The 71,621-nt window shown below is 42.2% G+C and overlaps 4 protein-coding genes and 1 long non-coding RNA gene across 8 annotated transcripts in view; 3 read left to right on the top strand and 2 right to left on the bottom strand.

Moving 5' to 3' along the window:
* Nucleotides 1–3,758: 3,758 nt before the first annotated feature.
* On the top strand, nt 3,759–7,971 carry lrrn2 (leucine rich repeat neuronal 2). Its single transcript, XM_042088916.1, has one exon. It carries the CDS (start codon nt 4,137–4,139, stop codon nt 6,342–6,344), a length of 2,208 nt encoding a protein of 735 aa, XP_041944850.1. The 5' UTR covers nt 3,759–4,136; the 3' UTR covers nt 6,345–7,971.
* Nucleotides 7,972–18,148: 10,177 nt separating this feature from the next.
* mdm4 (MDM4 regulator of p53) lies at nt 18,149–30,814 on the bottom strand. Of its 2 annotated transcripts, none has more exons than XM_042088918.1 (11): nt 30,452–30,814; nt 29,488–29,563; nt 29,310–29,384; nt 28,436–28,569; nt 28,212–28,261; nt 27,356–27,420; nt 25,151–25,265; nt 24,219–24,379; nt 23,642–23,818; nt 22,247–22,315; nt 18,149–21,709 (listed from the first exon to the last, which is right to left on the bottom strand). In XM_042088918.1, the coding sequence occupies exons 2-11, from the start codon at nt 29,560–29,562 to the stop codon at nt 21,086–21,088; spliced, it is 1,545 nt and encodes a 514-aa protein (XP_041944852.1). In that variant the 5' UTR covers nt 29,563; nt 30,452–30,814; the 3' UTR covers nt 18,149–21,085. The 2 variants fall into 2 exon arrangements, with proteins under 2 accessions (XP_041944852.1, XP_041944851.1); XM_042088917.1 differs by having other exon boundaries at nt 23,642–23,833; nt 30,452–30,812.
* A 2,290-nt stretch (nt 30,815–33,104) lies between these two features.
* Nucleotides 33,105–35,955, top strand: LOC121707195. The gene is made up of 2 exons (XR_006031261.1): nt 33,105–33,348; nt 34,154–35,955. It is a non-coding gene; the product is annotated as an uncharacterized LOC121707195 (long non-coding RNA).
* A 1,567-nt stretch (nt 35,956–37,522) lies between these two features.
* Nucleotides 37,523–42,270, top strand: ppil1 (peptidylprolyl isomerase (cyclophilin)-like 1). Of its 3 annotated transcripts, none has more exons than XM_042090592.1 (5): nt 37,523–37,562; nt 38,269–38,407; nt 38,758–38,912; nt 40,147–40,215; nt 41,969–42,270. In XM_042090592.1, exons 2-5 carry the CDS (start codon nt 38,352–38,354, stop codon nt 42,184–42,186), a joined length of 498 nt encoding a protein of 165 aa, XP_041946526.1. In that variant the 5' UTR covers nt 37,523–37,562; nt 38,269–38,351; the 3' UTR covers nt 42,187–42,270. The 3 variants fall into 3 exon arrangements, with proteins under 3 accessions (XP_041946526.1, XP_041946525.1, XP_041946527.1); XM_042090591.1 differs by having other exon boundaries at nt 37,535–37,562; nt 41,966–42,270; XM_042090593.1 differs by lacking the exon at nt 37,523–37,562 and having other exon boundaries at nt 38,269–38,287; nt 41,966–42,270.
* A 20,908-nt stretch (nt 42,271–63,178) lies between these two features.
* Nucleotides 63,179–71,621, bottom strand: part of LOC121707612 (sodium- and chloride-dependent GABA transporter 2-like) — a 23,899-nt gene continuing 15,456 nt past the window's right edge. Inside the window, exons 5-14 of the mRNA XM_042090304.1 lie at nt 71,522–71,621; nt 71,161–71,295; nt 70,968–71,071; nt 69,139–69,263; nt 66,340–66,452; nt 66,101–66,238; nt 65,896–65,998; nt 65,335–65,435; nt 64,822–64,992; nt 63,179–63,691 (exon numbers count right to left, since the gene is read on the bottom strand). The exon at nt 71,522–71,621 is cut by the window's right edge and continues 33 nt beyond it. Of these exons, the coding sequence (XP_041946238.1) occupies nt 63,608–63,691; nt 64,822–64,992; nt 65,335–65,435; nt 65,896–65,998; nt 66,101–66,238; nt 66,340–66,452; nt 69,139–69,263; nt 70,968–71,071; nt 71,161–71,295; nt 71,522–71,621 (1,174 nt within the window). The 3' untranslated portion in view covers nt 63,179–63,607. The remainder of the gene's footprint in view (nt 63,692–64,821; nt 64,993–65,334; nt 65,436–65,895; nt 65,999–66,100; nt 66,239–66,339; nt 66,453–69,138; nt 69,264–70,967; nt 71,072–71,160; nt 71,296–71,521) is intronic.

Genomic DNA, 71,621 nt, shown 5'->3' with positions numbered 1-71,621 from the left:
TTGAGGCAGTTAGTATTCCAAAATCTTTGATTTCACTGTGTGGTGCACATGAAAATGGAGATTGTTTTTTTTTTCCAGCGGCCTGTCACCAAATGTGTCACTGAAGATGAGTTGCATGAGCAACCAACCTAGGTAGCTTTCACCAGTGCCAACTGTGCTGTCTTTGGAGTTTGCCAGACATGTCTGTCAGCTGTTTCCTCGTCAGCTTGCTAGTTTTACACACAAGCTCCAAAAACGGCTCTTTGAGTTGGCCTCCTCTCAGGCCAAACGCTAACTGGCAGGGTTCCGAGTTAACCACACAGAACCAATCACTGGCTTCACTCTCAGAGACCATCCTCCTCTTCCCCACCCCCAGCAAGCTGGGGCCTACTTCAAGAGAAAGACCTCGCAAAGCAAGGCAGCCATGATGATCATGAAGACAAACGAGCTCGTTTTTTCGCTCGCTCTGCAATCTGGGCACTACAGCCAGAAGCCCATAAGCGGGATAAATGGGTGGCGGTGGCAATGACGGTGTGGCTTTGCAGCTCCTAAAGGCTCGTGCATGATAGTGTGTTTTTAAGGTACACTAATCACCGTACAGGGGAGATAAAATGTGGCGCTAAACCTACAGTGTGCTGGGCAAGTTGGCCCAGATATATAAATACAGGCTCTGGCTCCTGAGCAGGAGAATCATTAGGACACTATTATAATGAGCAGAAAGGTGAAAACAGATTTATTTCCACATGATAAACGGCCAGTCTTGGCCAGTGCTCAGTGTAGATTGCCTGTGCTGTGCACAGAGGAACCCTGCAGCGAGGTACTATGGCTGCTGGACAGCTGTTTCCTTCAGGACCGTAATCAGCAGCGCCCCCATGCTGCCCCTCTGCACGCCTGTGTCTGAGGGCAATGTCCCGTCCATTCTGTTCTGCTCTACACGCGCCTGAGAGGAAGAGAGAGCGAGAAAGAGATAGAGAGAGAGAGAGAGAGAGAGAGAAAGAGAGAGAGAGAGAGAAAGAGAACAGGAGGGCACCAGCGATTAGCGGTGGATAGGGAGTGGAATGCATTATTCAGTATGCGCGCACACACACATACACGCACACACACACACACACACACACCATCTCCATTCAGCTCACATTAGAACCACTCACGACACCCTGACGACTCATTATGACATGGGCAGGGAATAGGCAAAACCCAGCATGACTCCCGCGCCAACCAGTCAGGGTGTCAGGTGGATCGTGGGCGTCGGGGCGGGAGATGGCAGGTGCATCCTGGGAGCCCGGTTGTAAGGCGTGATGCTGCTGGGAGCATGACACTTTGTAAACGAGCTAAGATGCGGGCTGCATGCTCGGGTGGCTGCCAGGAGAGCCAGCGGTGCAGCTCAGCGAGCTCCAGCTATCACTCCAGCTCCAGCTCTCCGTCAGGCTCACATGCTCACTCTCTCTCTCTCTCCACCTCCCCCTCATGCTCCCTAACTCTCTCTGTTTCTAAAGGCTTATGATGCTGTGTCTCTCTCTCCCCCCTTTCTCTCTCCACCAATTTCTCTTTCTCTCTACCCCCCGTCTGTTTCTCTCTTTCACGCTCTCTATTTCAGGGTCTCTCGTAGTCCAGTTTCATAATCTCTCTCTCTCTCTGTATGAATCAAGTCTTACAAATCACTTCTTCAGTTCCACCTGTTCACAAGCATACCCCCCCCCCTTCACTACCAAACCGCCTCTTGCTTTTGTGTATGTTTGTTTATGTGGGTCTGTGTCTGTGCATCTTGCAAGCGCGAGCGAGCGTGTGTGTGCGTGTGTGTGTGTGCGTGCGTGTGCGTGTGCGTGTGTGTGCATGTGTGTGCGTGTGTGGAGAACAAACACCTCAGATCAGTGCAGGTAAACCCCAGGCGTACAAGTACAAGAGGGAGACGAGAGGGAGAGAGAAAGAGAGGGCCGAGCATTAGGACTAATTGAGCATTCACAGAGAGGATGGATGAGAGAGGCAGAGCTTTGGGGGAAGCACAGGGAGGAGGAGAGGTGGAATGGACAGGATAATCAGAGCCAGTAAAGAGCCCTGCCAACCTGCCACTTAGGACGAGTGCCTGAGTGAGGCCTGGCCAGCCGTCTGAGGACGAGAGGAATATGGCGGCGCGATCTTCAAGAGCAGCAGCGGAATGGAACAGGGCCGAGCGGGAGTGGGCTCGGGAGTGCAGGGAGGGGAGGAGGGGAGAAGGGCTTTTACCTTCAAGAGAACACGGCTTTTCACTCAAGAAGAGCACGGGGGGGGGGGGGGGGGCACTGACATTTTGTTGTTGGCTCACAAGTATTCAGGCTTGATGTGATAGGAAACAGCAAGTTTTGTTGACAGGAAATTTGCATTACTTTTGCTCCGATGACACTTTGTGTTACTTCTGCCAACATGCACCTTTGTCAGGCAGACAAGGTGCAGCATGATGCCTTTCAATGTCAACCAAGAAATCTAGGTGGAATTGTGAGTTTAAATAGTTAAATGTAAGTGCCTCTTACGCCTAAACACATGTTTACATTAAAGTTAAATGTAAATACAGTAACCTGTGGCTTAACATAATCTCTGAGGATACATTTAATACATTTATGAAGCTAATTTATTAAAGGGACACCAGGCAAGCCTGATGCTTTTTCTCTATGAAACTCCCCCTCGCTCGGTCTGAAGCTCTTTTCCTTTTCTTTGCGTCTTCCGTCAAGGGTTTTCGCTGCTTCTTCGCCGGCTCTGCCATTATACACACGTTTGCAACAATCTCTAGCGTTTCGTTAGCCTGCCTCTGTGCTGTAAACTGATCCTGCTTCGGTCGGCGGGTAGGATACACCAAACTTGCAAGTGGGATATTCTTCCTACAGGCAGTAGGGGCGGGCGAGAGAGCCTTCATTCGCCCCGTAATGAGTCATTTAACCATATACCGACTTACGAAGATGATTAATTAACACGAAAACGTTGCCTGGTGTCCCTTTAATTTCCAACTGTTTAACTAAGGCTTATTTCATTTGAGAGTTTATTTATTAGTTTGTTGGAGAGAACAATACCATACTGATGGTATATATGTAATATTTATTACATGGTCACCTCATCCCCATCTCTAAAAGTGTCATTGTGTCCCTTTTTGTATTTTAATAAAATTAATGCACAATGCAGAAAGACCTTCCCAAAGCTCAGAGGACATTGCCTTCAGACCTTGCCAAAGGAAGGAGAAGGAAAAAAATAATAATTTCCCAGCTTCTCTGAGGTTGTTTGTGGATGAGTAATATCCAGGCCATGATTATTTGCCAAGCTAAATCTTAAGCCCGGAATTAGATTCACCATATTTCAGCCCCAATTTCCCTTTCATTTCAGCTGGAGTCACTCGCCCAGCATCGAGAGAAATACAGGGGGAGCACAGCCGTAATGTCCCAGAACTAATTTAGAGTGGCTCTTTGAGGGAGAAAAATATCCGAGTGGCGAGGCAGCACACACGATGTTATATGATTCCAACCGAGGGGTTGCTCCCTTTAATTGGATTCTCCTCTATAAAGCTAAATAGGAAATTGAGGGGGGAGAAATCATGAAATGATGTTTTGATATGTACACATAACCGCATAGAGTACATCGGAATAATGAGATGCGATGACTGCACTGTACCAAGTCAGAGCAAAATGGAACACACTGGATTAAAAATGTATGAATATAATGCAGTTTTAATGTACTGCAAGTCGTTTATGCTCATGATTATAAACACTAAACATTTCTATTTTTCTCTTCCTCTCTCCCTCTCTTTTACAGATACGATCCAGTCTGGTATCCTTCTGTGATATCCACCGAAGCCACTATGTGAGCGTGACTCACTGACAGACAGAGAGAGAGAAATCCCTATCGTAAGAATCAGGGTACAGAGCTTCCCTGTCCAAAGGCTTACATGCAAGGAGAGCGAACCTCAGCTCACGTCAATCTCACTGACAACTTAAGAGAAGCGGAGACTATGAAACAGAAAAAGGCAAATTCCACAGACAATGTCAGCGCTAAACTTCACTGAACCTAAACTTCACTGAATCTTAACTTCAAAGATCAGTGAATAAACTTTTCTGAGAGACTTGCTTGTTTCATAAGCTTCCAGCGCACAATATCATAGAGGTTAAATCCCAAGGAGGGGAAAAAAGTAAAAAATAATGAAAATGCTGAAGATTACCATGTTCCTGTTTCAAACTCACCTGCTTCTTGGAGTGGCCAGCTCCCTCGTCATTCACTCCATGCCCTGGAGGGTGGCCTGTCCTTATCAGTGTGTGTGTCAGATCAAGCCCTGGTACTCGCCCCAGTCTGTCTACAAGGAGGCCCCGACGGTGGACTGCAACAACCTCCTGCTCACCTCTCTCCCCTCGTCACTTCCCACTGACACGCAGACCCTCCGGCTGCAAAGCAACCTCATCAGTTCCCTGGAGCAGAGTGAGTTGGATGGCCTGGCCAATCTCACCGAGCTGGACCTCTCCCAGAACAGCTTCAGCACCACACGCCAGGTCCGCATCACAGAGCTGCCCTCCCTCTTGAGCCTCCACCTGGAGGAGAACCAACTGAGGCACCTGCCCGACGCCGCCTTCTCGGGCCTGCCGAGTCTCCAGGAGCTCTACCTGAACCACAACCGCCTGCGGAGCATCGCCCCCGGGGCCTTCAAGGATCTGAAGAACCTGCTCAGACTACACCTGAACTCCAACCAGCTGGTGGTGATCGACAGGCGCTGGTTCCACCACTTGCCCCTGCTGGAGGTGTTGATGATCGGTGGGAACCCGGTGGATACGATACAGGACCTCAACTTCAAGCCCCTTGCCTCCCTTCGCAGCCTGGTTCTGGCAGGAATGGGTCTGCGCGAGCTGTCTGACCGATCCCTTGAGGGGCTGACCAACCTGGAGAGCATCTCTTTCTACGACAACCTGCTGACCAAAGTGCCCAAGGAGGCCCTGCAGAAGCTTCCAGAGTTGAAGTTCCTCGATTTGAACAAGAACCCGATCCAGCTAGTGCAGAAGGGAGACTTCAGGGACATGCTTCACCTGAAGGAGCTGGGCCTGAACAATATGGATGAGCTGGTATCCATCGAGCACTCTGCCATGGAGAACCTTCCGGAGCTCACCAAGCTGGAGATTACCAACAACCCGCGTCTCGCTTACATCCACCCCAAGGCCTTCCAGCGCCTGTCCAGCATGGAGAGTCTGATGCTGAACAGCAATGCCCTGAGCGCCCTTCACCGGCAGACAGTCCTCTCTCTACCCAACCTGCAGGAGATCAGCTTGCACACCAACCCCATCCGCTGTGACTGCCTTATCCGATGGATGGGTGCAGACAACGACAAGCCCGTGCGCTTTATTGAGCCCCAGTCCACCTTCTGTTCTGAGCCACCAGAGCTAAAGGCCCAGCGGGTCAAGGATGTGTCGTTCCGCGAAATGGCCGACAGCTGCCTGCCGCTCATCGCCCCCAGCACCTTCCCCACCTTCATCCAGATAAAACATGGCGAGAACATTGCCCTGCATTGCCGGGCTCTGGCCGAGCCAGAACCAGCTATCTACTGGGTCATTCCCAAAGGGATTCGACTGACCCCCTCCACCAGCTACGGGCGCTACCAGGTCCTGACTGAGGGAACGCTGGAGATCTTGGGGGTCACGCCAGAGGAGGCCGGGTTCTACACTTGTGTGGCCCAAAACCTGGTGGGGGCCGACACGCGGAGCATGACCCTGAGAGTGGAGGGGGTGGCATGGACCCCGGTGGTGACTGCCCAACCCAGCGAAGACAAGCTGGAGGTACGAGACGTGAGGGAGCGCTATGCCCTGCTCTCCTGGCAAGCAGGACGCAACGTCCCCGCCGCCCGGCTCTCATGGCTGTCCAACGGGAGTCTGGAGGACACGCGCCGACACAGCCGACGCATCCTGGCCGGCACCCGCGGCTTCAACCTCACGCGCCTGCAGCCCGGCACACACTACAAGGTTTGCCTGCACGTGGGCCCCAACGAGACATCATGCGTCCACCTCCGGACGAAAGAGCTGCCTGCCACAGCCGAGACGCCCGACCTGACCCCCGCTGTGCTGCTCGCCGTGTCCGCGCTGCTTCTCCTGCTCGCCGCACGGACGTGTCAGGGCGGAGCCTCGCTCGGCTGGAAGGAGGAAGAGATGGGGAAGTCACACACCATGCTCATGTCACAGGAGGCCAAAGCTTTCATGGCAGCGCCTGTCTTTTACGCCCTTCCCCCTCCTCTTCTGGCTCTCTCCCAGCAGCAGGAGCAGCAGGGCTGCCCTGATAAGGGCGGGAAGTCCGCAGAAGATACCAACAGCAAAGAGCTCCTGAAGTGTCAACAGACCCCGATAGTTCAGGATCCTCCACTGGAGAAATGCTGAGCGGACGACGTCAGACATCAAGGAATTCACAACAACAAGAAGTCTGGTGAAGCTGTCGACAGGTTCCAGAACTAACAACCACACCCAAGTCCTAACTCAAATTGGAATACAACACAACTCACACCATAAAACTGAGAAGAGACTCTGCTCTTCAACAATGTAAAAAATGATTTATTGGTATTTATACAAATTTATAAAGAGTATACATACAATATATATATTGAAAACATTCGTAAATGTATTCAGATGTATACATCATGAAAGCAGAGTTTCAGAGTCACGCTAAAAAAAAGGAACAGTTGACTTTTACACTACCAATGAACTCAACCAATCTGTATAAGAGATGTCCAAATGTGTAATAATATATTTTTTCATAAAAAGAAAGAGAGTGAACTGACTTGAACGGTGGTTCACATAAGATAAAGTGGGTCAACCCAGCTGTCTCTTAAGACCGAAACACATGAGTCTGGGGCAAAAAGACCTCCAGTTACCATCTGTTCAGGTTAAAAAAGGCAAAGAAGGTACTTTTCTATTTTTTAAGACTAAAATTACTTTATGGGAAAAGCAATGAGAATAGTGCTGTTGCTAGGGCGTGTTTTAGTTCACATCTGTGTCGTCACAGGTAAAAATACCAGTGAACACAGGAAGCAGGTCCACTAGAAGAACAGTTCATTAAATGAACAGTTCCACATCAGCATCCCGAACAGCCCTGAAGCGTAAGATGGACGATTCTTTTAGTTCGGAGGCATCTGTGGTTTAGCAATTCAGTCTCATGAGCCTATGAAAAGAGCACCTGGGTGATGCAGACCCTGCACCTACTGTGACTCACAATGCCTATGCGACTCTTGTTAAGAGTCATGTGTCCTCAAACGTGATGGAGAGAGAAGGGGGAAAAGTTCACAAAAAGGTAACAAAGGAAAAAAGCTGGAGGACACTCTGTGGGGGTGAGGGAGGGTCGGGGAGGTTTGGCACAAGCCTCCCTTCCCCTGCGGCAAGACAAGCCAGCATTTGGTGCCAGTGACATATAAGAGGGATTTCTGTGTCTGTCTTACTGTGAGGGGCCGATGGCGCGATCTCTCTCACACAGTGAAAATGCCACAGCAACAGCAGACAAGAGTGCCATTTCCTCTTTGAGAACTGAGAAGCCGGCCAATGACATGACCTTTGTTTTCCTCCCGCTCAGATTGCTGGGTGCAACCGCCAAAACTGCATCCCAGCCAGACTGACTTTGAGCTTAATAGAGGGACAAAAAGTAGGTTGGAAGACGGTGGAGGAGCGAGACGAGACGTCTGATGTAACAGACACGCGAAGCACCCAGGAGTCTGTGCTATCTTCACTCCAGTTGGCTGAGTAGCGGGAGACCATTTTCTAATGTAACGTCATTTTATGGTAGCCCGGCTTCGTTTCCGTTTTTTGTCTATCTGTGATTGATGTGTCCTCATGTTTCATTAATCCCCTCTAAATGCCCTGTAATAACCTTCTTTTGGTAACTGGTTCATTTTATGTTTGATTTTTACCCTAAGCTGTACATAAATCGATCTGAATTTCCTATTCAATGTACTGCTTCTCTTTCAAAGATAATTTAGATGACTTATGTGTTAAATACTATTTTGAGCTATTATTAAAACATTTTGGACTGATACATCACAGCCTGACTCTACTGTTCTGGTATACTATCACAACTGCCTCGTATCACATTCCAGCATGAGAAATGTCACAGTTTTATCATGTGCATTAACCTCTTTCAATTCCAGCAAATAACTGGAATCATTTGTAGGTTCCGTCACTATTGTGTGGCCATAAATATGCAAACATGCCATTAAAATATACTAGCAAGAGGTTTACTACAGATCCTAACAAGCTTCAGAACAGCCCCCACCCCCTAAAAAAGAAGAGAACCGCTCGAGGCCCGAGAGATACCCCAGCTCTCTGAGGCAGATGGTGCAGTCCTCCTCCATCCCAGCATGCCCCTCTCCCATGTTCTCAGACCCTCAAGTGAATCCTACTTTCGGTGAAGAACCCACTTTCTAAAAATGGGTGCCTTAGGAAAGTGATTCATGTGCAAAAGGAGGGGGTGGGGGGGGGGGGTTGCTCAGAGGGAGGAAGGGGTGGGGGCAGAGAGGTGGGGGGAGGCTATTGGAAGTAATAAGTGCAACCATGTGGAAAACATTGCAATTGGTTATAAAACCTGTCCGAAATTACAAAAAAAGTAACCCAGCTAATGTCAGTTATATAAAGATTACTTCATTAAAACAGCACTTTTGAAATCCACCGCATTCATTAGCCCTGGCTAAACTGATCAAAGGCCTGCCAGGTAATGGAGTTAACTCATTTGATATGCCTCTCTGGCCACACCAATGCACCCCTGCCTTTCCCATTAGGGGCAGAAAATGGCAAAGTATCAAGTCCATTGGACCAGTGAACTGTAACCATGGCCCTTAATGGGGAAGGGCCCCAAATAGTCACATTCACAGATCAAAGCTGAAATCATAGCACTTGCTCCACAGAACATTGTTATATTACTGCATTTAAAGATGCAAATGAGGAGAGAGGGGAAATGAGGTTGATGCAGGATCCCCGCGGCACAGACCAGATCGGCTACAGCAGCGCTCCATGAACCGGAGCTGTCCGCTCTGAGGTTTGAGTTCAAGTATAAAGCATAATTTGTCATTAAATGGATCAATGACTTTCTGATTAAATGTGGGCTTAACTCAACAACCAACAATACCAAATGTCACAGTTCAATGCAGGTTGTGATGCTCTACAGTAAAACTGTCTGGCTTATACGGTACATGAAAATTTCAAATGGCTGAAAGTATATGCATTTATATATTATTACACTGTTCATACAGTTTTACATATACTGTACATGATGCAGATATACATATAAAAACGACAGCTTCAGCAGATACATAACACACACATGCACATACACTCTAGAACATGGGCTAAATCCAGCCAATTCCTTGATTTCTTTCTGCCTAAAACCTTCCATATCTTCCCCATCAACATGGTCCAGCCTTTGAAAGGCGCTTAACAACAGCCACCTGACTATTGATACAAGCCCTTTCTACTCGATTTGTTTGTTCAGGGCCAGTTTTAATTGTGACGCCATGGCTCCTCCGGTAGCTGGCAGTGGCGGTGCGCGTGGAGGACGATGATAGAAAAATTGATTGTGAAATCTATTTAGTGTGGCTATTGATTTTCCCCATAAGGCGCAGGAAGGCCACCTGACTGGGAAAATGGAATATAGAAAAGGAGGAGGTGGGGGATAGCGCAGCAATGGGAAGTGACACAGGCTAATGAACTAGAACTAGGCAGCTTTAGGTGGTGTGTGTGTGTGTGTGTGTGTGTGTGTGTGTGAGTGAGTGAGTGAGTGAGTGAGTGTGTGTGTGTGTGTGTGTGTGTGAGTGAGCGAGTGAGTGAGTGAGAGAGGGGGGGGGGGGGGGGGGGGGGTAGTGAGCAACAGCTTTCAATGAGCGTATTTTGGCTATATACTCACTTAACCACATGGATCTCAATACAAATTTCAGGTTTTTGCCTGAAATTGCACTGTGCCTATTTACAAGGGCATTGTTCCCACCTCTTTTGGGGCCAACCATCAAATGCTGGACCTCTATAGAAAGCGCAGAATCTGTAGTTTTCGTAGGAAACAGTCAACATAACTGTGTGATGTACTGACAAAGAGTTACAGAGGCTAGAATATAGTTTTTTCTTTCTGCCGGATTATAAGCATCTCTGAACTGACCACATTTCAGCCCTCTAGGTCACTTGATATCCCTTAGAAACACAACTGAGCCCTAGCACCAGGTCTTGTGAAGCTGTGTGCAAAAGTAGATAAAAATAGAATGAAAATATGAGTGCTTTAGACTATTATTTGCCAAGGTATGCTCATGCGTTTTGTAAAATGCCTATGGAAACTCCCCATAGGACTTTTTGTTATCCAAAATGCATACTGACAATCAAATGCTTACTGCACAAGAACCCCTTTGTGTAGAAGCATAATCCTGGTCTCAAATGAAAGGTAACACTTTGAGGTTTCTTGTGGACTATTTAGATTGTATGTCAGGTGTTCTGATATAGACTGACTACACAAAATATGGAATCATTACAAATAAGTCTCTATTTTTGCATACTTTGTTGGTTCAATGAGTGTGTATAAGATAGACTATACATCTACAACTAATATTGAATACAACATGAAGATTCCATTTCTGGATTCTTGTGAATATTTCAATACCCAATATGTTGCATCTACTTATTGTGCTGCAGCTACACTGCAGCCAGAAGTCAGGATAGCACCAAAAGCGGAGGAGGGGGAGGGGGCATTTTGGATCAAGTTTAATTGAGACATAATAAAATTAATCTGAAAATGTAAAGCACTATACAGATTGTACATGAAAAAAGTTGTCATTTTTGGATTCCCAAGAGTCAAAGCTTTGAAATGGTGTATAACATTCCTATGCTACATAGCAATATGGTGCATACAATTGATTTAGAATGTTGGGGGGAGGTGGGGGAGGGGGGTAACCATCCCGCCGGCGGGATACTGAAGTTTATTTACTATTATACCAGACTCTTCTCTCACTATTTTCACATACAGCAAAGTAGCCTACCCCCTGCCGCCCAACAGAAGCTCTCTCCTATATGGGACCATAAACTCTTGACTGGCTTCAGATGAAAATATTACACCTATTCATTTTAGCCAGCTAAAGGTGCAATGCTGAGTACAGAGCATAGGCTGAGAGAGTTAAGTCCAAAAAAGACATAAAAATGCCTCACCATGACAGGTGACGAAATCCCTGGGTCTCCGAGAAACATTTGTCTAAATCCAAGACCTTGACCTTTCAAATGTCAACACCACTGCAAGCACTCTCCCTTGATAGAGGCAGAGCCTACATTCTCCCAGAGACAGCCATGCTCGACAACACAACAGCAAATATGAACAGATTCAGGTCCATCACACACATACTCACACACACACACTCACAACAAACATGGATACATATGGATCCATCACAAATGCGTACACACACACAATACCCACATGCACACACAGACACACTGCTACTCTGTACTACTACTGCTCAACAACAACAAAAAACAGTAAACACAAACTCATTCAGGTCTAGCACTGTTTAATAAACACACACACACACACACACACACACACACACACACACACACACACAGAGAACCAGTATGAACACCAACCACAGAATTTCAGCATTATCATACAGTGTCAACACACCATTAACATTACAAGAACACTCAGTCACAGACATGCACACATACACAAAAGAGCACTTCTTCACCCATGAAGCAATATCAACACAACCAATGGCTTTTGAGATATCACAATATTTATCGGTTGCATAAACCAGAAGTGTACTGTGTCTCATCACTGGAGTACTTCTAGCCATATGGTATACACTTCTACTCTGGCTAATATCAAAGTCCTTCAAGGCAAGTCCTGCCACTCATTAGCCATCTTGGCAATGCCTCCAGGCAGTTATTTTGGACTAACAAGATCAGGCTCCTATTAGGGGTTTCATAACTACTGTTTTTTTCAAGTTGACAAGTTTTGTTATGTAACTATGCTGTTGCTAATGGGAAGCGTACCTATGTTTCCAGGGTCCTGTGTTCTCCAGCTCTAGCATCTATGTCAACATCACTTCATCACAAAGACTCTATCCTTCATGTTGGGGCCATCCTTAAAAATATTTTCGTTTGCCGTAACCCGACCGTACCCTGTCAATTTAGAACCGACCCAAATATTTATTTTTTTCCCCTTTTAGTCCGACCGACTTGCCGGTTGTAAACTTGCGTTAATACCGACCGATTGTTTTTTTTTACTCTAATACTACGGAGCCCCTAAGGGGACATGAGCAAAAAAAAATCTAAAGTTGTTTCATGTGCTCACATGAAACTTTCACGTTTCATTCACACAAACTGACTGAACACACAAACGCTTTTACTTGGCACGAAGTTCTGGAAGAACTGTGCCCAGATCTTTTCCCATCCCTTCTCCCCCCTAGTCTTGAATTTCCCCTGGGATCAATAAAGTATCTATCTATCTATCTATCTATCTATCTAACGGTGACCGAATTGGTTGTGGTCTATTCAGCATTTCTCAAAATATGGGTCCGCAACGTGGAGACTGCTGGTCCGCGGAGTCGTGGAGTGAAATTAGGCCCGGTGCTTCATCTGATAATTTGCTGCGCAGTTGATCATGAAAACCATGGACCGACGAAAAAAGAAAACAAACGTTTCTGCTATCGATGTCATTAAACATGAAGGCCTACAATTAAGTGGTGGTATGAGCATTCATTCAACTGACCTGCCTATTGTGCATACACCAACTTTTGCAGTGTGACTATTGCCATGTTGATGGTGGAAGAAAACAGAAGGCCAAATGTCAACAATTAGCTCTTAACATTGAGCTCTAACTATTTGTCAATAGAGCATTGACAAATACTCCGCCATATTTAGTGTTACAGATTTCCCTTAAATACTCCACCATATGTAGTGTTACAGATTCCCCTCAAATACTTCGCAATATTTAGTGTTACAGATTCCCCTAACAGTGGTTTGCAAAGCGTGGGGCAGGCCCCACTAGTGAGGATTATAGACATGACAGGTGGGGTGCAATGAACAAGGAGGAAATTTGTTTTGTTTTTTTTATTTATATACCTTTATATCTTATACCTTTTTTTTGACAAGAAAGAACATTGATTCAAAACAAACTAGCCACACACAAACATAGGAGTCATAAACAGACCGACATATGAATTAAAATAACATCTGATAAAGCGGACCGAGACGGGAAATGTAACATGGAACCAAAATGCAAAATATATATATATAATCCATGTTACTATTTTACGAGGTTGATGGGGTTAGGTGGGATTGACATTTCTCCACCTCAGGTCCGGATCTAGGCTGCTCAGATTGGGGGGGCAAATAGAAATTTGGGGTGGGCACAATGAATACCCCCCCCCCCCCCCCCCCAGTTTCACCTATGCCTTACTTTTCACCTTAAAACCCGTATCTAATAGCAAACATGACATATTACATTTAATCATAGACCTTAATATTTACAGATATCTAGGCTATATTTAACATTTATTTTCTATGTGGCCTGTTATGAAATCATGTATTAAACAATTAAAACACAGTTCAGCTTTAAGAAACTCAAATAGTCTACATGCATGCTTAGCATTTTGTCATCATTAAGGCTACTTTGACAAACTCTTAGTCAGCTGATTTTAATATTTACAGATATCTAGGCGATATTTGTAATATTTATTTTGTATTTGGCCTGTTATGAAATCATGTATTGGACAATTTAAACACGCTGTGAAACCTGAAGCCCAAAGTTGGAGACATGCATTTAGACATTGCCGCAAATGTAAAACGGATTACTCTGGAATGGCTAACTGTGCAGAGGAATGCTTTACACCTTTTTATTCGGTAAGGTCTGCTGTTTCTTCTAATATATGGTTTGTCATGTGTGAAAAATTCGTGAAGTATTCCACCGAGATGAATGGGTAGGGAGATGGGCGCAGAATGTAACATGATACATTAAAGTTACTTTTCTCGCGAACCGTTTACCACAACTTGCGGCCAACATCATTTAAAAGCTGAGAAAAAGCTCTTTCGTGTGATGTGATAATTGTAATATCTTTGTGAAGAGTAGGCTAACGGAGTATAGGCTATTTCAGCAAAGAATGGGTGAATTTGGACGCACTTTCTTTCTTGCCGTGCGCTGTCACATTCTCCACTGCGTAAAATCCTAGGCTAAATTCATTTCCGTTGTGAATGCTAAGCATTAATCAGGCCATAGGCTGTAGAAAGAAATGGGCACCAAGGCCACAGTGGCCTGTGAACCGCCGATTTTGAAAGGGGCATCACGGCCAACGCAAGGGGCAACAAGGTGGCCGCCGTAAAATTCCCACCCTGCTTATAACACAGTTAAGGAATGACCAATGTTAACAAACTAACTGGCTAGATCACCTTAGAAAGCTAACATGCACATTAGCTAAAAACAAACCTTATTCAAACAAGAATAATACAAAAAAGGTCTTTATTTAAACCAGCAACAAGAATCTATATTACATTTGGTAGCCTATAACCTTTATGGAAATATAGCTAAGCCCTCTCTACTGAAGTATGAAACAGCAAGTGATGCACTCGGTGTGGAATGGTAAGTGAACGCGTCGCTGCTGCTCCGGTAGCTTATTTATACTATCCAACCAGCAAATCAGCACCCTCGAAATTCAGACGACGAATTAGAAAACTGTGATTGGCAGATTCAACAGCTGTCAATTAAAATTGACCAATTAGGTGGGGCAGAAGAAATATTTGGAGGGGTATTGCCCCTCCCAGCCCTATTCTAGATCCGGCCATGCTCCACCTCCAAAAGTTTGAGAACCACTGCCCTAACAGACCCCAATTTATTTTCCTGTTGGTGAATTGTCTCCTCCCTTATAAAGTCTTTAAGGTAATAGAAGTACAATGTAGGTGGAGCTACTTTGATCCTTGCCCCATAAACAATGTTTCTGGCGTAAGATAAGGGGAGAGTTCAATAGCTGTTCCTAGTTTGTATACTATGGAGCTGAACTGTTCCTGGTTTGTATAATCTTGAGCTTAGGAGCAGTTCCTAATGTAGTTTGTATACTGTGGAGCTTGGGAACTGTTCCTCATTAGCAGCACACCAGAGACTCTGCTTTCCCACACGGGCCATGGACGAGAACGAGATATGCAAGGAGTCAGCGGGTAAAAACACGACCAGTGGGTAAAATGTGACCTCCCTGAAATGAGATCCATCACTATCACACACTCACAGAGGCAGAACTCTACAAGTCAACCATGTAAGCCCCAACAGCAGAGATTCAGCCATATCACACATAGGCCTATATGCAGCTGCGCCACGCGGGAAGAGTTTCCCCCATCGCCAGTATGTTAGTGACACACCATCCCCGCTGCTCTGCCAGATGGGACACGTGGAGACGTGCTTCCGGCCCTCGGGGAGTCAGGGCGGTGATGAGCGGGAAAACTCGACCCGGCTGTAATAACTAGCTGGGACTGTGGCCAGATAAAGTCCTGACAGATGTGACAAAGACATCAGGGGGAGAAGGGAGAGATGGGGAAAGGGATGTGGAGACTGGACACAACAGAAGAAGAGAGAGATAGGGAGACCAGAGGACAGATCGAGAAAGGAGAAATGTGAGAGACAGAGAAACCTAAGGAAAGACAGACCAAAGCAGAACAAGAGAGAGGAGATAAGAGACAGTGACACTGAAAAAGAGAGAAAAAGAACGAGAGAGAAAGGGAGCTCGTCCCCTTGGAATTATAGGGTTCTATCTACGTTCTGAGATACTGAGCTTCAAAAGTTATACAGAATAAGAATATGTCAATAACTGAATTTTGACAAAAATGTCACATAGAAACGTATTATTCTAAGGGGATGAGCTGTAAGAGATACAGAGGCAAACGAGATGCCCAGGGGCTCTTACTCCGACATCGCTGAGCTGCATCACAATTATTTCGATTTGTCTGGCTATCACAATAACTTAGCAGATACAATGCCATGCCAGTTTTCCAACGCGTTTCCCAGCTTCCCCTGAGCACCGTTGTAGTTCCGTGTTTGCATTTGTGATTAATGGCAGAGACCTCTGCGGTGCCATTAGCAACACATGTCATGCAGTTTAAGGATTTCTGCAATGTATTTGTCAGCCGCTTATGAAACCCTGCACCATGCTGACAGGCCACCGAGCAGTCTTTCAACGCGGCTTTGCTTTTCACCTTTGTTTCAGGCCTCCCCACCGGCTGACAGAGGATCCACTATCTAGATGTTTATTGTCAGGAATCCAGAGGGGGACCTTTTAAAATCTCCTAAACAGAGAATATCGGGAGCTTGTAAGAGAACAACGGTGAGTCTACAAGGGGCTTGATGTAGTCTGCAGATTGCCTACTGGGTATTTCAGGCAGCACGTTCCCTGTTGTTTCACAGCATATCAGTTCAGCTGTAAGAAATAACAAGTCCATAAAGAAAAAATACAGTATCTTCCAACAGCTCTGCAAAACTTAGGTCAAACGGCACAAAGAACATGTGTTTAATTCCAGCTGACTTATTTCCCTCGTGAGCACTTGTCATATACACCACTGAGGAGAGGAGGGGAAAAAATGCCCTGCATTACCCATAAAAAAAAAAAACAGGAGGTCCGTGCAACATAAAGACAACAAAGGAATAAGGCTACCGGGGCGTAACGACAAGTCCCCTTTGCATGCAAAACAAAAAATAAACAAAAGGACTAGAAAGAGTAAAATAAATAAATAAACAAATAAATAAATAAATAAATAAATAGAAACAATGAGAACCATGGGGAAGAGTGTCATCACTTTAGAATACTGTGGCAGCGCATGACAGAAAGCACACAATAGGGATCCCAGGCAGACAGAGCCAGAATGAGGCTTTCTCTTCTGTGAATTAAGCCTGTGCTCTCCACATAGCACACACACTCTCACACACTCTTCTGCTTCGCCGTGCGAACTGAACTACCACACACAAGTAACACACAACCAGAGGGAACAGTGTCACTGGACGTGTCATAAGGGGTCGAGACGGACAGTCAGACCAAGAGGGAGACAGTCAGAGAGACTGACAAGCTTGGGGAACCATATACTCATGAGTGACAGGTTGAGACAAACGAAACCAAAAGTATGTCCCTGTGTGAGTAACACAGACACAATACAGTACAGAGCAAGAGAAACACACAGAAAGGGAGAAAAATACATGACTCCTGCCAGATGACACCAACTGCTTACACTCAGCTGCGGTCATTAGACCAGCTCACCTGTCGTTAGTTTTGCTAATGTCAGCCAGCCCGTCTCCCATGAAAGCACTGACCTGGACAGGAAAGAGATTAGCGTGCGATTAGCACGGGTGCTCAATTATGCCTGTGCTCTGCTTGAGGGGGCCGCCACATGCATCGATGAATAAATCTATAGAGAAAGAACCCCCCCCACCCCCCATTGCAGCCACCTCTTATTCCTCAAGGGCAACTCCTAGAGAAGAAGCAGGCACTGGCAGTTTGAGGCTAGTCTAAACAACCCTATCAGAGTGTAATCACATGGTGATTGGTCCCTCACATGTTTAGTTGTCAAAGCAAGCTTTTGAAATGGCAAGATAATTTGATCAGAGAAATTAAACAACCTTGTAATATTCATCTGGCCATACGGCTGGTGTGATCATGCAATGTGTGTGTGGCTTGTGGAGTGACAGGTGGCAGTGGCTGTTACAGTTTTTTTTTTGTGACAGAATTAAGGAAATGTGAGCCAACCTGTGCTTGTGTGTGTATGTTTCTCTGCTGAGGAGCTCAGTGTTGCATCCACACCGCATGCGTTTCTCACCATCACCTCTCTGCAGTGGCAGAATGTCTGTGTGTTAGTGCCTCCAAGTGGTCAGGAGTGGAATGGAAGCCAAGGTGGATGGATGCTGCAACATCAGTGAAGTGCTCTTGGCATCCACTCAACGGCATAAAGCGCGCTAAATTTGGCCGGCCCATGTGACATCTCTGGCACTTAAACTGGAGTTGGCTTCTGCCTCCACCAGCACTGAGAGAAAGGCACAGCCTCTGAGGGCAAGGAGTGGCTACAATTAATGACTACAAACAATTAGCATAGTTTCAGACATCACTCCAATCCCCAAATGCTCCCTGAAAACAGGGCAGCATTAATCCAAACATACTCACTGCAGACAGAGCCTCCCAGTGCCTGCAAACGAAATGAAAAGTCAGATGTGATTTCAGCTTAGTTTATTTAACATCCACATATAATTTCCATGTACATGAATGTATAAACAATCTATAATGTAGAATCAATAAAATAATAAAGCAGTAAACAAAAACGAACACATTGTTCATGGCAGTGACTTTAGCAAATTAAAACAAAATAAAATGGCGGCACCTGTAGCAGCCAACATAAGTGGAAGAGCAATCTCCTGGGGAGTACAAGTCAGCGATATTAATACATGTAGTTAATACAAATTATGCCTAATCAGCCTTAGCAGAGAGGGACTACAAGTCTACAAGCGCCACCAGGTGGCCAGAACACCACATCACACTCAAAACACAATATCAAATAAAAGCTTTTGTTGTAATGCAGTTGTAGTGGAGCACTCAACAATCAAACCAAAACAAAACACAATTGTTGGGCTTCTGCAAAGACAAGTGGAGAGATGGTGCCTTTGCAATCAAGTATAAACAGTGGGCGCTTGAAGCTTGATGGGCCAACGAATGACTATATAAATATCTTAATACAGTCTATGGTGGCTTCACACCACGGTAGATCCACGGTGCCATTACCCAGAAGGCCTCTTGTTCAGGCGCTGATCTGGGCCAGTTCTGGCACATTCACGCTATCCAGTTCAGATGTGACCCAGCGTCTTCAGCCATGTGGAAATGGGGTTTTATTTGTGCGCTCTCATGCTAATGGTGCTAAGTACTGAGTCCACTCCACAGGGAGAGGCCTTAAGAGTCAGGCCATATTCAAACACAAACACTCAACATTGTAAGTGCCTAAACCACATCAACAAATCATAACTCCAAAACAACACAAAAACAAAAACACACAAACACAAAGGATTTACAACAATGAATCCAAAAATGCAGGCATGCAGAGTGCGCAGTTGTCTTTCCCTCATCTAGAGATTTGCTGAAGGAATGATAATCACCCAGACAGTTAAGAAAAGCCTGCCCGAAAAGCAGATTTAAATTCTGACAGAAATAACAGTCTTTCTCTGTGTTTGAGTGTTAAGTGTGTGTGTATGCACATTTGCAAAGAGAAGCCAAGATAAGACCAAACACATTTATCTGTGTGTGTTTCTGTATAAATGAGCATCTCTGTGTGTGTGTGTGTGTGCGCCCAAATGGTTTTTGATGCCTCCTGCTGCCTCCCTTCAAGCATCAGTGCCTATGAGGGTGTGATCCTCTCAAAGCTCCACACACACAAGGGAAGCAGACCCTTCACAACACAATCAGTGAGGGGAAGAACACTCCAAAGATCTGGCAATGCACTGACCTATTCCCTACAGGACTCCTAAGGGATTTAACAACTGGGCCCTAACACTGACCACAGGCCACTGAGGGAATAATGCCGGAGACCTGGCAACCCAGAATTCTCCAGAGGCTTCTTATGCTTCTTCATGGTGACATTTTACAGGTCACTAACATTCACTGGGGCCCTCTTACTGTGAGGGGGGAGAGCTGAAGACAAACTGCATCAGCCTGGACTTCTTCATAGGACAAGGCACCTCTGTTAGCAGTCATAACATGTTCCCACCCCATGCAAACAGCTCCAACACCATTAACAAATTCTGAATTTGGTCAAAACGTTCCCCAACAATTACAAATGAACTGAAACTGAAAACTGAACTCAATTTGTACAGTAAAAAGAACATCATAAAAATTAAATAAATTAATAATATAAGAATCATTATTTAGGGAAATCAGTTCACAACATCCCCTTCATCTACATGTGAGGCACCACAACAATGAAATACAAGTCAGAACAAACCTGCACAGCCAGTCTGTGTGCTGGTTGTTGCAATTAATACGATAGAGCATATCTGATTCTGAACTCATTAACTCAGGAAGACCTAGAATAATAACAGAGGAACACAAACAACAGCACAGAGAGAGAGAGAGAGAGAGAGAGAGAGAGAGAGAGAGAGAGTTGTTGAGCACCGCAAGGGCTGCTAACAAGCAGCAAACACACTTCACTTCTGTAAAGAGGAGGCTGTTTGAAGAGGCACTGGATAGAGAGGGCACATCCACACAACAAGCAGAAACCTCACTACGCTGACCACCCTATTACACCTCCTCTTATATATCGTATATTTATATTCTTTACATACACACACTTCATAAAAGATGCAGAGGCAAGGACAAGTGTTTCCATTTATACAAGTGAAGGCTGAAGTGTGAGACACAGGCTACCTAGAAGTTAAAAGGCAAAGCGGGCTAGTCAAAGGCAAAGGAGGGGGGGGGGGGTGCAAGGCCTGATGGGAATCCAGCATGAGCCAGAGAGCAGGTGTGGCACACCTACAGTTCAGATAGAGGAGAGTTCACACTCATTCCTGGAGTATTTGCGGCTCCACCGCCAGCTAACAAGAGACCTAACAGAGGGGATAGGTCGGAGGTCACAGAACAACACAGGGCAGCCATCTTATTCTCAAGAGAACATTCTATGTACTTTTAGCAGATCTACTTTACAGCTTCACATATATTGTTTTCTTTTTTAAGTATATGTACACACTGCATTAGTTCATGTTACTTGAGTTGATACTTCAAGATAAATACCAGTCTGAGAATATTTTTTTATATCGCCCCTCCAAAATAAATAGATAAATAAATACTTCTGTTGTTATTTAAACGCATGTCCCATATACCTGTGAGGATATAAAGGACATTATCTGGTCTCCCTCATTAGCTGGAGTACTACTTTCATTTATATACTTACTTTATTTTCATTCATTACGTGCTGCGGACATCACTCATGCACCAAATGCTTTTATGGCAAATGCTTAAATGGACTTAATAGTTAAATGCTTGTATGGTACCTTCTTAAGGTCAGACAGCAGCTGATAATAGAAAGGATCTGGCCTGGATCTTACCCAGACCTGGATCTTAACAGGCCCAAATCCACACAAGCCGATCTAACCAGAAAACAGCCTGTAATCAGGCGATGAAGGTCTTGATGACCTTCTGGATGATCTGCCCGCAGCCAGGGCAGGGGGCGTGGAACTTGTGCAGCTTGCGGGCACAGGGAAAGCAGGTGAGCATGTGCGCGGTGCGGCCGTGGATGATGTTGCCGTTGCGTGGCCGTACGCGGCACAGCTTGCACGGCTCCAGCAGGTCTTTCTGGCACGTCGCCGCCATCTCCTCGTCCAGCAGCGTGTCCTGGCTGTCGCCCTCTGAGCTCTCGCCCCCTTCTCGGAACAGAGCCTCGGCCGATGGGGGCAGTCGGCGGGGACCCTTGCCCTTTGACGACGAGGGTCGGGGGCAATCCCGCGCCGCCACATGAGAAGGTAAGATGACCGGGTCAGAGATGGTCCTCATGCAGTCTGGCACGTCCAAACCTTCCTCGTCATCATCATCGTCGTCGTCTTCCTCGTCATCCTGCCCCTGGTTGCCAGGGCATTTGAGTGGGCGGCCACTGCATGCTGGGATGTCAGGGACGGACAGGGAGTGTGCGAGGCGGGGGCAACCTCGGTACCAGTCTTTTTGCATGGCCCAGCAGCGCACGCAGTACCTCTGCAGAGGCGTGTTGAACTTACGGCACTCTGTGCACTGCCAGGCGTCCTGTGCACCCAACACATACAGACATGATGTTCTCATTAACACACTGAAGACTGAGGTTAAGGCTGAGGCCTAACACATCTGAGGGTGCCACCTTGGGCCACAAAAAACAGTCTCTGACAATGTCATAATTTTGTCACATTTTGTAAACAGATGAATTAGTCAAGAAAATGACTGATAGACAAATCGACAATTAAAATACTCTTAGCTACACACGCACACACAACTACAACACGAACAATAGATAACAGCAACATAAAGCTCCACTCAGCATTAACACATATAAAGTGGGTAGGACCAACACCGCAGATGAATAGATGAATAACTTTAACTGTGTTTTGACCCATTAACTGTGTTAAATGTTTAATACATAATTGTATCAAGAATAAAAAATAATAATTTTAATCCAGTGTCCATGTTTGTTTACCAAGAAATACCTCCTTAGACTATTTGTGTGTGTGTACGCAAACGTTTGCAATGAACTCAAAGGAAACAGGTTGTTTCTTCCCCAGTGTAAGGAGTACATTGAGTAGTACACACCTGTATGGATATCTCTGTATCTGTGTCGTCACTCAAACACTGAGAGTCTTCATCTAATTCCTCCGACATCTGCCAAAGCAAAACCAAACAGACACACACACACAGTTGTTACAACAAATCAATTACATGATTTTACCATGCATTTGTTAGTTTTTTATATTATTTTGTTCTAAGGTACCAAAAGGTGTCCACTGACACTTAAACCTTAAGCTTGACACTGCTAATAAAACTAAAAAGGAAAAACAAAAAAAACACACCATTGCTTGGACAGCACTGACATACAAGAGGGCCAGATGTCAAATTCATCTGACATCCTTAAACATTCTGAGCTGAATGAGCATTTGTTCAAATGCGTCATACAACCTTACCGTCCAGGGGCCGTATTCACAAAGCCTTTTATCTTCCCACTAGGAGTACTCCTAAATCGCACTAAAAGATTTTAGCGAGGAGTTTTCTCTTAAAAGTTATTCACAAAGCCTTTCAGACCTACTCTTAGTAAGGAAAAATGACAACTCCTAAACTAAGAGTGAGTCTTCGTTGCTATGGATGACGTCATTACTCATGCACGAGCTTGACTGAAGTGACCACCTTGATTGGCTGATGATGGTAGCGCGGGAATGATTCCAAACACCTCCCTTACGATGATGAGTGACAGGTAACAGGTCTGAGAATGCGTGCGCTACACAAGTAGTGCGAAGGACGGAAGATGATGAATAACTGAATAAAAAGGCCTAGCCTAAATGAATAAAGAGTAAGGCAAAACAAATAGCCTAGTAGCCTAATGAAACATAGGCCTACGGATTGATGCAGTATCTTTGCAACATTATTAAATTAATCTGTCACCATATGCCTATGTTTGCAAAGAGAACATTTTAATTTGATTCACAATGAAACGTTACATTTAATTTACATGTTGACAATGAGTCGTTTTGGTTGTTGTTGGTGGCATTATTGCATCCCTTTTATGCCTACAATGCAAAATTGTTCCCTCGCGATTGGAAGCTCCTGTTGCCGCATACGCATTTCAAAACATCGCGACGTGAAATGCCGCAAAAAGCTGTTTGTGAATAGGTCTTAGTGAGTTAGGAGTCCTCTTGACTTCTTTTAAGCTGTCCCAGACTTAGGTGCTACTTCTAGGTCTAAAATGCTTCGTGAATTACTTTCAGTGAAAAAAATTAGGAGTCCTAAAGTTAGGAGTGACACGCCCATTATTTTTAAGAGTTGCTCCTACTTTCAGCCTTAAAATTCTTTGTGAATACGGCCCCTGATCAAAGTTCAGGCTTAGATTGTTTTAAAAATCAAGCCAATGGTTGTCTCAACAATGTCTCGTTTTCTGTACTAGGTAAGAAGGGTAGGTGTCTGAGCGAGCGAGTGTGTGTGTGTGCATGCTTATACCTCTTTGTCCTTGGTGGCACTGGTGTTATTGCCCTCCTCGTCTTCAGGGGGAGACTCTGCGTCGCTGCCTTGCTCCAGCGCCGCCTCCTTCATCTCCACGCTCACTTGCTCGCTCTCTGCCTCGTTCAGGAACCACAGGTCGTCCGTGGTGTCCGACACGATGGCCGTGTCCTCCTCCTGCCCAGGAGAGATCTGTCGTTTTTTAAATAGGAATCATTAGTGCACAATATGCATCTGAAGAGTAAAGACACACTAATATACTATAGATACACTGTAAATATACTAACAGATTGTTCAGTCAGCTGCAGCAAGAGATCACATAATCCTAATTCTTCCAATTCCACATGCTTAAGTAAGTGTACACTGAGTATCACTAGATGAAGTGGAGTCTCACAGCTGGGCCACACTGGGTGGGCAATAGAAGGGTTCTGTTAGCAGTGCGTAAAAATAGTTTTAGAAGACTGGTCTAATTTCTAAGAGCCACTATCACATGTGGCCATGTGACTTTGTACACTGCCATGTTACTTTGTGAGAGGAGAGGAGTAGTCTAGTGTAGATGTCTGTCCTGCCCACTTACTTGGTTAGTGTGAATGTCGGTGGAGCCATTGCTCTTACGAGAGTAGTTGCTACGGAGATTACCCAGAAACCACCAGGGCAGCCCAGACAAGTCCCACTCATCCAATGAGACGTCAAGCTTTGGCCTTTTACACGCTGATCTTGGCAGGCCATCTAATGAGTCTGAGGAGAGACGACACCTGACCTCAGCACAGCAAACAGACAATGTTGTACCTACTTTTCATTCAAAAATATTTTATTATTTTATTTATATTTTATTCTATTATAAAAGATAAAATGAACCATGTTAGAAAACTAGCTGTAATTCGCCTTATTCACCCGGCGGCCAGAACGAAGCTAAAGGGTACACTTGCCATTACACCTCAGTCCAGCAGATGGTGGTGGTAATGCACTCCATTTGCAAACTGCCAAAAAAAAGCTCACTGAAAAAAAAGAAGGGTTCACTGGCCTTTTCTTCTTCATCAGTGAGTTTTTTTTTTTGCCACCATCTGCTGGACTTAGGTGTAGCCTCATTCTGGCCGCGGGGGGGAATAAGGCGAATAGTGGGATTGCCGAAAGTGTAAGGGCTGAGCTACACCAGGCGTGTAACTGAAGCGTTCCGTTCGCGTTGCGTCTGCTGCAACAATTAGCTTCCATTATAATCAATGGAAGTAGCTACACCAGACGTGACAGTGGGGCGTACGTTCGAAAAAAAACTAATAGTGGTATTGCCCAACACTTCTCACTAGTTAAGTCCATTTTCAAAATACATGCAATTCATTCCATCTGCTAATCACACATAAACATCAATTCATATCTCACTGTATTTGTGGACAATCTTCCAGGGAATAATGAAAAAAGCAACACACATACCCTACACAAGCTGTCTGTAAAATAGCTTAAACCCTGACAACTATCTGAACATGGTTGCTGGAGGGGAGGGAGCCATCAGACCTTCATCCATTTCGCGTGGTCTGCGTTGGGAGGTGGTCTGCGAGGGACAGCCAGCGGCAGCAGCGGCTCCGAACACCCCGAGGCCCAGACCCAGTCTACACAAGCTGCTGGGGACCTGGACACGGGCAGAGGATAGGAGTCAGCATGGCAGACATGGGCAGCACACAAGGGAGAACCACAGATCCTTTACTGCAGGGGCCTGGGGGAGGGGAGGAGGGGGGGGGGGCATGGCAACAACGGGCCACTCAAAGGAATCAAGGGAGGTTTACGGGTAGGGGCAGAGGGGTAAGGGGTCAGAGCAGGGGGGGGGGGGGGCTGTGTCATTTCCAGATTGATTTGAGAAACAGCTCAAGCAGCAGCACCACACTTCACACCAAAGCAGTTCAGTGATTACAATGGAGCATATGCTATGCTATGCTATGCTATGCTATGCTGAGCCACACTGCCAAGCAAAAGTTAATTTAGGTACGACTGCTTTTTCCCCAGACATGGAATAAGACTAGTCCTAGAAGAAAAGAACACATAAATGAAGTGCTTTTGGTCTAGGACTAGGCTAAATTCAAGTCCAGGAAACCAGGAAGGATTCTAAAGACATACTAAGCGTGGTTAAAAGCTCTGCATCTTCACAGTGACTACTTCTCTGACATGTCTTTTGATAAGAGATCACCAACATACAGCAGCTCCTTTTGAAACTAGTCCACATATCCTTTCATGTTATTTACACGTCCATTCTAAAGATTGCAGTGTTATTTATTAGTCATTCCTTCAAACAAAAACTAGTGTTTTGCAGTTTGATAGTGTTGCCCAAGTGCTCCTTAAGATTCATTTTGAAGGTACCTTTTGTAGTAACCTTTTGTAGTTAGTAACTAGTATCAAAGTGCTCAATGACCTAAGGCTACATCCACACTATTCAATTTTTCTATTTAAAACATTTCACGTTCTCTGCCAACATGCACATTTTGCAATTTCCTAATCTTGTCCATGCAGGACACATAGACAGTGGGTGGGGTGCTACCTGAAGCACAGATCACATGACCATTCGCACAAATCACATGACCATTCAAGCAATTGTCAGACAAGTGTGAAATGGTAAATCTAAATGCACTATAGATGCTACCAATGACAACACTGCTAGTAAAGCTTGTATTTCAGTGTTAATGTTGCATTCACCACTGGTAGACTAGTACATAGTGGAAATCGAAGTGAATCATGGAGCCAAGATGCATCAAACTGACAACAAGGTCGAATCAGGAAGGGGAACATGGGTTACTTTCTAGGTCCTTTTTTTCAGATGTTTGCGCATTCGATGTCCACAATAAAATCCAAAGTCGGAGTTCTCAAATGAATATGTCCAAATCGTTCTTGTTTCAGGAACTCGAAAACGGCAGAGTAGTGTAAATCAGGCGAAAACGTAACCAAAGTTTTACGGATTCAAACAAAAAGCGGAACAGTGTGGTCCTTAGTTGTTTTTTTAAAGGTTAATAAGTGGGAGTGGGGAGTGGAATGTAATTGGGTAAATCTGACTGCTCAATCATGTGGCCTAGTAAACCATTGAAATATTTATTTTATTATTAATGAGCTTCTTATGAGCTTAAGAGGAGGGGAGTGGGTGAGGGCACGGGGGTGTCAGGGTGAGGTGGGGTGGGATTGGGTAGGGCCAGTGACGGTCAGAGAAGCTGTGGTTCCCCCAGAGGAAGTGACACGGGGCAGAGAAGAGACTCTGAGACAAACAGAGAAGGGTACTCTGTCCCCCATCGCCTGGGACGCGCTTGAGGGGCCCTCGCGGCTCTTATTCAGTCACACGGCCATGTTGCCAGGCAACCGCCTCACACACCCAGTGATGGGGAAGTACAGAGACGGTGCAGCTCTGTACAGATAAAAACTAATGGAGACGGACACCCTGCCCCTACATGGCAACCAAACAAAGATCAAACACAAATAAGCCAGGGTTTGTGATTTACTTTGGAGTGTATGTACTCTTAACACTTGCAGGAAAGAGACATATGCCCTTCAAAAAAAAAAAACTTCCAGAAGCCTTGTACTTTCATGTTACCAATACTTCAAAAAGGGGTCAATTCTGTAGACTAATACTGGCCCATCTGTCCAGTAAAACGCATGGGAGTCCAGAGGACCACCTTTGAAGTGTGTTTGCCATGTGAGAGCTGCAGGGTGCCCTTGCTCCTGTGCACCATGCTGTCATTTTACCTGACCAGGATCGTCGCTCGCGCTCTCACTAGAATCCTTGCCCACAGAAAGATTCTTTGCTGCATCTGTGTTTCAAATGAGACATAGTAACAAAGACAATACCCTGCCTTTATTATCCAATCATACGGCAGTCATGTGGCGTCTTCCTTAGGGGAGAAACACACACATTCATACACACCTCTCTCTCTCTCACACACTCACACACACACAGCAGCTACCAGTTCCATCTCTGTGGAAGAGATGTGATATCAGCTGATCGGTGCTTTGGCGTTTTCTCCCCAAAGACCCCTGGGGACTTACCCACGCTCGCTCGCCTTATACCACGCGCACTTCACTCACCACACACTGAACCGCCACAACACCAACACATCACCATACTGCTGTCAAGGCTTAACAAAGAGAACCAGGTTTACATCTAAAGACTACACACACATACTTCTCTGAGGCACAGGCCTTATTGGTTGTCATGTTGGAGAGATGTAGCATGAGTGAGACAATGTAAACCAGAGGGTATTTGAACCATTTCAGGCACACTAAATCTTAGTGTATCATAATAAACTTTGGTGTTCGTGTCCAATAATTTAAACACAGCTATACAGAATTGGATGGAGCTCCTCAGGACTATGCATTTTAACAAATATATGACCATATCTAAAAGAGATCTAAGGGAAGACCTTTTCCATTAGTCACACTTGCTTATACAACAGTACCTACATATGGCATTCCATATGTACACAAAGAATTGATTCGGCACCATTTTACAGAATACAGGAAACAATACAGACAATGGAGAGAAACAAATGCATGACTATCACCACATTTTCTAGAAATGTGGGTCCCTTAAACATGAACTTACCAGCACAGTTCAGGACAAATAAGTTCTTCTTCAGCATCTCATAGACGGGGCTGTTAACAAAAATTAAGCATTTACAACAATGCAGCTCATAGCACAGATGTATGATACTTCTGCGTTTGCTGTGCAAGATGTTGCAATGACACTGACATTACGTGATTATGGTATCTTGATAATGGTAATGTTTACATGTCAGCAGTACCAGGAGAGAGCAAGTCTGGTCTTACCTGGGGTTTTTCACAGAAAAGCTGTCCACTTCTAACAGCTCTCCCAGAGGGTCATCCTGACAGTGGACTATGTGTTGCCGTTGCTTATCATACAGCTGCTTCGCCATGATGTACTGGCCCAGATAGTGCATAACCTGATGAGGAATAATAACGGGCATAAGCACAGCAGTATTTATGTTTTTACTGATCTGATAGTCAGGACAAACATATCAGTCAGTTGGATGAAGGTGGTAAGTTACAAGGATACAAGGAAGTTTGTCACATGCATATAGTTGGGATTGGGGGGGGGGGGGTGTATTACCATACCGTATCGAATTATTTGAGTTTTCTATACAAAGAAAATGGTATTTTAATGTGACCAACATTAAAAAAAAGCCTGCTAAGCTTTCTAGGGATCTACAGCCATGCCTCTGACAGGACACGCTGTAGTCACACTGGCTACAGCATTAGCATTTAAATCCATTAGAACCGTCTCTGGTCTGCACCGAAGTTGCAAAAACCACTTATTATAGCAAATTTGGACTTTTTTGTAAAGCCGCTTCAAAAATGTGAGGTAGATACAGTCCAATAAACCACCCAAACTGCATAGTTTGCCCTGATGTAGGATCCACACAATTCTCTATTAACTATGGAGTTTATTTAGCTAGTTCAACAAAACTGGGACCAAATGAGAAAAAAAAGATTTAACCTCAAGTGGGAGACAATTCAAATACAGTGTGCAGATTCTTGTATGCTAAGGCATTGTCTGAAATACATGCACATCACTCAGATCTTGTTAAAAGAAATGCAGCACCATCTCATCATTTGATCTGGACACCATCTCATCATTTGATCTGGACACCATCTCATCATTTGATTGAACACTTCTCCTCACCTCCTTCAGAGTAAACACGTCCTCCTGGGCACCTGCCTCTCGCAGAATCTGCAGGAGTGGAGCTTTAGGCTGAACCTAAGGTCAAGAACACATGTGGGATGATGCACAACTCAAGCAGGCCTGTTAACGCAATGGCACCTGTGTGAAGAACAGACTTTTGACAAATGCTGGGTCTCACCTGACTCCCTTCTCCTGGCAGACTCCTGCATGAGGCGTTTGACCCTGAGTACGGGTTCGCTGAAAACGAAGTCATCCTATGGGGCAGACGAAGTTGTGTTGTGTTATGTTAACTGCTATCTAACTAGTAAATTAATAAAGACCTAACCAGGCTTGATACGTTGCTGATTTTAAGCACATATGAGGTTGGGTTTAGAATAGAACAGTGGGGTCTATCAATGGGTAACTTAACATTAGCTCAATGTAACGTTGGTCCATGCTTAGGTTTGCAACTTTCACCGTCACATCTGTTACAGAGCCATATAAAGGTACCTTTATATGGCTCTGATCTGTTACGCTAGGAGGGTCTAACGTTATGCTAACTATCAATTACACGATGACTGAACCTCGAAGTAAACGAGCTCAACTAAAATATGGTGCATTTCATAGCTAACGTTGCACAGCTAGGATCAGGCAGGCATAGTGCTAACTTAATTTAGAACTTTGATGTGACGTAGGAAATAATATGATACGTTAACGTGGCGAAAGCTTGGACTGTAATGTTAAAGCTTTGTGTTCACTAACGTCATATCATCCTCAATACTGTGCTTTGCCATACTTGTCCCATCATCGTTACCTGGCTAAGTTGGCCGACGCTAAATAGTAGAGTACACGCTAACGTTAGCCATAATGCCTATTAACGTTATCGAGATGTTGGATAACGATAGTCTGCTAATCAGCTAAAGCCATTAGCAAGAGTGAGAAAACGGAGGTATATGGTTTCAGGGTGATAATCAAATCTTGAATTGCATCACCCACGTTTGTAATTTGTCAGTAACTGTCGAGCAAGACAGTTCCTAAACTTCCTTTGATTAGCGTTAACGTTAGCCTGTCACAGTGCGTGGCAAGCATGTTAACGGAACGTTAGCAAAATAGCTATTGATATCATAACTAAATAGATTCATGTTCTTGCTTTCAGCGCTTACCTTGAATTGCTGTTGCTGTCGCTAATTAGCTACATTGTAAAATAATCTCAAAGTGCAAAGTTGACACCTGTAACAGTTTGAAAGCATAATTGCCTGGTTTGTGTATCTATGAACCGTTGTGCACTGTGTTAAATTCAAACAGTCGTAAGCTAACTATTTCCGGGGTAACGTTTGCGCTGTCAGGCCATTCGGTTGATTGGCTGTGGACGACACGCTGACAAAAATCCCCGCTTTTTATTTCAGAAGGCTCTTACACCTTCTCCTTCTCCTGAAGATATCTGAACCCTATATTGATTTGAGGGTGCACAATTTTCATTTGCCCCAGCCTTACAGGGCTGGAGTGGATCATTTTAGCCGGAAATTACAAGTTCCTGCGGCAAACCTGTGACGTCACATGCAACTGTAGTTAGTTATAAACCATGTTACTAGCCTAGAAATCTAGACGCGCCCCTAGCGGCCGCAAATTACATTTGCTGCCAGGGCTAGTCTAGCAACTCTCCGAGCTCCAGAAATCGAAACTTAATCAGGCCAATGAAATCGTGTATAGAGTCGTTAGGTGGGCTTAACATAATGATTGATGGCAGAGTTGCAATGGTTTGGCTTGAATTCCCTGCTACTTGAAAACAAATAAGATGGATGTTGCTGCTGGCAAACAGTGTGACACAAGTTAAGCTTTTATTAAGTAGGCAAACGTTTGAACTAGCTAACTAGCTCCGCTGGTGGGAAACGCATGGGACTCATAGTGCTGCCGCTGTCCTATTGCGTGCAGAGGGAATTTGAAAGACAACTGATTATCCCGCCCCTCTGACTGAGCACTGCGAACGGTGAGTGTCCAGACCCTACATTTTAATGTGGGTCTGGCTCGTCAGGCTACCATGTTACGACAAAAACTCAAAACAATTCAACTGATCCTAAAAATAAGGTATGACCACTTGAAGCAATAGAGGTGACCCCAGTGGACATATATGGAAGGCATTAAATTAATGTCCCAATGTGCACCGAGATATATTTTTTCTAAAAAAAATCCCATCCACTCCGTTAAACTCTAGGAACGCAACCACTAGATGGCGATGAGATTACTTTCCCTCCCTATGTGTCAGAAATATAATGTGGTGGTTCAGACTTAACCTTAACAGACTTAACATAAGACCACTTTATTTATGTGTTCTGCACATAGTGAACCACCCCAGCCAAACAAAATAGTTTCTACCACATGTCAACATTGTCAAGCCCTGTGAATGTGCACTTTCCCTCATGAGCCTCTGACTTGCCGACTTGAGCTCCTCTGACTCAACACACCACTTGCAGTCCGTGGCCCATGCTCACTGAAACTGAGCATTAACGTTATATTCAATGTGAGGAGAACCCAAACACACACATTGTGTATGATATTTTATTTTCAAGGGCTTTTGAGATCTGGAGTTAGGCTATTAGATGGACAGATAGACCACATTACAATTCCACCTGGCACCTATAGGGCAACAATTCAAGTCAGTTACAGTTGTCGAGATTTTGACGTTTTTCTTTAGCTTTTTTTAAAAAAAAACTAGGCCTAAATCATTAGTGTTACATTTGTAGGCATATTATTGGCACCTGATATCCTGCTTAATGCCCTATTCATTTTGCATTCTTCCTCATAATCCACATAAGTCTGTATAGCCTATAGCCTATTGTTAAATGTTCCAGAGTGGAAGCTGACAATCCCCATAACTACTGTACATTGGTATTGTCTTAAGGGTTGATCTTGTTGTTTTGGTGCAGTGGAGCATGAACTGATGCAGTAATTCGCTTGTTGTGTGGCTCTTTTTATATTCACATTTTTGGATGTAAGTGGCAGCCACCTAAACCCAGCGCCACCTTTTCTTCAACACACAAATAGCCCAGTGGAACTAATTACAGCTGTGTGTGAACCACAGTCTGTTACCAGGGTGAAGTGGTTGGTGCTTGGTATCCCTTGTTCCCAATGGTAAATATCAAACTCCTCTCTTCACTTGAATTATTTCCTTACTGTTTAACCACACACACACACACACACACAGTGGGCCACACATTTTCCCTGGATGTCATATAAATATATATATGACCATATTTGCAGCTCCAAAATGGCTTCCTATTAGTATAAGACCAGAAGTTTTTTGCATATAAAATTAAGTGGTTCAAGTCTTCTGCAGTTGTTGTGAACAATTCCTTGGTGTCTAATCTCCAGGGTCCCGGTTGCTCTCAAAAGACCTTTCAGATCATCGTCTGTGACCTAAGTGTGCAAGTAACAGGGTAACCTGGGTAACCAATTTGTCTTAAGCACATCATAATAGTGCTATCATAGTATGTTTTATTTACTTTGGAGATGTTCCGAAGTATGCATTTAATCACTCAAGGTTCTGGTCTTACAGAAGGTCTTTACTTTTGTTCATTAATTAACTCTACTTTTGTTCTTTTTTCCTACTGCCTTGCATTAAAGAAAAAACGTAGTCATGTGTGTGAGCACACGCTCAGACAATAAGCAGGAGGGCCTTCTGACTGGATCAGCCAATCACAATTCAGGGAATGCACCTGTCAGTGCTTAGAGCAAGGAGATTGGTCAAACCATGGCAGCGACACCTGAGCTCAAAGGTGTACATGTAAACCAAGACCTTCAGAAAGGCGGCCGCCCCGCTCGAAGACTTCACAGAGTGTTGCCTGTTGCTGATCCACAAAAGGATCTGTCCAAAAATATATTCTCTTCTGTTCTTTTCTGATGTGTTAAAATTGTATCAAGCTGAGTCTCAAACATCCTGACAATCTTGGCTAACCAAAAAAAGGAGGGGATGAAGATAACTCATCGACTGCAACGTCACCGACAGCACAATGATAGCACTTGTCCAAGGCTATATGAAAATCAGACATATGGAGGGAAAAGGGTAAAGTACATGTTTTTGGAGTCTACATATCATTTCATTGATAACCACAAAGACTGGGCCTTTTCTGCTGGATATGTGGTCTGAATGTGGCTAAACTAAACATTTCTGCTAAATGAATGGTATGAAGAAATACACATACTGTATACAAGTCTTTGAACATCATTATGGAGTTGATTCTCTTATAATAGACGCTAGGCAGGTATCAATTCTTTACAGACAAACCTGTTTGGGCATTAACAAACCTCCACTCATCAATTGAGGGGTCTAAATTGTATTGATATACTATTTTTAAAAAATAACAACTGCACGCACTTGTTTTTGTAAAAATGCAAGAAAGTAAAAAAGCAGATATAAAAGTGCAGTGGGTGTGATTTCCAATTGCAATATCTCAAAATCAAAAAAGGTTGCATTCAATGTAAGCCAGGTACGTCATATGGTTTAGATGAAGGAAAGATTATTTGGAGTGAAATTGTAGTGAAGTTGAGGAGACAAATGAGCATTTTGCATGCGTCAAACTGTTTTCATGTTGACCAAGGTGACACCTGTATGGGTAGTCTTTCCCTAATTAAAGCAGATGTGTTCATGAAGCTTGGCAACTATTACCTAGGTAACATTAAGTGGCAAAAAGTCTCCAGAGAGTTCAGCTCAGGGAAACTATACCTCACCTGTAGCTGTGTAACTATAACCCTCCTCAAGTGATACGTCATCTTTGTTTATAAGAGCAGAAATATAAAATGGTCAAAAGTGGCAAAGTAAAGAATCTGGGTTCAATGTCAACTTGTAACTCTCCTTTTCCCTTGTCCAGAGGTCTCAAATGCTGTTTCAGATGGTGTGAGATTCCTGTGTGGCTATTTCCCCCATTGCCCATTGCATCAACAGCCTGCTTTCACATCTTCCTCCTTCTGTTATTATGTTATGATCTACAATCACAAAGCTCCTATGGACTTCTACCTGCCCTGAGAGGGCCTTGGATTCTGTCTGGATGCGGTCAGAAGTTCTCATGCACAATGAATGAATGTAGAGCTGTGCTGTCCCCCTTTGGAGCTAAAGTTGATCAGATTGACATGGGGTTTTTCCAACACTTGTTCTATACTTTGTATAGGCCTAAAACTGTCACAGTTTTTCTTTATTTTACCATTTCAAACATTTGTTTATCTCTTATGAACTTAATACACATATAATTCAGTGCATTAAAGGAAAAAGAAACAAAAACATTTGAAAATGTTCAGCTCCTGAAGTAGGAATCAGCTTGCTGTTGAGTCATGCCTCATACTTCAGTTTTGCTATCAGTCAACTACTGGTGAATATTTAGTATTTTGTTAACTGTAGCCAGATAAGCGTGGACACTTCAGAGTAGCAATGGTAGCAAAACCAGTGGAAAGAAGGGAATTTTATATAAGGCCTTCAAATGTTTGCTTCGAGGGGCATTTCCAAATATCACGTTCATATGGGATGGCCATCTTCATCTTACAAGGCAGTCTTGGATGTCCTTACTCTCTCTAATACTGCCTGGTAACGATGAGGATAACCTTCCACCAGCATCATATCTTCAGTATCCTTAAGGAAAGCATATTTACATCTAACTCTGAGCCAAACTAAACTTCTTCAGATCAAGGGAATTTGAATGTATGATGCCATTGTCGTCATAACACGGTGTAGAACAATTTATTCATTATTCAAGCATTATTCTAACCAAATAAGAACAAAACATATTTAATGGGCTAAATAAAATAATTGCTTACTTTTAGAAAGTTGTTCATATGTGTGTCAAGTAAGTTTCAAGGTTCAACCGAAAGGTCAAGGTGATGTATTTTAAGTTCTGCCTACATGTTTACTGCTTCTACTGCTTGGACAGTTGATTTTGAACTTAGTGATGCTTAATTAAAACAGTAGCTCTCAGAGCACATCTTACCTGACAGTGTTTGGCTGTTCCCAGGTGATCTAACACTGTCTGGTAATGATGTTCTCAGGGTGTCTATGACAACATAAACCCTAGAAATGAATGGCATTCTTTTCTACTATTCACTTAAGGCAACAGTAAACATGCTCTGACTTCAAGGTCAAATGCCAACAAGATTGTTGTTCTACACTGGACTAAAGAAAAGACTAGAAGATGCAGGATAAATACGAAAAGCAGAAAACAATATCTGATCAATCCCCAGCCCTTTGTTTGCCACCCTTTTGTGTTTCGATTCAGCACTGCCACTCCTCCCATTCCGTTCTGAAATACTGGTTTGGTGACTTGTCACCTACTCAAACTCATTCTCATCCCTACTCATTTGCGCACCCAACCCCCATAGATTATGCTTGCTTGTTCTGACTGGGTGAGGAGCTCAGCACCTGAGTGGCACAATTGTGAGGCTAAACAAATACAAGTGATTTCATTGTTTTCGGTGTATGGACTGTATACTACATTTTCTGATAGGTTATTTTCTTTCTCTCTGAGTGTCTGTAAGCAGAACTCTGGAAAGTGCAACATAAATGCATCCCAGTCAAGACACAGTTGGTTTCTATGCTTAATGTCTACAAATAAATACTTGATGTTTTAATCTGTCGTGATAAAATTATGAAAACTGCTCAACTTCAAAATAAATGTATAAAACAGTTGATTGAAATATCAAAGGTAGGCTGTAGTGGACTGGCCATAACCCACTGGTGGTACTTTACAGTACGTCTTCGTCAATGGTAAGTTGTCACTGGTGTTACCAAAAAATGTCATGAAAAACTGCATTTTACAAAATGGCTGCTATAGGGAATAAAAAAATATGTTGTTAGTCAGGCTAGACTCACTAGTATGTAATTGAATCCATTTGATTTCAATTTTCTTCAATTTACCTAAGAGTTGAGAAGGTCATACCAGTGACTTTGACTAAGGACTTCAATAAGAAATCAGGATATAAATGCTAAAATTTCTGATAAGTGAAAGGAGGCTGTGGATTTAACATGTGCCTTTCATCATATAGGCTACCTTCAGGTAAAGGGAGTACAGTGGTGTCAATGATAGCTTGTATTTCAAAATAAGAGTTTTGTTGTGCAGTAACACCAGTGACACGACTTCCTGGGACAGATGCATTTTAAATAAAATAATGATATTCATTTAATATTGTGTATTTAAATAGTTGCTTATAATTAATGTGATAGTTATGCATTATTACAGTTAAACTATTTCAAAAACATGTTTTTGGCCTCAGAATTTGGCCCTCAATCTGTATACATGAGGATTGGGACGGGCAATTTTGTAGTGCTTGGAATCCTATAAAATCGACTTAAAAATAAATACTGTCACTTTAAAGGCTCAAAAACATTTGATTGTTCAATTAACATATTGTTTTACTTATACACATATATATTTTACTAAATACAAAGAAATGCAAAAATTAGGTGTTTTTCAAAGTGTAATAGATGTAAAGTGTCAGGACAGAAAAGTGTCCGTTTCTGACCTGACTGACTGATGACTGATACGGAACCACTGTGTCCTTGCTTCATTTGCATAATAGCCCAGAATTAGATAACTGCTCTCATGACACTCAGCATCTGTGCATATGGTATGAATCTGACATTTGAGATTAAGACTCACCTGGCTAAAAGTGTGTGTGTATGTGTGTGTGTGTGTATGTGTGTGTGGGTGGATAGGCTTCAGCCTCAAAGTTCCTGTATCATGTGTGAAAAATGGCCATGTAAACCTACATATTCTATATTTTGCTTATAATAGGCCTACAACCAGTGTGTCACATCCTGCAATGTAGTCTACAAAAACACCCGTTGATATTGTCGGTGAATAACCTCAAAGAGATGCCTGCGAGTTCCCCATGGAGTAGTCAATGAAAATCGGATGAGGCATTTAACAAAGGGAATTGCCTCATCATAGCATCTGGATAAATGAGACAAGAGAGGCACTGCAAAATGTTCATAAAAATGGAGACTCAGGAGTGCAACAATGTTAACCTATTAGATAGTTTAAGCATAGCCTAGTGTTTTTTTTTTTTTCCTAATAGCTGAATCTTTGGTGTGTGTGACGATAAGTGAAAATGTAGGCTAAAAATAAAACCAAAAGCTAAGGCCTGGGGCACAAACCAAAAGCTAAGGCCTGGGGCACTCTGCTCAACCATAGATATACTGTCATACTATATATATAGTGCTCATCATGAATCGAAACATCCACTACAGTAGGTGGCAGTAGATTGCTATTCTTAGCATTTGCTACGTGACAACAGGAAGTGTGCAACAATCTGCTTAAGTCTGGTATTAGTACTACATTTATATGGGTACCAGCTCATATAGGTGTAGGAGGTAATGAATTAGCAGATAAATGTGCAAAGAAAGCAGCAGGGAAGTCTGATATAGAGTTGAATATTAAATACAGCAAAGCTGAAGTCAAAAGTATAATCAAAGCTAAAATAAATGAAAAATGGCAATTTATATGGGATAACGAACAGTCTGGAAGACACCTGCATAGTATTCAAGGAAAGGTGGGGAGGAGCAGGAATACATGCAGAAGCAAGCAAGAAGAAGATGTGGTGTCCAGAATGAGGCTAGGACATACAGGATTAAACAGAACATTAGTTACCATGAAAAAGCATGTTAATGGAATGTGTGAATATTGTAATAGTCAAGAGACCATAGAGCATGTAATTATGATTTGTCCTGAGTACCATCAAGCCAGACAAAGATTTATCTCACAACTTGGTGAAATCCAGATGACATTACATTTGAATGAGATACTGCAAAGAGAATCAGGTGAAATTTGTTTTTCCTTTTTGTTTTCTTTTTTGAAGGTAACTGGGTTATTTAAAAGAATTTAGGAAAGTGTAGGATGACCATTTGATCCACACTCCAGTCCAGATGGTGGCGGTAATGCACCAAAAAGCTGGTTGCCAACCGCCATATAAAAAAGAAGAAGAAGAAGAAGAAGAAGAACAGGAAGTGTGCTGTCGATGCGGTAAATGTGAATTCAACATTTCTCTGACATTTCTTTATCCTTCGCAAATATAGTCGTTTTTGAAATGGCAGGACTACCACCAGATTCATGGCAGCCTCCTACAGTTTCATTGGAGACAACGTAAGCTGAGTTTGGGTTTTTTCTTAATAAATGAATGGATGACTGAATCATGACAGTGTAGCGTAGACTCTACTGCTAAAACACTATAACGTTAACTGAAGTTAAGCTTAGCTATAGTAGCTATAACTTAAGTAGCAGCATCATATTTTTTATACTTTTTTTTTTTTTACTTTACCAGTTCACATAACGTTGTGGCTATTTTTCCCTGCAGACTTTCAGTTTGTCTCGCGGTATGACTTTTTCTCCATTGTGCAGTATTGGTGATGGGCTACAGAACAATGAATCCACTTGCCAGGATATGACTCACTATTTAAAGTTTAAAGTCTTATTTTATCATGTGTTTATTTCAGAATGGGAACTATTGTGGTTGAACTTTACTGGAAGCATGCTCCGAAAACTTGCAAGAACTTTGCAGAGCTGAGTAGAAGAGGATATTACAACACTACAAAGTTCCATCGCATCATCAAAGATTTCATGGTCCAAGGTGGAGATCCAACTGGAACAGGTGAGGTAGCCTAATCTGTTGTTAACAGTCCAGGCAATCTGTGAGAATTTCACCCAATCCAAAACTAATCTCAACGTAATTTATGTTTGTTGTTTTACGTTCATAAAACCTTCCCATATCACATAAGACAAGTCCATGAAAATCCAAGTAGTGGAACATTTGCATAGGTCAAAGGCCAAAAACTGTACCTTTGGCAGTTTTACTGAACTTGTGTAGTAGGACTACACGTGAATTGTGAAAATTAGGTCCATTGTTTTACATAAAAGCATGGAACTTGGTACACTTACACAGTGTGGAGCCCTGAACATTTTCAGATATAAAATTTTATACCAAAAAACCCTAATGTTTACCGAGGCAAATATATATGCAGAGTTTAGAAAATACTGAGGTCCAAAAAACCGAGGACCCTCCATAAGCACCAACACACACTTATGGACACAGGATAAAGAGGGTGAAGAGAATTGCAGGTTGGTTAAGGCCTCAAGGTTGCTTTTGTCAGGGCCACCAAGTGATGCTAATGACTCTCATTGTCCAAGTAATCAGAGTGTTTCTGTAGCTTTTCATGTTACAGGAACATGAAAAAGAAACAACTTTGACCTCATGCTAGGCTATGTTGAGATTGTTAGTAGACAGAATGCTATTGAGAATAAGTAACAGTCTGAGATGGCTGGAGAATGCAGGAGTCGGCAAAAGTTCTTTGAATGGTTGAAAGGAAGTTGTTTCTTTAAATTGAATTGAATTAGATTGCAATGACTCTAGGGGGAGCTCTACAGTCACCCAAAATACCTCAAACTGCATAGTATACCTTTAACATATTCTCACCAACGGGATTTTAATGGACTTTTACTTTGTTACGGCATCAATTGGGGAAAAAAAACTGTGAAAAACAATTATGTTACAATTAGGTTTGGCTGGACTTTTGGCTTATTTTGCCTGGACTTTAAAGTGGAAATGAAGCACTGAACAATGTCTTTCGGATGCTTTTATTTTAGGTGAGCTATGGTTTTATAAATATAGCCTATTTATAATAAATATTTGCTGAAAAATGAGGTAGAAATTCAGATTTTCGCCACCAGGGCACAGCCACCTTTTGATCAAGGCTTCATTTTCACTTTAAGGCTCCACTCTGTCCTGGAAGGTGGTTTAGTGTTGGGTGATTCTACACTGAAAAAAAGTTTAATCTTATTGAGGCACAACTAAACCATATTTCTAAATTGGTGAAATGTTTTCGTAGGTCGTGGAGGTGCATCAATATATGGTAAACAGTTTGAAGATGAATTGCACCCAGAGTTGAAATTCACAGGTAAGTTGGTAAATTACCTCAAGGCTTAATTTAGGAAATCTCTGGAATGTTTCTATGCTGTATGCTGAGAGCCACCAGATTTGTGTATTTTCCACAAGGATATAAAACATTTGCCAAATCAACACACCACTGTGTACTCTAATGGACCAGCCATTTAGCATTTAAACTGAAATTTAGCATTTTAATGTTAGCCTCCTTTGTTTATTTTTATGTTTTTATTTACGCGTTTACCTTTACTTGTTATTCTACACATATCATGCAGATTCAGTCAATTTCAGTCCAATGTTATTCAGCATGCTCTAACAAAGCTTCCCCCAGTGGTTTGTTATTGTTTTGCACCCATTTTATTTCTATATCTGCAACAAAAATCCAAAAGGCAATGCATAATACCACTCTGTACCCTGAGCAGCACTGGTGAGTCAGTCAGAGTGCTGGATTGAATCTATGAATGGATCCAAATAAGCCCTGTAGTTGGGGTGGGCAGTATGAAATCATTTAGCTTGCTAGACAAACCCTAGCCAGGATTAGTTTTTTTTTTTTTTTTCATTCAAAACTTCTCACACCAAATTATTTATTTTGTAACAGGACAACTTCATTTGTAAGTGACTGTAAGCTGGTCTGCTTATTTCTATCCCGTGTATGGAGTTTGACAAATAATCTGGCAGCAAATGTCCTGCACTTCTCTGCTCATCTGACACAGTGCAGGGTAACACTATACATTTCCTTGAGGTGCACTCCACTCCACTGGAATATACAAATGATTATCAAATTCCATCTTACTTTAACTTTATGTTAGCTATGACACCAGATTAGTCAGATCAGGACCACAAATGAACGGATTCGTCTTTGGCCCATCAGTAAGCCTGCTAACCCAACAACCAAGCAACAGACAGGTGAATACATAACCTCCTTGGTGAAGGGTCTGTTACAGATCCGAGGCGGAGGTATGCATTCTAATGAGTGCCATCATAGTTTGTATCTAATGCTTTTGTAGAGCTGAACATTTTATGCACCCTGATGAATAATACATATGATTACATTTTTATTTTTTTTATCTTTCTTTGTTTCGTTGTTCTCCCCTTGATTTAAGATTTAGGCCATGTGCCCAAGGTCCATCTGATAACCATTGATACTTTCAGTAATAGACAGCTCATTACCTACACAGCCATGGCGATATCTGTACTGTAAATGTAAAATCAGGTTTATAGGCCAAGTATACTTGCGTATACAAGGAATTTGGTCTGTGCATTTATCCCATCCATGAATTAGTGAACACACAGAGCACACCGTAAGGTGAAGCACACACTAACCCAGAGCAGTGAGCTGCCTTGCTACAGCAGCACTCGGGTAGCAGTGAGGGGTTAGGTGCCTTGCTCAAGGGCACTTCAGCCATGGATGTGGGCATGGGAGAGCAGTGCTCAACCACTTCCCCGCCCACATTTTTCTTATTGGTCGGGGATCGAACTGGCAGCCCTTCGGTTTCAAGTCTGATGCCTTAACCAGTAGGCCACGGCTGCCCCCGTGCCATATCAATGCCACTCTCGCTCGTGCCATGTAGCGTAACTCTTATATCTGTTTTAATGGATTGGACATGCATTATCATGTGTTTGCGTGAAGCAAATGCAAGGACACATAAAGCCTTGCACTGCCAAAGAGTTTAACAGATAACAGTGCTTTTTGAGGAATAGTGTAGGTCCTAGGATTGTTATTAACTGTAGATATGTAAGTCTGATATGTATTTTTCCACAAGGAGCTGGTATCCTGGCCATGGCAAATGCAGGTCCTGACACCAACGGCAGCCAGTTTTTCCTGACGCTGGGTCCAACTCAGTGGCTGGACGGGAAGCACACCATTTTCGGCCGTGTGTGCCAAGGCATGGGAGTTGTCAATAGGATTGGTATGGTGGAAACCAACTCACAAGATCGACCTGTAGATGACATCAAAATACTGAGGATGACTCTGCCGAACTGACTAAAACAAACCTCAAATATTTTTTTAATTTTTGTGTTCATAATCAAGGCAAGTTTGTAATAAAAAACATCTGTGAAACTTTTATATAGTCTTTGTATATGATTTATTGTAATCTTTTAGAATTTAGGTAGTTTGTTAGCTTCACCCAAGCCACTTTATATAAATCAAAATGCCATTTTGGGAGTAGCCAATTGATGCTGTGGCTACTGCCAGGGAATGTGGTTTTATTTTGTCAAGATAAGAATGAGTGATCAGATCACTGGGGCAGTGTTGTCCCTTCTCAGAACAGGGTTTCCTTGTAGGTACAGACTAGACCACAGAGTTGTGCTGTAGAGCTAACCTGGGATTTGGGATAATTCATATTGCAGTGCACATGACTCATGCAAAGGGAAACATTAGCAAGCCAATACTGGCTCTAGCCAACTAATAGCATGAAAGCAACCACCCGCAGGAGGTAAACAAGATATGGGAAAGGGGTTTTTTAAGCTTTAACTTGACATGGAACTTTTGTAGTCACTGTTGTATCTCACAATGTTAAAACTGTTTACCAGCACCCTGCAATTGATAATATATCTCATACAAGAAAAGTGGTTCATTATCAGGTTTAGGGCGCATAAAACATCTTACCACACTGAGACAGGTGTTTTTCTCATTGCTAGTTCTGCTCCATTTATTGCAACATATTTCATGTGGGTTAATATATAGATAGACCATAAACTCTGACACCTGTTAGGGATGTAAAAGATCCGCTGAAGTCCCAGCATTGGGGGTCTCCCAGAGCACCCGCCTGGAATGTGCTCACCTCTTTGCCTCGTTGATGTGAAGTGAGGACACCGCTGTAAGTCTTCTCTGAATAAACATGCTGTGACAAAGCGTTGGTCTGCATGGACTAGGTGTAATTGAGGTCATGGTTCTTACAGGTGAAAGTCAGGAGAGTCTTATTAAGCTATTTTTCTTTTTTTTGTTGTTACTTTATTGATGAACATTAACAGGCAATTTTAGGCTCTGGTGTTTTAAGCACCCACTGTCAATTTTCAAGGCACCTAACCTTAACCCTAACCCTAGTGCCATGCAGCGCTGCCTGGAAGATTGCGTTGGAGGCTTAAAACACCACCGTGCCAATTTTAGCAGTAAAAGAAATCAAAATCACCTTGAGGTTGGGCTTCATTTGGCACATGCTGGCTACATGTACTTAATGGACATGAAATTACTCTGCACAGGGACTAAGTTGTTTTATGACTATTTTTGGACGTCCAGTGAATACTAAAAGGCCATCAGTATATTGGAAATGCCACTGCATGCAATACTTGCATGCAATCCTTATGTGACTGGAAATAGTGATGACATGTCTATATTAGAACACACTCCACACTTCTAGAATTCTATTAGAATTGTCCTTAAAGTTATCTCTCGTTTTGAAGTAGATAAAGGATTCCATAGTAAAGAAAATGTGCTTAATTGTAGCAAAATTAAAGCCATCTTTACCAGAAGATTTGGGGAAGATGGTAGTCTTTTGAGTAAAGTTTGAATGGGGGGCTTTAGTTAAAAGACTCCAATCTTGTCAAAGTCTTCTGATGTATGGGTAGCATAAGAGATTCTTCAATCCAGATAGTTGTCATGAAATCAAAATCAGCCTGGTTTGGTCTTTGCTCTGAGGTATTTGGCTTTTTTTAGCTGTTTTTTTCCATTCAGTTTTGCAACCTGGGCACGTGAAAAGGAATGTGATGTAATAAGCTTCTAGTGAGACACTTCAATGAGACAGATTAATCTGCACTGTCCCTCTGTTAACCTCTGTTCAAACTATTCATTGCTTCTTGAGTTTTCCTTTTTGCCTACTGGATAATGGCCAAAAGCTTGAGTTTTGTAACTCCTGAAAGGCCACTTACACAAGTCCTTGTCTTTCTGCCAGGGAAGGGTTTATATCATCATCTAATGGTGAAACATGATTCGAATATCCACTGGTGAGGCAGGTCACATTATGAAAACCTTATATGGCTGATCTGAAGTAGAAACATTTTTGTGCTTAAAAACAGGTAAAAGGAATAATAAATAAAGTAAACTTAAGAAAAACAATAGTTTGCTTGATCAAGCCCACTAATAAACTAGACTGCATTTCTGTGAAACTGAAAAAAGTGTGCTGGCTCAACTAAACTTCACCAACAAGAGCAGACACAGTTTAGCAAGCACAAAGTTCCTCGGATATGCAGTCTAGTTGTAATTGTTCTTCAGCCTTAGTTTTTGCTTGTTTCGGTTAAATGATTAGCCTACACATCATATCAGCTCATCTGTTCATAGCCTGACATTTTAGCATTTACACAGTAGCACTGTCATTTTAAAGGTAAACTATGCAGTATTGGCAATTTCCTTACTGTTTTCTCGGGTTTTGCTTCTTTTTCGCTGGCTCTGTCATGACGAATGTCTGAGAAACTCCATCGCTACCTTTTTCTAGCCGGTGCCTGGCGTGTATGTATATTTGAATGCAGTAAAGCAGGGATGTCAAAGTCAAATACATTAGGAGGGCCAAAAAAACAAATTTGCTACAAGCCGAGGGCCGGACTGGTTCAATGTTTATTAAAACATATTAAAATGACTGCATGTAACCTATTGAACCAAGACGTGTACTGTATTTTATTTAATGATTAAATGAATAATGACTGTGACTGAAGTGCGGGCAAAGTTTGCACAAATGTACGATTTTTCCCATCCTCACCGACCTTGTCATAAAACTTGTTTAAATGATCATATGATGCCACCTTGCTGCTTTGTCGTCTACATGAGCCTTTCTCAAACTTCTTTGACCTGAGGCCCAGTCAAGGCATACTTTGGGGTCATAGGGCCCACCTACATGAACCCACCCCCTCCTCCCACCCCCCATTAAATTATCATAATGATATCACAATTATTATTATTTTTATACTATATTGCTATACATGCACTTCAAAACAGTCAATGTTTAAAGTGCTAAGATTGTTCACAAAAGTTTGTGAAAACATGCACATCAGAGTACTGCTTTACTAATGTAAAATATAATTAGGCCTACAATAGTTTCATTGTTTTTGCATTGTTGCATGATGCTTGCATGAGAAATACTTCTCAAAACAACTGCGGTTATATGCCGTGGTTTTGGGATGTTTCCCTCATGCAAGCATCCTACACTGATAGAATATTTATATGTTATTTAATTACATTTAATTTGAATGCCTGAATGTAAGGATTCAGGAGACACAATACCAGCTTGTGTGAATGGTAAATGGCGGGTCAGATCATGCGTAAATCACTGATCTGGAGATCTTTAACTATCTTTAACTAAGACTAATTAATAGTTTTTGGCTGACTTTAATACTTAATGCCAAACAGTGTTTTATATAGTCTGTGCTCTGTTTTTTATGGAAGTTGCATAAATCCACGTCGTTCTATTAAATGTCGTTTCATAATTCCAATAGGTTGAAGCTTAGCTTTGCTACCAACGTGCACACGCATGCATTGAATAAACGCTCATACCACGACTTAATTATATGCCTCTATGTTTGATGACACCAAATTAGCAAGTATTTCCTACTAAATGCAGAAATGTTTGTTTTCTTTTTCTGTCCGCGGCTCCTTGACCAATTGCGCAGCAAATTATCAGACGATGGCCCGGGAATAATTTCACTCTGCAGACCATTGTCCACATTGCGGAACGCGGCCCATAGTTTGACAAATGGTGACCTGCATGCTGCCATATAAGGCCTTTTTACGGTGTGTTTTAGCCGGGTTTTCGCGTGGAAGGCTCTGTAGAAATCTGGCATCCTATTCAACTAAGTTAACCTGAAAGAGCATGCCGTTCAGATACCAGAATGAACGAGTTCACAGTGACGTTCATCAGGCAGTAGTAGCCTAATACAGTATGCTCAGTTCACGTTCGCTCAAAATACATATGAACGAGTGACTTTCGTTCAATGAACGCGTTCAGGCACAACACTGGGGAGGGGGGTAACTGAAAGTTGACATCTGCCCTGACTGAATACTGATGAATAATGAAGCCGAGGCCCACTTGCGGCGCCGCAGTGAGTTCGTGGGCTACCGTTGCATTGCGTGGAATGCAGAGGTGGAAAGTAACTAAATACATTTACTCACGTTACTGTATTGAGTAGTTTTTCTGTGTATTTTGTATTTTTTAAGTAGTTTATAAAATCGGTATTTTAAATTTTACTTGATTACTTTTTGAGTGAAGTATTGTACTTCGCTACATCAAAAATCCCATCCGTTACTTGAGTAAAAAAAAAGTTAAGACTAACGAAAACAGAAAGGGAGAGAAAAAAAATCGCGCCCAACCACTAGCCTCGTGATAATGATCAGCATGTAGCCTACAACAGGACATGAATCAAGCTGGCGTCATGCAGTCTTTCTGAAAGTGATGGAGCTGGATCACGAGATGAATCAGATTAGCCTAACCTATAAGTGTATTTTTCGCTATTCCAATGGGTTGTCTCAGTTCGTTTTAGCACCAATGATTGCGGAGATATTCAAGCAAACACCATGGGATTTCGTGTTTTGACGTTTGTGCTCACCTTTCTATGGAAAGAAGTTTATTAGCAGTTGTTTCCCCTCACTTTGATGTCTCTGTTTTTCCTGTTTTGGCCTTTGTTTTTAGTAACCTGACTTGGCTTTCTTGGCGAGACACACATTGCACCAGCAGCACAACAATTAGCGGTCCACTACTAGCGATGCTCAACTAAATAAACAAAAGATAGACTACTTTATGAATTGTGCAGGCGGACTAAACCATTTAGCTCTTTAGCAAGGGAGAGTGAGAGTGACCTTAGACAGTTTTCACTATGTTTTGTAACGTTATACAAAATACAGTCAGTCAAACTTTACATTTCGTCTGACATTCATTTTTACATTTAATTTGGAAGTTAAACTATTCAGGTAAAATTCAGGGTTTTTTTTTTTTTCAGTAATTAACCTAAACTTCCAGTGAGTCTATTCAACATTTTCACCACACATTATATTAACACACATATAAAAAATCCAAACATAAGAGTTTTGTGTATTAAAGTGGAATGACACAGGAAAAAAGTATTGAACGTGCCTACTGAAATTTCTTCAATACTTTGTGGAAAAGCCTTTGTTTGTAAAGACAGCTTCAAGACATTTCCTGTATGACAAAACTTATTAGTCGCAGTATCGGGTGTGATTTTGGTCCATTGTTCTAAACAGATTCCAGGGGTCCCTCTTGTGAATCCTGATCTTTAGTTCCAGATTACTTCCAGAACTGTTTGAGCTTTTTGCTTTTATCCATCATGAAATGTTTCTTGTGTGACACCTTGGTAATGAAAAACCTTTTTATAGCCCATCAATATGTAAGCTACTAACCAAGCTTATATTAATTTGCGCAGATAGAAAGGATAACTAATCTCTAACTACTTACAGATTCCAGCTCGTTCCTTCCCTTTCCTTACCTTAGTGCTTTTTCTTAGCGTGTTCAATACTTTTTCCCTGTGTTATTCCACTTCATTACACATGACTCTACTTATGGAGTTGTTTGGATTTTTTATGTGTGGATTACCTGAGTTATTACTAATGCCTGATGAAAATGTTGTGCCCCCTGTATTCCACTTTTCAAGGGCCCTCTCCTCCAAAGTGGGAAGTATAGGGCTATACTTCCCACTTTCCCCCCCAGTTCGACGGCCTTTAATCTGCTGAACCTTCTGCTCGTTTCCAAATATAAAAAAAACTCTCTGCAACTTAACATTGGCCTGCCTGCCTCAGCTGCCTGTGAGGGGCTTTTCAGTTGTGCTGGATTACTGTTCACTGCAAAGCGACCCAAGGATGAGTGCAACTAACTTTGAAAATCAACTACTGCTAAAACTTAAAGGAGAACTCCGGTGATTTTTCACATAGATCTCCATTTCTCAACATCCTTATCAGGCAAGTACCTCCACTCGGCGGCCATATTGCAACACTTTTTGGGCACTTATCGTACATCTATTTCGGCAGAAATGCGTGTGCGTAAGGCTTCACGACACCAATCTTGCTCCAGCAGCGAGATCACAACAGATGATTGGCACGATGTCTTCACAGCACACCACATGATTGGCTCAATGTATTTTACAACACACCACATGATTGGCTCAATGTATTCACATGTCAACGTTTTGCCGCGGAAGGGTTGTGATATGTGTAGACAACTGTTACAAACTAACCCCATGCATTACTATGGAGGATTTTTTGAGTGCTGTATCTCCTCATTAGAAAGTCTCTGGTAAAACTGGTTGTTCTGGTACCCACCCCCCCCCCAAAAAAGTAACTAAGTAACTTTTACTTAAAGTACATTTTAAATGAACTACTTTTTACTTTTACTTGAGTACATTTTCAGATCGGTATTTTAACTTGTACTTGAGTAATATTTCATCAAGGTATTGGTACTTTTACTTGAGTACAATATTTTCATACTTTTTCCACCTCTGGTGGAATGGAGTATTGATGCGCAAAACAGCACCTGGCGGCTGTGGCCTGCGGGCCGGTTCTAATACTAATCAAATATCATCCCGGGGGCCGTAGATAATTCATTCGCGGGCCGGGCCTTGACCTTGACATGTCTGCAGTAAAGCAATTCGTTACACTCGTTATACTTCCTGACACTGAGGCTGTCCTCAGATAGTGGAATCCACTATATTGAAATCTCTTAGCTTCTTCTTCTTCTTAGAGGGAGAGCAGATAGATAACAAACGTTCAGAAAAAGTCCTGTTGGCAAATTTGAGGAAAAGTCGGTAAAGGGGCTATTTCACACAATTTGAGGGTGCTGAATTCAAATATGTTGTTTACCAAGCTCAATTTTGAGTTTTAAGCTTGCTAATTAGCATAATTAGCATAATTCACATACTTTTTGGTTTTGCCATCAGATATCATAAGAATTGCAAAAAAGAAGGCATTAATATACTCTTTATGTATCAGATATGTTGTAGGACAGGACAGGAATTACTCCAATGACCCTCAAGAAGCAAATGAAAATAAGCTACAACTAAAATACAAATTGAAATCATAGCTAAAATTCAGTGTGAAACAAAATAGATTCCTTGATAATAAATTGATAGAATAGTAGGTGACTGCTCATTTTTCTGTAGAAAGTAGGCTACTTTGTCACTAACTATTATGAACAGTTGTCAGTCTTTACAGAGGATTTACACTGTATTTTTTTTACTGTAAAGACGACTGTGCTTGCCTAGTTAAAACATCTTATTGGTGCTCTTTCCTATCATTCAAATTCCAGCCATGCAGAAAAATGGAAGAGTGTGCTGTGCATGTTTGAGGAGTGCTGAAGAGTGCTATGGAGATTGCATTATTTGCAAAAAAAATGTATGGTTATGGTTATGGTTATGGGATTTTGCAGACGCCTTTGTCCAAAGCGACACACAAATACAAAAACAACATAATATTTAAAATATAACAGGGAACAGATTAGAATGTTGGTCAAAGTATAATGAGGAGGATAGCAATAATAAACAATAATGTCAATTCAATCAATAGCCTAATAAAATAAGCAATGAAAATGAGGGAAAAAGCAATAATATAAAAACCAATGACATGGTAAGACTATATTAAGGAGAATATCAATAATAAACAATAATGTCAAATTAATCAACAGCCTAATGGAAATAAAACAATATTATACAAACCATAACGCATAAGAAGCACTTAAAGAACTAAGTGCATGTTGAACAGGAATGTCTTTAGACCCCTCTTAAACAACCCAAAACTACCACAGGAACGGATACCACTGGGCAACTCATTCCACCATCATGGAACCACTGAGGAAAAGAGTCTTGAATTAGACCTAGTGTTTCAATTACATCAATTACGGTCATCAATTACAACGGCCAAGTTACGTGCCGATCTAGTTGGGGTCAGTGAAGTTGAGTCAAGCTGGATGTTAATCTGTTGGGGAATAGCTGTTTTAGCTGGAAACACCAAAACAATTTAGACAAGATATCCTTTATAGTGCAAAAAACAAAAAGAAACATTCTCCAGTGCATCATTACTGCATATGATGCTGAAAAGGAAGTGGACCTAGGACAAATCCTTAGCTATGAACTGATTAATGTCTCTGTACTGTAGCTATTGCAGATAGCGATGGTTATTTGTGAAGTGGAAATAAGTCTATCCTCACTCAAGTGCTGTCTAGCAATGTGGAATGTCCAGTAGTGATCACTGCAAAAACTGCTCATTCAACACTGGTAATAGATGCTCAAGATCTAGTTATGTCTTTAGGACACCCATCTGACTGCAGCACATTTAAGAAGTATGCAGGAAGTATGCAAGAAGTTTGTAAGAAACTTTTGTATTGTTATTTGGTATTTCTTATGTGGGAGCAAATGATGTTAATCAAAGAAATAGACCTAATGTAGGAATGCACACAGATATTGCAACAGATAATGGTGTAGGCCTATCTGATGAAGACCTGAGTGGTTAAAACATACTTAATAAATTACACTGGGAGCAAAGAAGACTATCTTCACTTTTTTCCCTTTGCAACTGTCAAAGAAATCCCATAAACACGGGAAGGCCTAGGGTAGCCTACATCAGATGGCCTAAAGATTAGGCTCTTCTGCATAGCATTAAGTGATTTGCATCCAGTAATTTGAACACTGACCTTGATCTAGCCTACTTTGGCTATTTAAAGGTAATTTATTGCCAAAACACCACACAATATAATTGAGCTATAACAAACAATAAAGGACTTAATCACACACAAACTACTATTTTACTGACTACAAAAATAATAATTATGTATGAAGTTTAGAAGTTTAAAACCCAGAATTGACCAAAAGTGTACCAAATTCAACACACATGATTCAATACACTTGGAGGAGGCATTTCAGATATTTTAGGATTTTGATATCGTTTCAGTATCGAGTATCAACATATTTATGGCAAGTATTGTATCGAAGTCATAATTTTGGTATTGTGACAACACTATGCCAGAGCCACTCTGTTTTCTAGATGTTGAGGATCGGAGGCTCTACCATCAACAAGTGATGCAGCTCAGTGGCATATTAGAAGAGCTCATTATCAAGCTCCAGTATGGAGGCAAGCACACATACCAAATCCAGTGTTACTAGAAGTAAAATGTTTTTTACTTGTTGGTTGTTGCTGACGGTAGATGCAGTTCTGCATTAGGCTTATTCCTGCTATCTAAGTTCATATGTACTGTGGGATATATTCTGAGTTGGTTATCTGTGCAACTTGTTATTGTGATGAAATGCATTAAACACCACATGAGTGACTCACTATGTTAGCAATAAAAAATATGGTTGTGTTTTGATTAGAATTTCCGAGTTTATTACATGTTAACTGTAATCATCATCATTTGTTCCCATTATGTTGACACTTCCCTGAAGCAAGCCATCGTCCCATCATGTTTCAAAGCTGCCACCATTATACCTGTGCCGAAGAAAACTGCTCCATCCTGCTTCAATGATTACCGCCCCGTGGCACTGACACCCATCATCATGAAGTGCTTTGAGCGGCTTGTCATGTCACACATCAAATCCATTCTCCCCCCCACCCTGGACCCCTTCCAGTTTGCATACCGAGCCAAACGGTCCACCGAGGATGCAATCTGCTCTGCCCTCCACCCAGCCCTCACCCACCTGGAAAAAAGAGACTCATATGTGAGATTGCTGTTTATAGACTTCAGTTCTGCATTCAACACCATAATACCACAACAACTCATCTGAAAACTTGACAAACGGGGCAGCCGTGGCCTACTGGTTAGCACTTCGGACTTGTAACCGGAGGGTTGCCGGTTCGAACCCCGACCAGTAGGCACGGCTGAAGTGCCCTTGAGCAAGGCACCTAACCCCTCACTGCTCCCCGAGCACCGCTGTTGATGCAGGCAGCTCACTGCGCCGGGATTAGTGTGTGCTTCACCTCACTGTGTGTACACTGTGTGCTGTGTGTGTTTCACTAATTCACGGATTGCGATAAATGCAGAGACCAAATTTCCCTCACAGGATCAAAAGAGTATATATACTTATACAGTACCTACCTCTGCAACTGGCAACTGGACTTCCTCTGTCAGAGGCCTCAAGTAGTACGTGTTGGCAACTATATCTCAAGCAGCATCACACTGAGCACGGGGGCCCCCCCAAGGCTGCGTGCTCAGTCCGCTGCTCTTCACTCTGCTGACTGCACTGCAACCTACAGCAACAACCACATAGTGAAATTTGCTGACGACACAACTCTGGTGGGTCTCATCACCAAGGGCGACGAGACAATACAGGATAGAGGTCGACCTTCTGACCACGTGGTGCAGGGACAACAACCTCCTGCTGAACGTCAGCAAGACCAAGGAGATTGTTGTTGACTTCCGGAGAGGTCACACCCAACACCTGCCACTGACCATTGACGGTGCTGTGGTGGAGAGAGTGAGCAGCACCACATTCCACTGCCCTCTGGGAAGAGGTACAGAAGCCTGCACTCCCGCACCACCAGACACCAACAGCTTCATACACCAGGTTGTTAGGATGCTGAACTCTCTCCCCCCTCCACCCTCAGCCACATAACATCCTGGACTTTTGGACCCACAATGGCTGCTTTGCACTACTCCACTTGCACTACTCCACTGGTAGAACTACCTCAGCCATTTATTGGCCTGACTTTTGCACTATTATATTGACTGTCTACTGTATGCACAATTGCACAATTTCAACCCAAATTTTGGTGCTCTTATTTCTTCATTGTATGTGCCTTCTTATTTACTTTTTATATTGTTTACTTGAATGTTATGTTTGTCTGTGGACCTAATTGGTAAAATATGTCTTGTCTCCACCGTGGGATAGTGGGAAACGTAATTTCGATCTCTTTGTATGTCTTGACATGTGAAGAAATTGACAATAAAGCAGACTTTGACTTTGATTAAATACATGGGTCTAAATACATATTCTAAATACACTAAATACATGTTTGAGCATTAAAGAAACTATACTATAGTTTATTAATGTGGGTCATTCCACGTCAGTTCAACCAGGGCCCACGCACTTAGGTCTCAAAAAATTCTGAAAAAATTACCAGGTGTACCTATGTTACCCAGGAGACACACTGTAAAATTACTCTTATGTAAGATCAATACTTTCCAAGATACAGCCAGTTTTACAGGGGGAGGGGGGTGTCGATTTTGTTCGGCCTCTTTTTTTTGTCAAAGTTCACAAGCCCACAGCGCAAGAACCATGTAGGAGGCTCAAATTTTGCATGCTGGTACATAAATAGGAATAGTATGTAGCAAAATCGTCACGTTTGGTCTGGATAATCCTGCATGGTCATAGCTGTCCCTCAAAGTTGATACAAATTTTATTGGAGTTTTTGGCTGGGCTCTGTTGTAAAACTTAAAAAGGCAAAGTATCCAACAATGTCCTTTAGAACAAAAAAGGGTAATCCAAGACCATGCGACGATACTCCACACTCACGTAGTCCAACATGTCAAACACATAGGCCTGTTCGCGCTGCCCCTACCTAACGTGATAGCAGAACATAAGAAAACTTTGACCCTGTCCCACGAACGCCTCCCATTGATTGACAGGCCAATCGATGGGAGTTCCTCATTATCAGTGAAAATCAGTCCTATACCCGTGTGTTTACTTCATTTCTGGTAGCCTATCTAATGTTCATGACTCACATAATTACTATTATACCAACAGTAACATTCAAAACCATATGAGTACATGCTCAAAATAAAACACATAATTTTAATGGGTGACCATTACATTCCCCCCCCCCCCCTTAGCAGGTCCCGACCAACGGGGTGCAAGTTTGGCGGAAAATTTGACAGCTGCTTTCGACAGTGGGTGCGCCCTAAGCCAGACCAGATCACCGACCATAAAGTGTACATCCCTATGGCGTGAATTGTAGTATCTGGCTTGTCTGGTTTTGGCTAAACCTACATGTCGCTGAACCTCTTGATGAATGTTTTGCTGTCTGTGAAGTGTTGTGTATGCAGGTGAGGTAGGTGTTGGTGTTTTGGAGATGAGACGCTCAAATGGCCCCTTAATGCTACGCCCTAGCGCCAACAAGGCTGGTGTCACCCCAGTTGTCTCATGGGTGGCGCTGTTAATGGCCAGGCGGAATTCTGGGAGCCACCTGTCCCAGTTTTGATGGTGCTGCTCCACAAAAGATGCTATCATGGTTTTCATGGTTCTATTCACCCTTTCAGTCATGTTCGTCTGAGGGTGGTATGCTGTTGATAGCTTTTGCATAACCCCCCATGACTCACACAGAGAGGACATGACTTGACTGGTGAACTGGGGTCCACGATCCGATACCATGTAGGCAGGCACTCCCCACCTAGTGAAGACTTCATCCTTCAGGATTTTACAGACCCGTGGAGTGTTCGCATCTTTCATTGGGAACAACTCCACCCACTTGGTGTAATAATCCACGACAACCATGAGCATTGTGTTCCGGGCCTTACCTGAACCTAGGGGTTAATAACACATGTTTACCGAGTTCGACCGGTCGCTGGGATTTATTATTTTTATGCTAGTCGAATGTGACCAGTTTTATTGCAAACCGCTAATTAGCGTGTAACGCTAGCCTTCGGGGCACACATACAGTAAAAAGAAATCGCTATATCTATACCACTAACAAGGCTCAAAATAGCACCACACTTACACAGTAGCATAATGTAAACCGAAGCATTGAGAACTTTGTAAGTGTACAGGCAGTTTATTAAAAAGAAACACATTACCGTTCACGTCTGGTTCACATATACAGGCAGGCGATGTGAACTAAAATCAAACGTAATTTGCTCAATATAGGCCTATCAGAAATAATAGCTGTGATGTAACATAACTTGTATAGTCTACTTGTAACAAACGCTCTCTAATGCTTTCGAAAGCGAGGGCTACAATACGCATCAAAAGGTGCGGGGCGACTATTCCATTACACTTGCTGGCAATCAAGGTAGTGGACATGCGTTAAATAACCAAAAAATACAAACATGGATCGTCCTAGCAATAACCCCAGGACGTTTTACCAAACACGGTTGAATAACACAAGGACACAAACGTTAAACCTCCGTGCTTTATAGAATTATTGTACCGGCGGGAATCTACAGTAGGCCCGCTCCATTCATTCACTCATAAACAAAACAAAGTGCGCGCATCGCGCCAGCAACCCCAAAATACCCACAAAACAACCCACAAAACAATTTGTCCAATTGGTCAAGACCTGAGCAAACAAAACAATGTCCTTTTAGGAAGTGGCAGCCTCTCCGCGAACGCAAAAAATAAGGAAGGACACGGCGGTCCGGTTTTAAAAACCCCGCGTCTCACCAGCCTGTCCTTGTTGGCAAATGTACGTCCAGATGAGTAATCCCCATATAGAAAAAAGGCAAAGTATCCAACAATGTCCTTTAGAACAAAAAAGGGTAATCCGAGACCGTGCGACGATACTCCACACTCACGTAGTCCAACATGTCAAACACATAGGCCTGTTCGCGCTGCCCCTACCTAACGTGATAGCAGAACATAAGAAAACTTTGACCCTGTCCCACGAACGCCTCCCATTGATTGACAGGCCAATTGATGGGAGTTCCTCATTATCAGAGTGAAAATCAGTCCTATACCCGTGTGTTTACTTCATTTCTGGTAGCCTATCTAATGTTCATGACTCACATAATTACTATTATACCAACAGTAACATTCAAAACCATATGAGTACATGCTCAAAATAAAACACATAATTTTAATGGGTGACCATTACATACTTACTTAGTGGATGTCCATCTGGTCCCTCTGGTATGGATCGCCGCCTCCGATTTCTTTTCGGGACATGGAAAAAAGTTTCAACTACAGCCCCAATGAGGGGAAATCTTCAGACTCTACAAAACACTGCGTCTCTTGGGGGTTGCGACTCAACAGGTCCCACAATGCTTAGCTTCACAATGTCCACAGGTAGCCTACAGTTTCCAGAAGTGTGAGGCTGTGTGCGGCATTGACTACAGGTAGCTCTCTCTCTCATAGCCTTTTCACGGAGCTGCTGCAGCTCTTCGTTGGTATATATCAACGTCCAATATGGGTTCATCCTCGATGTCTTCAAATTCGTTCAAATAACCTGCCATCTATTATGTCTCCTGTTGCGTTCAGTGCTTCTCTTTTGCACAGTCCTTTCTTTCGGCAACAACGTTTCACGCGAGATTCACTTCACATCCCAGAGTTCTGTTTTCCCAAGGCACCTGCCTGTATGTGAACCAGACGTGAACGGTAATGTGTTTCTTTTTAATAAACTGCCTGTACACTTACAAAGTTCTCAGTGCTTCGGTTTACATGTAGAGACCCTCATTATGCTACTGTGTAAGTGTGGTGCTATTTTGAGCCTTGTTAGTGGTATAGAAATAGCGATTTCTTTCTACTGTAGGCCTACATGTGCCCCGAAGGCTTGCGTTAAATGCTACTTAGCGGTTTGCATTCGACTAGCATGAAAACAAACCCCAGCGAACGGTCGAACTTGGTACACATGTGTTATTAACCCCTAGGTTCATTTTGCGCCGGAATTGTCCTTTAAGTGATACTACGATAGCAATTATGTGATATATTTGTCAAACTAGGCTTTCAGCTCAGATTTGTGCGTGTTCTCGGTGTTGGGATGACGTTGGCCAATCGTGAAACGTGGAGACGGACAAGACCGCCTCTATTTAAAAACAATTACTTCCGCATTCATGAGCGATAGCTTAATCTACACTGCGGTCATTTTTTGTGTCTAACCTATAACATCAAATAAATCAACTGTCATCAGTTGTTGTATGGTATGCATGTCCATACTGGGATATTTGCACGCACAGCACTATTAAAGCGCATTCGAGATCCAAAATGTTAGTAGAGGCGGAGCTCCACCTGTAAGATATATGACAGAATCCTACACATGAGAACTTCGTTTTTAAGACAATTGATTGGTCAGTGGGCGGTAGATTACACGATTTGAGCTATAACTTAGCACATAACCTCCTCCCGACCAGGTTTGGTTGACAGCATAAGATACCATGGTGTTATAGCGACACTAAAACAGATCCACTTTCGTGTCGCAGCATACCCTGGCTTTGAGCGCAACATACCTCGCTAACCCACTAAAAGAGATTCGTAGTATACCCCACTGATGAGCTGTGATGAAACTAACTCATTTGAAAATTCATCAGTGCTGGTGATAATGTTGACAAAATTCCCATATTTATAAGAAATTGCATGTTTGAAATGGCTCAACAGCCATATAGTGTTTAAAATCAGCATGTGCTGAGAGACCATTTGCCATCTTTAAGTCATCATCACAGCCATTTTAATAAAACAACAAACTACTTTTTTAGTTTTGAAATTATCTGAATCCTGTGTATATTCTATAACACTGGCAAATGAACAATATTATGACTGCCACACAGTGAAGCGGCGGTCATATAGGTTTAGTCAGAGTTTTTTTTTTCCCTTCAGTAATTTTGTGTCAACGATTCCCGGGACACTGAAAGACCGGGGTGCACGAAACTTATTGGGCATGTAGATCCATCGGCATCCATCGAGAAGTAGCAGAACGCAAGAAAAAGTGTAGGAACTCGAAGGACCAAAATCTAAAAGTACTGGAACTGTGTTCCAGTGCGTTCCAGCCCACTGGTTATTTACTACATCCATTTAAAGCTGCAGTTTGCAAGTCTGACAGATTGAGGGGACTTGTTTACAACTCTTATGCCCCTCCCCCACTACCACCGAGCACCCTCTCATCAAGTTTGTGTTCGTCAGTGCACACCAGACTGTGATTGAATTGATTGATTGAATCTCACACAGCCCTGCTCTGATTGGACCAGAAGAACCGGGAGCTGTGGATTTTTGCAAAACAAATAACAGGCTCTAGGTGGAGGTAGAAGTGCTGATTTTTTTCTGAAACCGGCTGATTTATGTTGTTCTGTCGGATCATAGCGTCGGTTTCAATGAATATGATCAAAACAAATCTTGCCAACTGCAGCTTTAATGCAAAAAAGTTTTACTAAAATTAAAAATTGAACTCCTATAAATTGTAACTTATTTATATAATCTATGGTTTTAATGAATCTATAGGTGAACATTGTTCTAAAATACTGGTATTGTCCTTTGTAATTTTGTGGATGACATACTCTGCAATTCAACATTCCAAGTCCAACGACCAGATGCCATCCTCTTTGTTGCCACTATCTGTATCTTTGCCTGCCCATGATGGGTCTGAGTCTTTTGAAGGGTATGTTGTTTTGCAAATGCATGGTTTTAGTTTTCAACATGTCAGTACCTATGTGCAATAAACTGCTGCTGGAATAGTCCTTAAACAAACACGTTTTTTCTTGCCTTGTTTACGGTCTGCTTTGTTTTGTGTTGTGGTCTTCTGTGTTTTAGTCTTTCCATGACATTGGTTGAACAATCAACACTGGCAGCAGTATCACTTAAATGCTTTATTTGTTTATTTATGTAAAATGTACATACAGGATATTTGAACCGACTTTATTGATCACATCTCATGCCCCATCAGCATAACTAGCAATATCCAACATACTGAAGAGTACCCTTTAGGCATTAAGAGGGTGGTGTTTTTATCCACAGGTGATATTGAATAATGGCTCTTGTCGACAGTGAAGAACAGCTAAAGGTCCAGTTGATGGTGGTGGACCTACTCTGGAGTATTTTAGGTTGCTGATGAAAGCCGTTCAGAATCAGAATCAGCTTTATTGGCCAGGTTCACGTAAACAAACAAGGAATTTGATTCCGGTCCTGAATCTTTGCCCTCAAGTACAACAATACACTTAACATATAAGAATGAAGAATAAAAAAAACATACATTTTCAGTCCAACATATTTGAAAGATCTGAGAGAGACAAGAGACTGATCCTTGACACTCATGGAAATTTCTTGGTGATATTCTATCATGGTGTTTGTAAACCCTTTCATTAATACGAAGCATTATTAAAGCAACACCAAAGAGTTTTTTGCACCTTAAAAAAATGTTTCCAAAATTGTTTCCGTGGTTCATCAACTCATAACAGGGTGAACGGCACTTCTGCATTCGCTTCACGGCCCTCTATCGGCTATAACCGCACTATGTAAGTTTGCCAGATCGGGTAGCGGATCTGTAGTTCGATGGAATGAGACATAAGAAACTACAAATTTGACTTGCATGATGTCGCAATACATCATAGCCTACTTTCATAAAATCATGCAACAAATTCTACCTTGTGTATGGACATCGTTATTTATAAAGCCGTTGGATAAACAAAGCGTGCGTGCAACAGAGGAAAAGTTCTTCGGTGCTGCTTTAATATGTACTGCAAATATCCAGACATTTATTAGAAGTTATCAATTGTACACAGATACATTTTACCATCATGTTTAAAATACAAAATATAAAAATGATTGATAATGTAAACTATGAAAGAAAGACCCAAACCACCCCAAGTTGCAAGAAATAAAAAACAATTTGCCACCATATACAGAGGAGTAAAGCAGCAGGTCTACAGTAATTCCCTGTGTATTAGCCTCATCGTATTACCGGTAACTGCAAATAAAAATAACATGTATTGATCGCAGTGCCCTATATCCCAATGAATCACAATCAGATCATGCTTAAACCAGAAAGAACAATGAAGAAAAGAAATACATTCCAAGTATGGCTAGTCCTTCTGTATTAGCTGAAGAAATTTAGGCCATATACAAGTATCTACAAGTAGCCGGGTATTTTTTCATCATGCATACGCAAAAACAGCCCTCGTCACAATCCAAAAACTCCTCTGTTTTAGCCTGTCCACACAAAAATATTGAAACTGAGTTTTCAAAAATGGTGTTTTTAAAAATATCCGTTTTCAGAGACCAAAAACAGCTTTAACGTGGACAACAGGCCAAAATGCTTTACAACACCATCCAACCCCTCCGACTGGGAGACAAGCTCTTGCAGATGGGTGTGGACGCTCACCTGGTAACTTGGATTACAAATTACCTGACCGAGCGACCACAGTTCGTCAGACTGAAGAACTGTCTCTCTGACACTGTGATCAGCAGCACCGGAGCGCCACAGGGAACTGTGCTCTCTCCAGTCCTGTTCACCCTGTATACATCTGACTTCTGCTACAACACCGAGTCATGCCACATGCAGAAGTTTTCTGACGATACTTTTGTACAATTGTGGGGTGTATCAGGAACGGGCAGGAGGAGGAGTACAGGAGCCTGGTGGAGGACTTTGTGCAATGCCTTCAGAAGACATATTTGTACTCAACATAGGCTCTTGATTTATTTTCCTTACGGAGATAAGTAGAAACACTCTAACAAAAAACAATGAACAGAAAATAAATTCCTTCAGGGTCTGAACAGCAAACTTTACAAGTCTAAAAAATCATTTTGGTTCTCATTTTCAGAGCACCCAAACACTTTGTGGGAATATACAAAGATTTTTTAAATATTTTTTTCTTTATTCTCCATGATCTTTTCTTTTCAAAAACACCAATTTGACTTGTCTTATGCAAATCTTTCTTTTTCACTTTCCACCCTGAACATGGGCAAAATGCACCATTGACATCAATATGTTTTGTATAGAGCTACCACAGGTTACTCTATACAACCACAGGTGGCAGTGTGGTGACTATATATAAAACATATTGATGTCAATGGGGCATTTTGCCCATGTTCAGGGTGGAAAATAAAAAAGAAAGATTTGCATAAGACAAGTGAAATTGGTGTTTTCAAAAAGAAGGGATCTTCTGTTCAGACCTAGCCTGGGTGTTCCCATGCTGAATGGGAAATGAACGTTTGGTTCCCAGACCACGTCTCATTGAGAAGTGGTGGCACTAGCCAGGCTAGTTCAGACCCTGAAGGGATTTGTTTTCTGTTCATTGCTTTTTGTGAGAGTGTTTCTACTTATCTCAGTAAGGAAAATAAATCAAGAGCCTATGTTGAGTACAAATATGTCTTCTGAAGGCTTAAACAGAGCCCAGCCAAAAACTCCACTAAAATGTGTATCAACTTTGAGGGACAGCTATGACCATGCAAGATTATCCAGACCAAACGTGACGATTTTGCTACATACTATTCCTATTTATGTACCAGCATGCAAAATTTGAGCCTCCTACATGGTTTAGTTCTTGCGCTGTGGGCTTGTGAACTTTGACAAAAAAAAGAGGCCGACACCCCCCTCCCCCTGTAAAATTGTCTGTATCTTGGAAAGTATTGATCTTACATGAGAGTAATTTTACAGTGTGTCTCCTGGGTAACATAGGTACACCTGGTCATTTTTTCAGAATTTTTTGAGATCTAAGTGCGTGGGCCCTGGTTGAACTGACGTGGAATGACCCATAACAGAACACAGGCTAAGTCTCGAACAGTAAAACTGTGCAGAGTCTAACAGTTGTAGTTGTTATTAGAAGCGGCGGCTGAACCTTCCGATAGAAGATGCTCCTTGGTCGCTTCCTCGATCCGTCTCAGAGTCAAAACCTAAGACAAAGCCTGTTATACTAAAACATACAAACGAAAATCATGCCAACATGGCAGATGCCAACCGGTGTACAAAATCAGGCTCTGGCCGGATGGATACCAGCCCGAATGGCCCATGTTATGTCTGATGTTCCTCGGATGTTCCCAAACATCGGCCTGTCTGACCTTCCTGCTGGTGCACAGGCCTAAGGCACAGTTATGTTATGTAGTATGGACTTCTCCCCGTTGTATACTACACACAGAAGTAACATATGAACACATCTGAATACAGTAAGAATACCCCAGAATTCTACAATGTTCTACCAGTCTGTTGTTGCCAGCGTCCTCTTCTATGCAGTGGTATGCTGGGGAGGAAGCACAAAGAAGAAGGATGCGGGGCGAATTGACAGGCTGGTAAGGAAAGCTGGCTCTGTAGTGGGAGCTGAACTGGAGTGTATCACTTCAATATCTGACAAAAGGACCCTGAACAAACTGATCAACATCTTGGACAATGAGTGTCACCCATCCACAGCACTATTGTTAAGCAGAAGAGCCTGATCAGCTGGAGACTTCGCTCACTGCCTTGCACAACAGACAGACTGAGGAAGTCATTTGTCCCCAGGGCCATTGAACTGTTCAATGCTTCACTTAAGGGAAGAGGAGAGATAGACTTTTCTGCATAGTCTGTCTGCCTCTTCACCCTCTCCATGTTTGGATACTGTCTGTCCATTAGCCACTTTTTACCACTGTCTTTCTGCCTCACTGTTTGCGTGCTATATTAGCACATTAGCACATATGCATAACCCCTCCCTCCATGCCATAGCCGAACTGTGGCCACACTTATACCTTTTCTTAAAATAGTTATATAGATATATAGACTTTATTCTTGCACTGTTGGACTTACTCATTTGCACTGTGCACCATGACCACTATCACCATTGCACTATCACCATGACACTCACTCACACAGAGCACCTTACCTTACCTTACTATACCCAGAGAATCACAGGCTCAGTCCCTGCCTCAGTCATTGCAAGCTCCTCTTGATTGATTAATCACCACTATGTGGATACTGTTTTTAGAATTGATTTAGATTAAGTGTTAGTTAGTATAATTTGTATTTTAGTATATTTAGTATATTCTTTATCTTCTACTATCCTTATTGCTTAGTTGTGTTTTTATATTATATACTTTTAATTACTTTTTCTGCTGTTGAATGTGTGTGTGTTGAATTTCCCCTGGGGATCAATAAAGTATCTATCTATCTATCTATCTATCTATCTACAAACTCTCGTTTAGAAAAATAATAGCCGGCAACATGTGGACATGGCCTTAGCTAAATCAATATATAAACCTTGGTTAATAGATGGGGAATTATGGAACACTATTATAAACTGATAGCCTACTCGTTCCATTGTAAGTCACAATTAATAGTCATTTTCACTATCAAAGACTTCAGGCAATGGTAATCAATACAAAACAAGGTTTTATCATTGTATCTGCAGATGGAGAGAGTATGGTTTCACAAAATGATTCACCACCAGCGTCTCTTATCTATCAAAAGAGTCTGTGTTTAAATATTCCAACATTGACAGTACATCCAGCTGACATCAGATGGTTTTGACAAAGAATGCAAACAAGTCCTTGCTCGCACACCATTGGGCCCAAATTTAAATGACTGGCAAAGTGTAAAGTCTAGCTAAAGTTTAATTAATAATTATGAAAATATAATTTCCAAGATCCTAAGCACAATCATACATAGGCCTGCTCGATGCTCCCACTCACCACACGTGAACTTTAGTTCACTCATGACACTTTAATTATTGAATGACTTCGTTCATTTAAATTAGAGCCTTTGGCAACATTCAATATTCCTTTAACACACTGAAAAAAAACAAAGATGTGCAAGAATCATTTCTGTTTCACTCTTATTCTGATGCAATGCACATGATATGATAGTGATTCTAATTGACATATTTTCACAGTGTAGAGAGATGCAGTCTTTCTGTCTCCCTCTTGGCCATGGGCAGATCATCTGCTGGGCTTGAGAGAAACTGAAGACGCTGGTTTGGAGACAAACAAGTTTATGATTCACAAAGCAAGTTGAGGCATGTAGCTGCACAATTCTATGCCTGCCAATGTGATCATGTAAGGCCCATCCCCATTGTGACAAGATAATGGGCAATTCACTGTATATTGGCCAATTGGAGTTTTACAACTGTCCTTGATAGGAAACGTATGTACTGTATAACCTCGGTTCTCTGAGAACACAAGATGTTAACCAATGGGAAGTCCAGTTCCAATGATGTCATCGGCCTGAACCTGAAATCTCCAATCATCCGTCAAGGGGAATATTTAAATGTTCTTCCTCTTTCCATTTGTCAGTGCCTAGAGCATCTCAAACCTGCAAAGAATTGCCTCCGATCCTCCTGACGTAGTACAAGCTCAAGATCTCCAGACAGGAGATCCCCCACCCCACCCCCTGAGCCTCACAGCGGTTTATCCTATTAAAAATAGTCTTTATAAAGGTGGCAATCTATTCCAAAGACTCGGAAGACATGTATGGGTTCCGACATTGCCCTACCCTGAACGATGCCTTCCCATTGTTTAACATCACGTGAACTCGACTGAAAGAGAACCAGTTTTTTTTTTTTTTTAAAGTTAATTGTCTGCTTTCATATATCAGAGCCCAATGTTGTCAATGTTGATGATGACTGGTTAATCACCCAATCTGGACTAAGCTTGTTTATCAACTAACTGTGAACCAGCTGGTATTTAAGGCTTGTTTACCTACAGAGGTAGAATAGCCATAAGTAGAAAAATCAGGGGGCCGTTTGGACATTGATGACATGTGATTACAGCTCTCTGTGATAGACACTGTTGCGTGAGGTCATATACTGTAAATGCAGAAATGTACTACTTAGTTTTGCCTTAAAAATTACACCAAAACTGGTTGCTTTAAAAGTCTTACTGGCTCCACCAAACCAAAAGGTTGTCATTGTAAACTATATCTCTCCTAAGAATTATAAGGTACTGCAGAAAGACAACTTTTTGATGGATCCATCCAGGCAATCACATGCTACAGTGTCACAGTACTATACTAAAACACTGGCATCCAAAATCAACACCACTGAAAAGCAATCCTCACAAATGCTTCAGTAGTTTTGTTTTTCTTCATGCTAAATTGATTTACCTGCAGAAGTGTCCCTTTCCCATAGTAGAGTCTGTAGACCATTGTCAGGGGGATCCAACAGAGTGACGAAGCAGTCAGAAACCAGCCGAAACCATATGCCCACCATGGATAGATGTAGGTGTTGTTGAACTTCAGGGGGCTATACTTTAACAGTGAGAAAACAAATGTTCCCTTCGAAAAGGAAACAGCAGTTCATAGTTTCCAGTGATTCTTTAATAGTTTAAAAAGTATCATGTTACAACATGTAGGTAAACTTATACTATGTAAGACTACAGGTGGGCAACCTAAGCATTATCTGACTGCTCTGTGGTATGAACTCCCCCATAAAACACATTTCCAGTTAAGAAGATTCGCTTTGTCCAAAATGCAACATATTGTGATGAATATGACTGGAAAAACAAATGAAAAATAATCAAATCACATTTTCATTTGACAGGAAAATATTCCATTCCATCATGCAGTGAATGAAAGGAGCATTTACTGGTGGGTGAAGGTGGTGGAGAGCAAACTCACTGTGCAAATAGTTGGGGTGACATAGAGCCAACAGTACTTAATAAGGGGCAATGGCCTGTAGCCAATCATATCCTCAATGTTACCATAGAAGCGATCGGCACCTTAGGCAGAAGATAGATTGAACTGCAAAGTGAGGATCAATAACAATGATTGTGGATCACCAGGTGGATTCTAAAAATATAATATGGACCCTTTCAAGATAGTTCCATTATCAGCATCATAGTTGGCCCCACAAGACTTCCTTTTTAACATTCCATATATTATCTTAATGCAGAGGAAGTAGATTGGGGCCCAAATAGAACGTTCAAGCATTGTTTTTGTTTTTATTGTTGAAAGGGTCTATATAATGTTTATTACAACAAAGTGCTAATATAGTTATAGGAAGTATTTTGTGAATACAATTTATGAAGAGTTTTATACAATTTTATGAACTCTTGACATAATCAGTGAATGTAAAGGTGGACTGAGATGAGTTGGCATTTCTACTTAGTGCAACTGGACATAATCTTGGTGAAGCTCTGTAAGCAAAAATCAGGATGGTAAACATCAAGCCATGCTTACCATAAATCCAGCCTACAGTAACAGACTGGCAAATGGCCAGAAAGAGCAGTGTGGCTCCACTACAGACATAGTGGTCAAACAGCTGCAGGATATAAAGCCCACCCTGTAGGAAAAAGGGGGGAAAAGGTCAATGTCTCTTGCAACAAAATGACCACAGCACACATGCATTCGTCTTACAACCTTCTATAAAGACAAAGAATATCACCTCAGTGACCATAAATAGGCCAATCAGGAAGCAGAAAGAGCACAGTCCCAATAGGAAGAGCTTTCTGTGCCAGCCATGCCTGAGTACGGTAGGAAACCTGTCTGTCACCGATGTCATGAAGCTCTCTATTCCGGCAAACTACAAATCACAAGACAGACACAGAACAGGGACGGTGTGCATGGATATTGGGGAAGGGAGATGTAAGATCACTGAGAGGGCCTAAAGATGATGGTCCTGACCTGGCTGTCCACACCCAAAAGAAGGATCATGGTGAAGAAACAAATGGCCCAGAGTTGTGGCCAGGGCAGCAAGGTCACAGCCTGAGGGTAAACTATAAACACTAGCCCAGGACCTATGTAGGTAAGGGGTAGGACATGTGTACATGACACAAAACACACAAAACAACCTCCAATGCAACCAGCAATGCAAATACAAAATATGTTACCTGGAGCCTGTACTACAAAGCTGGATGTTTAGAGTTAGCAGGGTAATTTCAGGTTTAAATGAAATCTCAGTTCACAACGGTGGTTCACTTGTTACCAGCATGGGTGGCATTTATGGTGGGGACGGTGGGAACATGTCCCTACCACTTTTCTGATTACTTAAAACTCCTCATAACTATTTTATGGCCCTTATAATGACCAAGATAAGAGTTTAAAGGGACACTTCACCCATTTGCATTAAGCTTTGTATCGTTAGAAACCCAGTCATGTTTCTGAATAGTCGTGCATCATTGCCTTATTTTCCCCTTAAACGGGAGAAATACGGATTTTCAGTGTTGCAGTTCCTGCTGTTCGTCATTTTGCGTCATTGTAAGCAGGAAGTCCCATAGCTTTGCCAAAGGGGGTGAGACCATAGATATTAGAAAGCTAGATACCGCATTGTCCGTCGAGTTCTATTAGGTGGCATTGTAAACGCGGCCGCCATATTGCGGGGGGCAAACACCTTTACTGTCTATGGGCAACACTTCCCGGCAATCAGAGACACATGCTGGAATTCTGAAGATCTGGTGTGCGAATCCGATGCTTGTGACGAGGTGCTGAACAGGTGAAATTGGTTCAATCACTCATCAAGTCGATCGTATATTCCTGTATGGGCAGTGCGTAAGCTACCCAAGTTGGCTACTTTGCACTGCAGACATATGTCTGTGCTGAGGTCTCACACACCCACGTGAAGGGGACAGAGAAGGCGCTGGTGCCGGGGATCTGTCTCCCTGGCTGGAGCAGGGAATCGGTTATGCACAAATGGCTAGCACATTAGTTAAATGTCGGATATGCTAGCCTATGTTGTCAATTCGCTGAACAGGACCTTCGATATGGTCACAAAAATGAGACAATGATCGTTTTTAATTTTAGAATCCTCATTAATGCCAAAATGTTACATTAATGAGTCCCTCTGTGCTTGTAGTTCAGTTAAGCTTCCTGGGGGAGTGGCTTGGTAGAGCAGCGAAGAGCAGTGAAAGGCTGGGAATTATGGGAGTTGTTGGCTTTCATCCACTGTTGGCTTTTTCCATAGACAGTAAAAGATATGGACAGAGTCATCACGTAGACATCAGTCGAGGCGGGTGAAGCAAATTTAAACCGTTTCCTGTTGGTCGACGAAGCTTTCTGTGCAGGCTCAGGGGACGTAGATGTAAGGTAGGCACGTAGTCTGACTCGTGTAACTCTTGTGATAGCTGCACCAAGAGATTGGGTATGTAGCCCCTTACTTCGTTACCACCACGTTTACATTACTTTTCTTAAATGTCCTAGTTGTTCGTAGATAAATAATAAGTGATTTCAAATAAACAGCACTCGCCACATTCATAGCCTACTGTCAATCCATCAAAACTTCGCTGAAATTTTGTGCTCCGATGCTTTCGTTCTTATCCAGAGAATACGGTTATTTTGCTCCTGTGCGATGCTTTCACCCGCTCTGGTCGAATGCTCATTACGTAAATTACGTCACGTTAGCATTGATTTCGGAAAAAAGTTTATTACTCAGCTGGTAAGTCAGTTACGAGGTTATGACGCCAATCACACAATGTTGTATTACTTTGAAAATACTTCAGCTGTAATGTTATTTGATGTCAAAGTGGCGCCAAATTGAACGGGGTTCAATGGGATTGCTAGGTGGAACTGGTCTACTATTTAGCCTCAGATCCGCCATAGTGTCTACGCTCTCCGAACGTTCGCCTGCCCCCTTGGCTTTTTCTCGGTCAAGAAGGCACTGACTTCAATGATGACTCCACATGTCTACAACATAAATGACCCAATTTAAATACACATTCATGTTCCTAGTGGTGAAATATTCCTTTAAACATAGTAAATGGCCGAGGACCCAAAGGGTTAAACTGCAACAGATGGCCATCAGTGCATTTATTATGCTTGATAGTTTCTGTTGTATGAGTTTGAAATTGATGACTACTAAAAGTAAGTTAGGCTAACACCAACCACTGACCAATCAATTGTCTTGGGGAAATTCCTAGAAGAGCCCTGGGACCTCTGGTTCACCATCAGTTGAGGCAGAACAGGTGCTATTATTGACGTTCACAAGAATACATCTGAACAACCCACTAACTTAGTGATGGGGTAGTGATATTTTTAATATAATCGTATTATCTTGCACATTTACAAAGTAAGTTATTTTTGCCAGCTTTTCTGTCTGGGCTAGGTTGCAGCAACTCTGTTACTTTTAATATATTCTAATTCTTAATATTTGTTAAAGATTATTATTCATTCTTCTTTAGATTTGGCTCTAGACCTCTCCATGTTTGTTATCATTCATATGGTGCCACCCTTTTAACATGAACATGGTCATAGCTAGATTGGGACTGGTTGAGTTAAGCTGATAACCACCGTTGTGACATTTGTTAATGCATTTATTTGTTAGGGTTTGCTAAGGCAGCTGATAAAAAGATACCCTGTGTATGTTGAACTTGAATCATAGTATATAGTGTAGCTTTGTAGTATAGGCCCCTGATGACAACAAAAAAACATGCTGTTCATTTATTCTGTGGTCGAGTGATGATCAAAAGAGTAGCTAATTTAAAGTCTTACCTGACTCTGCTACTACAGAGATGTCAACACCTTGCACCTTAGCCATGTGCCCCAGTATAGAGAAAATAGCAAAACCCGATAAAAAGCTGGTTGCACTGTTCAAGATGCAAAGGTAGAATGAATCTCTGGAACACATGACAAAATCGAAGTGCATAGTTTTATTTCAACTGTACATATTTTAGTACAAAAAAATGCTTGTTCTATATTATAGTTTTCTCAATTTGTGTCTTTACTGATTCAAAATATAGGCATTTAGGCACAAGGTTTCTGTGAAAAGAAGAATGTTTTGAATAAGTCTGTTACTACTAACTACTTTCAGATTAACCACTTCAGCAACATACCGTTAATTCCTCCTGCCTTGGTGAGCAACAGAGTGCAATGTAAATATATGCACGTTGACCTTTCAACGCGCCTACATTCATAGTATGACCTCTATGCGTGCTGTTACTTACTACAGATACTGTATATTGTCCTGCAACTTTTGGAAGAAACCAATATCGCAGGGAAGGGGGTATATGACTTTATGAGATAGAATGTATGACATAATCACAATTAGTATGTTTGACTTAACATTAATACAATAATCAAAATAATATTTTAAAAAGTCGAGATACTAAAAATCTGCTGATTACATGTCATGGAATTTTTTTTAATTCTCTGCATTCATATGCCAGTTATTTTCCATGCAATGGAGTTATTACAACAAAGACCCTTGTGGGCTTGCAGGCTTGACTGGAGGGGGAAGGAAACATAAACAGTGTCTCCACCACAATGAAAAGCTATATCAACACGACAGCGCATATCTGACCTGGTCAACAGAACAAATTAAGTTCAGATGTCCATGACCATGCTTCACAAGACTGTTGTTGTCCCTGTAAGTGTAATGTGAATGAACATCCCTTCCAGTTTCCAAGCTGAAAAAGCTCTTGTGTTCCTTCCCTTTTTTTTTTAATTTCCGCAAAAAATGTCAAATCACAGAAGCATTTAAAGAAAATTCACAACAAATTGCTGACATTATCTTAATTAACCTTAGTTTAAAAATGTTTAAGAGGAAATAACAAAACACTTCTACTTCTACAGAGGAGGAGTTGATGACCGTGTAGGGTATATATCCCTGCATGCATATCCCAGTTATTTTCCAAAGTGTTATTACAGTAAAGACTCTATTATGCTTGTGATCTTGATCAGAGGTGGGGGGAACACAAACAATGTCTCATCACAATGACAAGCTAAATAAACAGGACCTGACATATCAGACCTGATTAACAAGTCTTCAGTGACCTGATCTGACTAAATTATTTAGCTGTCTGAGCATAATGTACTTATAATAATGTACAACTAACTGGCATTATGTACTTATAGAGCTGCATCTCTCTCATTTAAATATATTTGTCAAAGCAAAGCAACTCTGACACGTCTTATCTGTTTGTCCGCTCTATTTGTTTTTATCTGTTTGCCTCCATCCTTGGCTTTACTTGTTCTCTCCACCAAATGCACCACTTTTACATAAACCTACTGTAAATACTCAAGGCATGGGCAACTTATTCATTGTTTGGCTTACAAAGCCTTAGGTCACTGAGCTGATTGCAAACATACATTCAAATATTTTCAACCTGAAATACATTCAATTAACTGTCAATCTAAGATTTATTAACAATAAATCTATGAAAACACAACCAAACCCTCTTGTATGCCTGTGGGTTGCTGTTAAGCATTTTAGTAGACCTGTAGACACGGGTATCCGGAACTGTGCATCAACCCCTGCCAACGTAAATGCAGTCATAATCTCTAGTATGAGTTTTTGCATGATGTACTTGGTAATTACTCACTTGTAACAATCATTGTTGTATTTGTTGTAACTCCCCAGGGAGGTCAGGTACCCAAGGCATATGGCATATGAGAAGAATATTTGGGTCCCAGCATCCATCCAAACCTTGAAAAGGGGAACCAAGACCAAATGAGTATGCATGATGGGACAGGAAATGAGGAATTCTAGACTACTCCATCTCTTAGCTTGCTTACCTGTGGATCTGCTAGACGTTTTGGGACTGGGTTCAGGTAAAAAAAGATGCCATCCAATGCTCCAGGCAGAGTGACACCACGAACAAACAGCACCAATATCATGACATATGGGAATGTGGCTGTGAAATATGCAACCTGCTCACAGAAATGGGACAGAACCATTTGGGAAGTGCTTAGATTTAGGTTTTGCAGTTTTGCAAAGATGCATGCTTTCTCTGAGGTAAGGCACTATCAAAAGCTCAGAAAAGTGCTAGCAAGATAAATATTGACGGCTCATACTACCAAAAACTGCATCCTTAGAGGCATAACAATACTCCAATATAACCTTATACATACTATCAGCACTTGTGTACCACAATACCTTGCCACTGGTCTTGATTCCCTTCCAGATACAGAAATAAATGATGATCCAGGCCAAGAGAAGACAAAGAGCTATATCCCAGTTTATGCTTCCAAGTTGG

The sequence above is a fragment of the Alosa sapidissima genome, chromosome 4 (assembly GCF_018492685.1).
Source record: "Alosa sapidissima isolate fAloSap1 chromosome 4, fAloSap1.pri, whole genome shotgun sequence".
Lineage (NCBI taxonomy): Eukaryota > Metazoa > Chordata > Actinopteri > Clupeiformes > Clupeidae > Alosa > Alosa sapidissima.
Note: the sequence above shows the minus strand (reverse complement) of the source record. Positions and strands in the feature narration are given on the sequence as shown.

Coding starts and splice junctions, on each gene's coding strand:
- lrrn2 (XM_042088916.1), top strand. CDS start 4,137: ATGAAAATGCTGAAGATTACCATGTTCCTGTTTCAAACTCACCTGCTT.
- mdm4 (XM_042088917.1), bottom strand. CDS start 29,562: ATGACTTCGTTTTCAGCGAACCCGTACTCAGGGTCAAACGCCTCATGC. Junction 23,834..24,218: donor CCGACATTCACACTAACCAA/GTAAGTGGGCAG, acceptor AAAAAACGACAG/ATCTCTCCTGGGCAGGAGGA. Junction 21,710..22,246: donor ATACAGAGATATCCATACAG/GTGTGTACTACT, acceptor TTGGGTGCACAG/GACGCCTGGCAGTGCACAGA.
- ppil1 (XM_042090591.1), top strand. CDS start 38,352: ATGGCAGGACTACCACCAGATTCATGGCAGCCTCCTACAGTTTCATTG. Junction 38,408..38,757: donor ACAGTTTCATTGGAGACAAC/GTAAGCTGAGTT, acceptor TGTTTATTTCAG/AATGGGAACTATTGTGGTTG. Junction 40,216..41,965: donor CCCAGAGTTGAAATTCACAG/GTAAGTTGGTAA, acceptor TTTTTCCACAAG/GAGCTGGTATCCTGGCCATG.